The sequence below is a fragment of the Electrophorus electricus genome, chromosome 14 (genome assembly GCF_041902795.1).
Source record: "Electrophorus electricus isolate QZ-2024a chromosome 14, ASM4190279v1, whole genome shotgun sequence".
Taxonomy (NCBI): Eukaryota; Metazoa; Chordata; class Actinopteri; order Gymnotiformes; family Gymnotidae; genus Electrophorus; species Electrophorus electricus.
In genome coordinates, this window is record NC_137510.1 from 14,050,335 (window position 1) to 14,120,024 (window position 69,690).

General features: G+C 38.7%; 6 protein-coding genes across 20 annotated transcripts in view; 4 read left to right on the forward strand and 2 right to left on the reverse strand.

The window, feature by feature from the left end:
* The first annotated feature begins 13,318 nt into the window (after window positions 1-13,318).
* gbp (glycogen synthase kinase binding protein) lies at window positions 13,319-14,867 on the forward strand. Its single transcript, XM_027001592.3, has one exon. The coding sequence runs from the start codon at window positions 13,430-13,432 to the stop codon at window positions 13,895-13,897; it is 468 nt and encodes a 155-aa protein (XP_026857393.2). The 5' UTR covers window positions 13,319-13,429; the 3' UTR covers window positions 13,898-14,867.
* A 10,665-nt stretch (window positions 14,868-25,532) lies between these two features.
* On the reverse strand, window positions 25,533-31,731 carry kcnv1 (potassium voltage-gated channel modifier subfamily V member 1). 3 transcript variants are annotated; one of them, XM_081697049.1, is made up of 3 exons: window positions 31,489-31,731; window positions 29,229-30,187; window positions 25,533-26,302 (listed from the first exon to the last, which is right to left on the reverse strand). In XM_081697049.1, exons 1-3 carry the CDS (start codon window positions 31,491-31,493, stop codon window positions 25,788-25,790), a joined length of 1,479 nt encoding a protein of 492 aa, XP_081553175.1. In that variant the 5' UTR covers window positions 31,494-31,731; the 3' UTR covers window positions 25,533-25,787. The 3 variants fall into 3 exon arrangements, with proteins under 3 accessions (XP_081553175.1, XP_026858841.2, XP_081553176.1); XM_027003040.3 differs by having other exon boundaries at window positions 29,229-30,190; XM_081697050.1 differs by having other exon boundaries at window positions 29,229-30,190; window positions 31,420-31,731.
* A 1,241-nt stretch (window positions 31,732-32,972) lies between these two features.
* dek (DEK proto-oncogene) lies at window positions 32,973-40,180 on the forward strand. Of its 2 annotated transcripts, none has more exons than XM_027003054.3 (11): window positions 32,973-33,057; window positions 34,040-34,184; window positions 34,307-34,518; window positions 34,654-34,748; window positions 34,933-35,053; window positions 35,148-35,429; window positions 37,802-37,930; window positions 38,216-38,327; window positions 38,435-38,595; window positions 38,677-38,745; window positions 39,277-40,180. In XM_027003054.3, exons 2-11 carry the CDS (start codon window positions 34,079-34,081, stop codon window positions 39,286-39,288), a joined length of 1,299 nt encoding a protein of 432 aa, XP_026858855.3. In that variant the 5' UTR covers window positions 32,973-33,057; window positions 34,040-34,078; the 3' UTR covers window positions 39,289-40,180. The 2 variants fall into 2 exon arrangements, with proteins under 2 accessions (XP_026858855.3, XP_026858865.3); XM_027003064.3 differs by having other exon boundaries at window positions 32,988-33,057; window positions 34,045-34,184.
* A 2,849-nt stretch (window positions 40,181-43,029) lies between these two features.
* On the forward strand, window positions 43,030-50,345 carry aldh5a1 (aldehyde dehydrogenase 5 family, member A1 (succinate-semialdehyde dehydrogenase)). 4 transcript variants are annotated; one of them, XM_081696400.1, is made up of 12 exons: window positions 43,030-43,183; window positions 43,394-43,509; window positions 44,199-44,282; window positions 44,592-44,784; window positions 44,880-44,996; window positions 45,150-45,293; window positions 45,672-45,815; window positions 45,922-46,080; window positions 46,387-46,476; window positions 46,570-46,733; window positions 48,109-48,167; window positions 48,313-50,345. In XM_081696400.1, exons 4-12 carry the CDS (start codon window positions 44,623-44,625, stop codon window positions 48,522-48,524), a joined length of 1,251 nt encoding a protein of 416 aa, XP_081552526.1. In that variant the 5' UTR covers window positions 43,030-43,183; window positions 43,394-43,509; window positions 44,199-44,282; window positions 44,592-44,622; the 3' UTR covers window positions 48,525-50,345. The 4 variants fall into 4 exon arrangements, with proteins under 4 accessions (XP_081552526.1, XP_081552525.1, XP_081552524.1 ...); XM_081696399.1 differs by having other exon boundaries at window positions 44,614-44,784; XM_081696398.1 differs by having other exon boundaries at window positions 43,030-43,509; window positions 44,614-44,784.
* kiaa0319 (KIAA0319 ortholog) lies at window positions 50,094-58,865 on the reverse strand. Of its 3 annotated transcripts, XM_027002152.3 has the most exons (21): window positions 58,674-58,864; window positions 57,624-57,741; window positions 56,320-57,044; window positions 55,742-55,901; window positions 55,279-55,377; window positions 55,077-55,174; window positions 54,880-54,967; window positions 54,670-54,765; window positions 54,365-54,497; window positions 53,810-54,038; window positions 53,542-53,665; window positions 53,217-53,346; window positions 52,763-52,911; window positions 52,450-52,601; window positions 52,211-52,349; window positions 51,766-51,925; window positions 51,274-51,410; window positions 50,878-51,000; window positions 50,608-50,689; window positions 50,344-50,435; window positions 50,094-50,266 (listed from the first exon to the last, which is right to left on the reverse strand). In XM_027002152.3, exons 2-21 carry the CDS (start codon window positions 57,673-57,675, stop codon window positions 50,094-50,096), a joined length of 3,141 nt encoding a protein of 1,046 aa, XP_026857953.2. In that variant the 5' UTR covers window positions 57,676-57,741; window positions 58,674-58,864. The 3 variants fall into 3 exon arrangements, with proteins under 3 accessions (XP_026857953.2, XP_081552522.1, XP_081552523.1); XM_081696396.1 differs by having other exon boundaries at window positions 54,670-54,967; window positions 58,674-58,865; XM_081696397.1 differs by lacking the exons at window positions 51,274-51,410; window positions 51,766-51,925 and having other exon boundaries at window positions 54,670-54,967; window positions 58,674-58,865.
* A 6,760-nt stretch (window positions 58,866-65,625) lies between these two features.
* tdp2a (tyrosyl-DNA phosphodiesterase 2a) overlaps window positions 65,626-69,690 on the forward strand; it is a 5,051-nt gene continuing 986 nt past the window's right edge. Inside the window, exons 1-8 of one of the 7 annotated variants that reach the window (XM_027001661.2) lie at window positions 65,626-65,700; window positions 65,816-65,885; window positions 65,971-66,000; window positions 67,846-68,346; window positions 68,494-68,585; window positions 68,659-68,777; window positions 69,217-69,387; window positions 69,559-69,690. The exon at window positions 69,559-69,690 is cut by the window's right edge and continues 986 nt beyond it. In XM_027001661.2, coding sequence (XP_026857462.1) covers window positions 65,860-65,885; window positions 65,971-66,000; window positions 67,846-68,346; window positions 68,494-68,585; window positions 68,659-68,777; window positions 69,217-69,387; window positions 69,559-69,690 — 1,071 coding nt within the window. In that variant the 5' untranslated portion in view covers window positions 65,626-65,700; window positions 65,816-65,859. Of the gene's footprint in view, window positions 65,886-65,970; window positions 66,082-67,845; window positions 68,347-68,493; window positions 68,586-68,658; window positions 68,778-69,216; window positions 69,388-69,558 lie in introns of all 7 variants that reach the window. The other 6 variants (XM_081696878.1, XM_027001669.2, XM_081696880.1 and 3 more) reach the window with 6 other exon arrangements.

Sequence of the window (69,690 nt, forward strand, 5' to 3'; positions counted from 1 at the left end):
TAGGTGACATAATGATATAAAGAGAGTGCATCACTCTCTCTTCTTCTCATTCTTCACAAAGACACTTACATTCTTATTGGACTGATAAGCAAAGCTTTTACATGGTGCCCTCATTGGGAGGATATTAAATATGTATGTGTTATTGTTCATATTTGTGGTATAATAATAAACCACCTACTTATATTGTTGCTAGTCAGTCCTTCAGTATCAAGCTTGTTAGAAATAGTGCTAGAATAATTTCCCAAAAGGCAACAGTCCCCTTTGTTTATGGAAGGTATCTCCAGAACAAGAAAAAAGAATAAGTACTACCTTTTGACTTTAATAGGAGAAAAGATGCATATGCACAGAAATTTGCTAACAAAAGGCAGGTTTTAATTGGAAGATTTACATACAGGTTTACAAAAGAAATATGGTATGTGCTCAATCAAATTTGTATTGATTTAAAATTTAATAAATTTAGTAACATTTGTAAAATGTTGTAAACAAAAAAAAAGAGAGAAAGAAAGATCTTAATAGCATTTTAAATTGCTTTCATTAAAGAATAACATAACATAACATAACATAAAATACTCAGACATTTGTAGAATGAAATGAACACATCAGGTTTATGAAGATGTGGACAATCAAAAACTGTAGTTGTGTGCCAGGCAGAGGTCAACAGCCAGAGGGACAGTAATCATAACATAAGGGAAGAGCGAAGAGGAAACCAAGCAAATAGTCCAATGGTCAAAGCCAGCATAGACTATCCAATAGAACAACCAAAACCAGAAGGACAAAAGTAAGAGCAAAAACCAGAAAACAAAACAGGTCCATACGCAGAGACGGCAGCAAACAGAGATATGCCTGGTACATACACAGTACTTGCAATACTTCACAATGAGAAGGTGAAACAGAACTGGGATAATGATGAACAGGTGACAGATATTCAGGAGGCTGAACAGAGTAAGGAGCTGTGACATGAATCTAGTGGGAGTGACAGGTAAATTCCAGACAGATGGATGATGGGGAATACAATATGATGGCATATGACCCATAGCATCGTACCTAACCTCCCCCTCCCACTCCACTCCCACCCCCACCGAGTTCAGTCCAGCCAAGGTATGACAATAGAACTGGTGGAAATCAGCCACCAAACCTGGATCCAGGACACCCCAAGCTGGCATGCAGAACCTTTCCTCAGGGCCGGAGCCCTCCACCTTGTTACAAACAGCCTGGAAACCAACCCTTTGGTAGAAAAACTCACATTAGTGAATAGAGTATACGCCACGCATTGGCATATTCTCAACCAGGTGGACTAGATCAGCCCTTCCATATCAGATGACTGCATAATCCTTCATGTAGCTTGTGGAATCTTTCCTCCTTGGACAAATGTGAAGAGTCATGTTGCATCACCTCTGCCTGGAGATCAAATCAAGATGAGTCACAGATAGAGAGATTACAAACATATTTTCATTATGTGTATATTCATTTTGTGCTCGGTTACAAATCAGATATTCTGCAACTGTAATTTTGTATTATAATTTGAAATCTAAGGGCCAGGACAACCATCTACAGCAGGAAGACAGGAAGACAACAGGAAAGAGGCACCGACCTTTATTGTGAAATTATGAAAGAACTGTCTACTGAGGGTGTGTACAGGGTTGTAAAGACAACTAATTCAAAGCATAGCATAGACCTTTACAAACACTGAAAATGTGAGATGTTATAAGGGCTGTGCTGTAAAGATCAACTTTTTTAGGAAGTCGGATCATTGGTGTTCTTCTTTACATTCAAGATCTGCAACCTGCTGGGAATCACTGCAGCTCTCTAAGATTTTGAGAAGAAGGTGGAAGGTGAAAGGGCCTGGAGAGGAGGCTGGAGAGGCACACAGACACACACACATGCAACACACTGCTTACTCCACTTTGAGCTTCTTGCTGTCTAATACTTAAAGATACTTAAAATTTTGCTCATTTATGTTCCAGGTTAAGTGAATTTGCTGTGTCTATTCTTTAGGATTGTGAATTACTGGTGTAGGATTACTCATGATACCAGTGGTAGTGCAGCTGAGGTTTTTCATAGTTATGTGAGGCAGCTCTCAAGCAGGGATACCATCATAAACACCATCTGATACAAGTCCCAGTGGAGACACACTCAAAAGCTCCAACTCTTCATACATCACTACACACCTTCTTTAACTGCAGACAAAGAACATGGATGTTTCTTCTGGAAAAATTGACTGGCTGAGAAGATATGAAGGTAAAAATGCCATAATAAATCACAGATAGCCCTGAAGTGGTGAGTACTCAGCTGCTGCATGTGCATTAATTCTTTTACAGGAGAAAGCAAGCAGTGTACCTAACTGCCCTGCATTGTGAAACGAACCATGTCTTACATCCCAACATGCAACAGCATGTCAAATTTCTCAGTGGGGAACAGCAATCAAAAGCTTCCAGCGACAAGCTCTAATGTGTCCTTTGCTTAAACATATCCAGTGGATCAACAGAAGACAATCCACAGTAAGAAAAAGCCCTACGTAAAAATGCACATTATATTGCATGGCCCTCAGGACAGTGAAGGAACTATGTAGCTACACTGTTATATTATACTTCCAAGGCAAGTTCATCCACTTCAACAATGTTGTGTAATGTAGATTACAACAGTACACCCAGAAATACACAAATAACTATAGCAATGGTAAGGTAATAGTAATAGTCTGTTGCTCAAAGATTGACTTTTGATGGCTCAGGAGATGTAAAGGTGTATCTTACTTAGGTATCAATATCATTTAAGTATCAACTTACAAACATCAAATATGTTTCTCATAAAATTCCACTGGAAAAAACATGATTGAGATAAAGGGAGTCAAAACTGAAGAAACAATAAACCATGGATTTCCTTATCTTGCTTTAATCTCTTCCATGAATAATTTTCTGTAAATGGGGGACCAGCAGTCTAAAGTAGCATTTTCAGACACACTTATAGAAACAGTAAAATTAGTATAGAAATATACAGGACACAGTATGCGCTCTCTGTGTGTGTGTGTGTGTGTGTGTGTGTGTGTGTGTGTGTGTGTGTGTGTGTGTGTGTGTGTGTGCGTGTACATGAACGCAACAACACCGGAACAACTGAATTTATTATTTTTATTTATTCATTCATTTATTCATTTATCCATCGGCCCCGCCTTTATCCAATGGCGTTTTGTAGAATTACCATTCATGTATTCCCTTTCGATGAGGGAGGCTGTTTGTTAATAAACATGTTATTAGTTATTTGACAGGTTGAGAGCACAAGGAAAGTGTACGTTGGGTTTAATAGCCATTTTGGAGGTATTCTGTGGTCAAGGCTCTCTGATGTTTAGTCAAATGAGCATTTTCTTTGCGATCGCTTGCGTTTATTGGTGAAATGGTACGCTCCTGTTGTGTGAAAGTTGCAATAATAAGTCCCACGCCAGAAAACGCAAAAATATCACTTTCGTTCATATATATTTTTTTCTCTGGAGTTTCATAAAGACTGTTGTTTTTCTTCGTTGTTTTATTTGTACAGTAAACAAAGACACGATGGGAGGGCTGCAGGGATTCGTTACTCTTGTCTTGTTAAGACGTTAAAAAGACGTTAAGACGTTACATTGTGTGCTTTATCCTGCTTGCCAATTCTCCTTATGTTAAAAAAAAGGCATGTTCGGTATAATAGCATTTTCAGAAATGTTATTCTCGACTGTTTCCTTGTCATCATAAGCCAAACTAAATTAAGTTATCTAACGCTAGGTTAGCTATCTTATAGAAACCAAATGTCATGCCCAAAAGGTAAGGTTTAATGGTAGTGATTTTTTTTTTTTTACAATGTTGACAACTACGTCCAAATTCGTCTTGGTGTAGTATTCTCTGTTTGCTTCAGCTTCTCCGAGGTGATGATTTAATGAGTTACTTGAAAACCAATGTTTAAACTCATGTTTACCGTACCACACACTGTAGGTTCACATCCACAATGACGAATCAGTGACGTCACATTTGTCTCACCCACGTGGCTGGCAGACCGATGGCGTCAGGTTGGCCATGCTTGTATGCATAATCCCAGATAAATACCCAATATCCGGAGAGCGCTACAACGCTGTTCCAGCTGTCAAAGAACTGATCCTTCCTTGGCGAATTATGATGACATATGATTACATTTCAAAACAAAACGTCGTTTTCCAATTTACCCGTGATAGCGTGAACTAGGCTTTGGTCAAACACTTTCTTATTAGTTAGCTATCTAGTCAGAAAATACAGGTCTAGGTTTCATTTTAAGAACAAGGCTAGATTTTTCTGAAAGTAACAATAAGGTTAAAGCATTCAGTTTATAGGCAACACCTTACGTTGATATCAGCAGGATGTCAGTATCCATTTTATTTGTTTGCCAGTTCAGTCTTCCAAATTGTTAGCTAGCCAGTTAGGATAACCTACCTAGCTAGCTTTATCAGAATTATGTAATGTAAGATAGATGGCTAGTTAACTCCAATGGGGTAACGCCATACGTTCTATATAGTCAAAAAAGAACATTAAGTAAAGCACCGTTTGGTTTGGGTTTTATTTTAACGCGCCAGTGTTGCGGCAAATCTGAGTAGTATGTCCGTGGGATCTTATCTGGAACGAGTATTTTTGCTGAGGGAAAAAAAGAAAAAAAAAGAAACACGGGAGACTATAATTAAACCTCACATTTCTTTCCATCATCTAATTTCTGTGTAGAAGAAACCCTGGAGATACTAAGGAAGTCTCTTTTCTTATTGTGGTTAATGTAACCTACTCGACTTATAATTGGCAGTTTGGCAGTTCAAACCCCACCGAAAAGTTGCCACTGTTGGGTCCCTGAGCAAACCCCTTTACCCAGTTGCTCAAGTTGTATTCAGTCTTAATTTTAAGTCGATTTGGATAAAAGCGTCAGGTAAATGTCGCGAATGTATGTGCCCTTTGATCTTTGGAGGAAGGGCGTTCAGGTCATAAAACAAGGTCTTCCGCTTTGCATACTTGCAAGTGGAAGACAAACGTGCTATATCAGCTACCAGTGGTAATGCAACCGAATAGTCTGAGATTGAGGAAGATTCAAACAGCCATACTGACGAGAAAGCCAGAAAGGGAATGTGAATATTTGGTTAAAATCCTTCTGTCATGAGAATGGACAATAAAAACACCTGACTCTATCCTGATCATTTTCTTGTAAAATTCTTAACATTTTATCAAACATAAAATTCTTTTTCATTGAAAGAAATGTGCACATTCCAAACTTGTCATAAACTGGTCAGCTTGTTCAGTATTACCACTGTGGCCCTAACGTTTCGACTCTTATATGGCCCGATTATAAGAAGTATAATGCATACCCATTGTTTATCTGTTGTAATTAGCTAGCTATAGTCTCCCATCTGTTGGTTAGAGGAATCGTAAAGCGGAATAGACGTTTGAAAAGATGTGAATGTATTCTGCGTGAGCGTTGCCCTCTAGTGGGCTTTTGTTGCCATTTTTGAAAATGACCCAGAGACCAAGAGCTCATTCCTCTCTTTATCAAACACCTTATTAATGTGAAAAGGGAAAACTGGATTCTGTGAGGTGTGAGAACCACCTTATAGAGTTTGTCTTAAAAATACACAACAGGTTTCAATATAAAATGGTGTATTTTATGCTTACATCAGGTCCTTTATTATAGAAGTAAGTGAATGTTATTCTACACCTGATTTTAAAGTATGATCCAACATGTAAATGAAAAAAATTAAAATGTACAAGTCTTAATTACAAGTCTGCAGCCATGTGTGAATGACACAACCAAAGACTATGCAATCTCTGCTTGAGGATATCCCAATGTCAAAGGGTGGAGCTAAAGGGAGTGCATACAGGTGCAACGCATGTGGTTGAAAGAAACCCAAAACAAGTTCAGGTGTGTGTGTATTTCCTCACCTAGCCACAAGTGTCATGTGTATAGCACCACATAATCTCAGGTGTTCTCTTACATGCAGATGGCACAGGCCTACAATGACCTACAATGTTCTGTGAATGAATGAGGCCTTGTATGGACCCAGGGAGAGTAACAGAGTGTTTGGAAATGCCTTAAGGGAAGTACATGTGCATACCTTGAATTTGAACAAAGAACAAAGTTTAACTAAATGCAGGGAGAGTGAGATTTACTAATGAATAGGTCTCACACAGAAAGCATGCATACACATAATACATATTACTATATTCATGGTATTTTCCACTGAACTGTTACCTCTGTCTAAAACTAGGCCTATTTATTTTGGCACTTTTAGCCTTTTAGAAACTCAAAAGAATGCACTAACACATGTATCATTGGAAGAAAAGCTGCATGCTGTGCATATGAGTGTATGTGTGTCTTATCATAGAATATTATATTATAGAAACTTATAATAATCTTCATGACTGTTCTATTTTTATTCAAATAGTCAAAATGAATGACTATTCATGTTTCTGTTTTTCTTAATAATTCCATAATATTGTTATCTAGTTAATTCATAGCTTGTAATATTTATGCAAGTACAACCCATGGCTCTAGGCATAAATGCATTTTAAAAATGATCAGCTAGAGCTGAATGATGAAATCACACCTGAAGTCAGAGGTGTGATTCTATGCTGAATCTCTTTTGCTAAAAGCATAAGATTTATAAGACCAATGTCACTATTTCAAGTAATATCAAACCATGTGAGCCTTTTCAAATTAAATTGTCACTGAAGAAAAATGCAACACTTTAAGAGGTAAAAGGGTTGCCAAAATGTATTATAAGGTTTCCTTTTAAAGGTGCAATCAGCAATCACTACTTGACTATTACAACAACTGATACTTTCACAAAACACCACCTCACAAAAATGTACAATATTTAGTTAGTCCATTTTGGTCAGTAAACTCTGAACTGCAAACAGATAGATTCAAAGATTCAAATTCATCAGGTAGAAATTGGTCAAATAAATTAGTAAGAACAATTGTCGCTCATTAGAGAATCTAGAACATTTCCCTTTGCATCCTGAGTCCATATATGGCAATATCCTTTTTAGGCTGTTTTTTTTTTTTTTTTTGATGATTATTAAAAGTGGTAAAGTGAAACAATTTATATTCAGTACTAAACACATTATCCACATATTGCACAAGAGAACATGTAAACAAAATGGTTCTAAACTTCATTACTTGATTGTTGTAATCACTGTGCCAGTTCACCTCCCTCTTGCCGTATATGGTGTCCCACCCACTAAGCTGCCAGCTGTAAGCATGGCCTAGTCCTTGAACGCAAGTGTTTCTAAAACTGGCCAGTATTCTCATATTTCAACATTGACTATGCTCACACTTCATAGTCCAGTGTTAATTGGAGCCCTCCTTGTATAGTGTGTTTTGTGTTGGATTGGGGCCAGTTATTTGCAAAGAGAGTAAGGGGAATGAGAGATGTGGAGCTCATGGTAAAAGGAGGGTAGGCTGGGCCTGCTAACTGCAGCATTTCCTAAAGCAGCTGTGCTTTCGCCAGCCAGGGTTTGGACTGAAGCAGCACTAGTGGGTGGGGGGGAGGGGTCCTTGATGGTAAACAGAGCTGCTAGACGCATGTGCTGGCTGAGGGCAATCGGTGCACTGCCGAACACGTGCTCCTGCTGCTCACAACACAAACAGAAAATGGAGAGGGAGTTACCCTGTTTCAAAGAAGTCATACACTGACTGGAGTAAATGTCATCTTGACCTCATACTCTCAGTTGTTTTTTCTCCTTCTTTCTCTGTGAATGATCTTGTGTGTTTTGGCTCACTACACTATCTGGTAAAAGTTTGTTTGTTTCAAGCACAGGCTCAGAGCAACAAGTGAGATTACATTTCACATATACCCCAGCTAAATATATCTATACTTCATACCATCATATCCATTTTAGAAAATGATTGCATCAATAGACAAATATTAACCAAAAGGAAAATATATATGAAGTATATATACATATACAATAAACGTATTGTTTATTGCACTTAAACAATGATAAGATAGACCGTATGTATTTTGTACCTATAGGTATCAGCAGTGATCCCTGTATTCTACAGTATTCTAGTTCATTGGTATCTTGGACTCTAACCTACTGTATTGTACTAGGATATATTCTATGAGTAAATGACAAAGCACTTTTGTAAGTTGCTCTGGATAAGAGCGTCTGCTAAATGCCATATATGTAAATGTAAAATATACACAGAATACAAAACCTGGAAAATATATCTTAATTTAAAAATACATATAATTGTCATTTCACATTCATCACATGGAAAACAGAAAGGACAGCACTAACATAACACAGTTTAGTTCCTCCTGTATAATCTCACTGGTAAGGAATTAGCTTTCTAAAGTCCACCTAAGTCATATTTAAAATGAGAAGGAAAGGTTTCCATGAGGACAGACCACTCCTAGTTCAGCCCACTATTTGCCCAGTCCCATAGAGCAAAGCAATGTAGAGACTCTGTTGTGAATGACGAGGGTGTCTGAGCACATGTCTGAGAGAGATGACACCATGCGGTTAGAGTAGCACTCTGCTGTTAGGGGAGGGAGTGGCTGAGCAGACTCTCTGCTTCTTTTGAAGTGTGTGTCAGTGTGAATGTGGTAACACACAAACACACACACTGCTCTGCCCCCTGCCCACACAAAACATTTACAGGCAAAGCACTCAAACAATAATGGTCTCCAGAAGGGTAAGGATCAGTACTATTGTTGAGTAAACATACTTTATATTTCAGTGGTCTTATGAACAAGAATATATGCTAAACTTCGACTTATTACAGTTCTTGCCTTCTTGATTCAGCAGTGCTCTTGGATCCTCTCAAACCACAGAGGCAAAGTTGGATGGCCCCTCTTGGCCCGTGTCCCATAGAATGTGCATAAAGAAGGCCTCAAATTTCATCTAGCAATCTGTTAAACTATCATTTTTGTAAATCTCAAAAGGTTAATAATTAAGCAGCAAAGTTCAATAAAAGTTATGTCCATAGTAAAAGCAGTGGTGCATGTGTTTCATCAATTACTTGTGCATTTTAAAAACTTTATTATGTGTGTTTTTTTTAATTATTTAAAAAAAAGAATGCCTACTTAAACTATTACTTCAGTATATTTGAATATCTTGCTTTATATCTTTATTTTGCACTGCTAATCCCAGATTAATCACTGTTAAGCAAAATTACTTTTAGCAATAGCCAAGCAGTGTAAAATTAAGTATTTAATTATTTTTACTGGAGTTCCATGAAGGAGTACTTAGTTTTATTGAAGTACATTCTTTTTGCAGTAGCCTACAAAGACTTCTGCCCAAGACCAATTTCTCAGAATTACAGAATTACACTGTTGCCTGGCCAGACATGTGCAGTAATTTATACAATACTTTTTATGTTCTGAAATATTTTTCAATTAGCACTGTGATAGCAAATTGTAAAATGAAGTTTATTCCTTTCTTACAGATAGGTACATTTTAGGGATGTGATAACAAATTAGCATTCAGGAAGTGGCATGCACAACACTGTTTACATGGTTCACTTGCTTGTGCATTATTTCCCCGGTTACTTGGAATAGATTTGGTTTGTGCTTCTTTTAAACCAGAGAGAGACCTGGCAAAAGATATTGCCCTCTAGGGTCTCTAGGGTAAGAGCATCAGAGTATCCATATGAAAGTAGAGCTCTAGTCTTAAATGAGACAGTAAATGTTTTCCTTTTTTATGAGTTCCTTTTTTATCTACACATCTGCCACACCTTGTAACAAGACACATGGATGGCTTACAAGTCAGTTACACACAGCACTTCCCAAATAATAATGCAAATATAATACCGTCCATTTCCACATTCCCTCAAAAAAGTAGCTAATTTAAGTGTTGGTCATAATATAACCACACCCTAGAACAGAAATTGAAACAGAGCATGTGTTAAGATTACTTGAATAGAACATGCAGTTCCACAGCAGGTCTGCTTTATGGTAGCATTACATAATGTACAAAAGATTAGACAAGCCTGTGCAAATAACACCAGAGTGGTGTGTTGGAGTATCTCAGCCGGATACATAAATTTCACTCATTTACATAATTCAGGGCAAGACATTCTGGATGAATCAAGAAATTCTGTAGGTTTATACTATCCAAACTGTCCCAGAGAAAACATCATACTGAATGGAAGTATAACTTTTTAATAGAACATTGACTAAAGCATTGGATCCATCTAAAATGTTTTATACTAGACATAATGGCAGATTTGCAGTATTGATCACAGGCAGCTGGAGGCTATTGTTAATGTAACTTATTTGAGATCTAAAACTTCATGAAATCACTCAGACATATCTAGCGGGTTTTTACATCCACTGTTAGTGAACAGGGCTAGATGTGAGAATGACCTCAACTAGAAACCAGTACAGGGTGTAGTTGTTTTTCAGGAAGGATAGTAGTGTGAAGCACCACCCCCACAGTCATGCTGATTACTATGACATGGGGCGACAGCACACCAAAGTTGTCTGCCTATGCCTTGTAAACTGAGCTCTTCACAGCTTTCCCTACAGGTACCTCTATCTGATTCTTGTTATAAACATACAAATCATTTTACCCATTACACTATTAACAGTATACTACTTCAAACATGGCAGGGACTGAAATACGTTAAATACTCTGATTTTCATAATTATTTATAATACAACTAAACTGCTCAAAAAAGGGGAACACTTAGTCATCACAGTGTAACACCAATTCAGTTAGACCTAAGGCACATAGGAAGGCACATACATACATGCTGTCACAAGAAGGTTTGCTGTGTCTCCCAGCACAGTGTCAAGAGAATGGAGGAGATACCAGGACACAAACCATTACACAAGGATTGCTGGGCAGGGCCATAGAAGGACATAAACCCAGCTGCAGGACCATTATTGCTCCTTAATGCAAGGAGAAACAGGAGGAACATTGTAAGAGCCCTACACAATGACTTCCAGCAGGCTACTGGTGTGTTTGTTTCTGACCAAACTGTCAGAAACAGACTCCATGAGGGTGGCATGAGGGTCTAACGTCCTCTACTGGGATCTATGCTCACAGCCCAGCACTGTACAGCTTGATTGCCATTTACCAGAGAACACCGCAAATGGCAGGTCTGCAACTTGTGCCCCATTCTCTTCACTGATGAAAGCAGGTTCACCCTGAGACAGAAATTAAAGAGCATGGAAATGCTGTGGTGAACGTTATACTGCCTGCAGTATCATCCAGCTTGACTAGTTTGGTGGTGGGCCAGTGATGGTCTGGGGAGGCATATTCTTGGAGGGTCACACAAACCGCCACATGATAGCCAATGGTACCCTGAATGCTATTAGATACTGGGATGAAATCCTCAGAGCCTTTGTTAATCCTTACATTTGTGCAGTGAGCCCTGGGTTATGCCTAGTGCAGGACAGTGCCCAGCCTCAGGTGGTTGGAGTGTGTAGGCAGGTCCTGGATAACAAAAGTATTGATGCCATTGACTGGTTCTCATGTTCCCCAGACCAGAATGCAATCTCTAGGATGTTATGTATCAGTCCATCCGATGTCACCAATAGCACCACAGACTGTGCAAGAGTTTACCGATGCCCTGATCCAAGACTTAGAGGAGATCCCCTAAGATATCACTCAATCATCAGGAGAATGCCCAGAGTGCATACAAGCACGTTGGAGCCATACACACTACTGAATCACATTATGAGTTGCTGTTATGAATTTCATGAAAATTGGATCAGCCTGTGATTTCAGTTTTTTACTTTTATTTTTGTGTGATTTTGAATTCAGCCCTCAGTGGGTTGATGATTCTGATTTTCATTAACCACTGTTATGTTCTCAACAAAGTACATAATTTTAAGTAACAATTTTCAAATTGAACCTTTCGTTCCTCGAGAGCCATTATGTGAGTTAAGTCTTGTGATTTAAGTCTTGTGATTTAAGCCTTAATCTCTTAACAGTGTACATTGCTTACAAAAATGCCTTGTGTATGGCAGCCAGTAATCTTCACTTCTTCTACCACCTACCGTCTTAAACTCATTGACTGAATGTTAAATAACCTAACTCTAAGATAATCATTAAGATAAGTAAATGATACATGGGTATGTTATTTTACTGATTTTTTACTGTCAGTATGCTTGATCATATTATTCAACAGAAATATGATAGAAATCTTAGCTAATCTTTTGATGGGCTATATCATACGTGAGCCTGTCTTTGTTGATAATATGAAATAAGCCTGTAGTCTGCATTGTAATTTGGAATGCAAGGTCAAGTAACAGTTCTCAGAATTAGATAGCAATAAATGTGTTACAAACATAGCAAATAATAGTCAGAAAGTATTAAATAGCTTGATGATAAGTCATACGTTAATATAAATAATTCAGCAATTCAGTTGTCATCAGCCTTTAAAAATACAATATGCTAAGAGTACTACAAATAAATGAATCTAATACAGCTGAAGCTTATTACAGAAGTGAAAAAGAAGTAGAGTTTGACTCAGGAGAACAGAGGTTGTGATAGTGGTAGTGTCCTATTTCTGATATGGAGAACCATGCCTGGTTCCTCTAACCAGTAGGTAGAGTGTTGAAAGCAGCAAGTTTAGCAATGAGAACAGTAAACAACTAACACGATTTTATAAGCCAAACATTCATCAAACTAAGTGCTTATTGCAAACCAGAGTCGAACATATCTTAAAACTGGATATAAAAGCTTTCTAGCTTTAAGAAGTCTTTTTGTACTCTGTACCTGTACTCTAGAGACAGATAGGTATGTAAGGTTTTTGCAAGAAACATGACTGAACTGTAATGAGGGTCTAAAATTCTAGTTAAGTTAAAATAATATCTCTCTTGCATGTTTCAGATTATAGGATATGGAAAATGTATTCATGCTTTGTACTTCATGAATTAAAATGAGCTATTGTGCACCTCTGTCTATGGTAACGCTGTTTATGTAGGCTTAATAAGTTTCTTAAATGTATTGTGTATGTTCTGATTTTTGGTACGTGTCTCTATGATACACGTAATAATTTAAGACGTTTATCTAACCCATATTGTCATACAGACTACGCCAAACCTAAAGTAAGCTTGTGTACAGTTACTCTTATGTAACGCTGTTTGGTTTGAAGACGTGGGGATCTGTCATCGAGGCAAACAGGGGGTTCTAAAATATTAATAACTGCCAGTTATGTACTAAAAAACACTGTGTGCCTAGCTTAGTTTGTATATATGAATAGAAATATAGGATACTACAGAATATTATATTATAATTATTGCGTTATTTATCTAAATGAAGACATAAAATGTGCTCTTGTCTCCTAGACAATTGGTACATTCCTACTTTTGGCGTCATCCATTGTTTACAAACCAAGCACAGGGACTGTTTTCTGTCGGGCAGCGTGGCGAACGTGGACGCCGGTAAAGCACTCTCATTCATCTTCGAAAAATAGTGGCCAAACGTGTACAAAACACACCAAAATGCCGTGTCGAAAAGAGAACTACATATTTTTGGAGCAGTCTGTCACTGTTGATTCAAAGGAAGTGGACGCTCTTGTGACAAAGATCGGCGAGGCTTTGCAGCTTCACAACAATAGCGCTAACCAGACGATGTCATGTCTTCACAACCTTACCAACAACGGCGCCCACAACGCCAAACAGAGCAACAACAGTGCAGGAGCTCAAAGGCGTAATGGTTGCTGTATTCGTCTCCGAAGCCGAAATTTACGTAGCCGAGCAAGTCCGTACAATATACCTGGATCCAGTGATCAGGAATGGGACCATTTTAAAACGTGCAACCGAAAAGGAATTGATATTACAGGTAACGAAGATGATCCCCATCAGCTCCTTCAGGAATTGATATTATCTGGAAATCTAATCAAGGAAGCCGTCAGACGACTTCAGTTTTCATCGGAGACGGAACACGACCTTTCCAAACAAATTGACTGAAATTGTTAGCTATCAAAGGCCAGCCACCAGCAAACTACCGGATGAACTAATGTGTTGGAATGAGCTAGGTTAGCTAATTGATTAGCTACATTGTTAACCTAGCTAGCTGGCTAACAAGTTAATCAGCTAGGTTAACGCGATAATAGTCACAAGTTGGAAGTTTGTAAAACGAACTTTATTAAATCCAAATGTTTTGTATGATGGATAAAAACGACATTGTATTTTGACTGTTAGCTAACTAGCGGTGTTTTTGTTTGATACGTGACTGAAAATTCTAGGTTACTACAAACACTCACTAGCTAATGAATTATTGGTAGGTTATATATGCTTTCTGAATGAAATGTGAGCTGCAGGCTGGTTGTTACTCACTTCATACATCCTCTGATGTCTATCTGTATTTTTGCAATACTGCTGTTTGCAAACTATTACAACAAACGGATGGTGAACCATGTTTGGGTGGCAAGCTAACAGCATTGTGCCCTCGTCAAATAACAAGCTTTGTGAGCCTTCACGATGGCTCGCCAGCTTTGTTTACAGTTTTGCTAGCAAATTATGGGTATGTCCCTCACGGATACTCGCCGACATGAGCCAGGCCACATCTGTTTATACTTAGTCGGAACAGTAAAATACTGTATTTTGTAGGTAGTCTTAATTTGGATTTATGCCCTCATTTACACCCACGTGGACTTTTCCGTCAAGTTTTCTTCGAAGTACATGGACTGCTTGGATATTTTCAGCGGAGCCCTAACAAATCTTTCCAACAAGTCTGCAGTTATTAATAAGGGGAGAACAGTCTGAGACGTGACGACTATCACTACAGACACTTTGGTGCTTTTCGGATTCCCGTATGGAGTTCGTAGGCTATGTTTCTCTTCTTTAGATCTGTATTGTTTGTATGCTTCGTAACGAAGTATTTTTAACAGTCCTGATTTTCAGGCCGTTTGGTGTCTGTAATAAACGTTTTTTTGCATTTGGTTTCCACCTATATTACATCTGTATCCATTGATCTATATACAGTTGTTCTTCACAATTATGCTACCACCATTAGGACACCTAGATGACCACATAAATGTGTTTGAGAATCAGCTAAGTGTTTACATATAGTTTTATATAGCTTGAGTCTGCGTTATATTTTCATATGTATTTCCGGTAAGTGTTACGTGTACGCCTGTTTGTGTATATTTTTTGTTCTTGCGCTTGCGCTGTACAGATTATGCGATTTACAAAGCGTTTTGCCTGAGAATTTTTTTTTTTGAAGATAAAATAATCTTCATAGTTGTTTTACGTTCACAGGTTTAATGGCCAAGGATTTTCCTTGGTTATACATCTTGAAAAACACAGCAGTGTTTGTAATTTGTAATCATTTATTCCTTAATTTCCATGTAAACACAATCACACTGAAACACAGACATCACTTTTCAGACTTTTACACATACAAATACATTAAAAATAAAACTAATATAGAGTATAAATATAGAAAGTATGAGTATTCAAATAATATTACATAGCACACGGAATACAACATTCAGATAAATATATGATAACGAATTGAAACAATGGGAGAGTAACAGTATGGAACAAAGAGTTTTCTGTAGTCTGGTAGTTTTGACCCTCGTAGGACTGACGCGCCCCCCCGAGGCGAGAAGTTGGAATATCTGGGGTGGGGGGTGGGGGGGGTCACATCGATTTTTCTGTAGACTTCCTAAATCTGCTAAATAACTGACACTAATTTCATCTGTGAAACTCAGATAATAATCTAGGTGGTTGGAACCCTGAAGAGGAATTTACCTAGATTGGTAGTTCGCTTGGTTCAACTGCTAAAGTTTATAGTCTATTTAGTGTATTTTGCCCACAAACGTCAAGTTTAAAAACTGCTAAGTGCTATGAAATTATGCAAAGTGACCAGTCTAAATGCTGCACACATCTAGAACCAGTTACCCAATTTACCTAAACCTTAAATTTTAACATTTAAATGTAATGATAATTGTAGATTACATTTTAATTACATGTTTTTTCTCAAACATGAAATTGGTATTTTATATACAGAGATTTATTCCCCTGCAATTGTATGAATATTTACTTATATACAGCTAGTGTAACATAATTTTCATAAGACTTTAATTAATAGCATACACTGTGTACTTAAAGGTTCAATCCAAGCAGGCCTAATCTTACACATTAGGTCTGGACAACTGATGACAATCATACTGGAATATTCAGTTTCAATGGTTATTAATTTTGTAATCTTACTGCCAAGTTACTATATAATTAGTCCAAGATTATATAGTGTCTAATAAAATCACTCTATGTGTTCTAAACTTAGAAAAGCAAAGGTCTCTTGTATGGTATTTCAGTGTGAGTGTTTCTTGTCTAGACTGATTCCCCACCATTCCTAATGGTAGACAGGGAAGGGTTTTAAACAAAGAATTAGGTGCTTACAATGTAGTTCATAACCAGGGGGCTCAAATGGTATATATGCACAAAAATGGACATGAAATGTATGCAACCTCCCTGGTATTTGTAAAGATATACTTGGAAATTGGGAATATATTTACATAAGATTTGACCTATGTGTAGAGCCATACACAACATTTAAAGATAGCAGCAACTGACAACACACTGGGGTAAATTAGGGAATTACAGTTAAATCACAGTTCTCACATGTAACAGTGCATATTAAATTATTCAGCTATATAATCATTGCATATAGACTACTTATTAATAAAAATAATTTCATCCTAAACAATGTTTTGTATGTTGGGTTTATTGATATATTTGTGGGGACCAGTTAATTACCCTGTGTATTCATATTTATTGCTTATTTTCAGCATTCAATTACTTAATCCCCTCTTTGAAAATGTAATTGTAACATAAGAGTTTACAATAGTTGTAGATAATTACAGGCTGCAAACAGCTATAAAACAATTGCATGAATTCATGTTTTTATGTGTTTTTACTATATATTGTCCAATTTAGATTTCCAGTAGCCATAGAACTATGTACTGAGTTGCACCCAGTTTTATAGAGACCAACCTTGCAAAACTGTGCAATACCTATCCATTTACAGTTCTTAATAACCCTCAGACTCATGGCAACCAGTTCCTTCCAGAGGAAATTAGCTGATAGGATGTGGTTATCCCAGCCACCCTAGTGTGCCATCACACCAGCTGTATTGGTTGGTTCTCTTATAAAGTAGGTGAACAAGCCAATATCAAAGTGAAATTTACAGTTTTCTAAATGTAATCACAGCAATTGACTGCACTCATATTGCTACCCCTTTAAGAGCTTGCTCCTTACCCCATTTCGTAGCCCACATAATCCAAAGGAGAGATGCTACAGTGATGCAAACGATCTAGCACTTTCCATTGTGGAGTACATCATTAGGCTAAAAGGCTGATGGTGTTTTCTGGATGCATTTAGTGGGAGACTGCTATACCAGCCAGAAAAAGTCTGATGAAGTGTACTTGCACTCTGTCTTTGCAAAGCAAATAACTTATTTGCATCACCTTTTAAATCTGTGTACTTGTGAAACCTGCATTATTAACTGGTGCAGCTACATGCTGCCACTCAAACTTACATTAATTGGTGATTCATCTGCTGAGGCTACCAAACAACAGGTTTTTCTTTGCCTCACTACAAGAATGTCCACTTCACATTATGCAAAATTCTTATTTTTTGTCTTTGGCTCCCCCATTGTTTCCATTATCTCAGATAATAATGACTATGACACCCCATATTTAAGGATTCATGAGGTAAAATGGACTGACCATTTATCATTATTTGCCAGCAGTAACAGGGTGGGATATGAGGCTCATTCACCTGCATACATTTTCAAGAAGATTGAGATTTATAAAGAGGAAACGGCATGCAGATGTGCGTACTCAGTTTTATAAATGAATTTTTGTGTGTGTGCGTGTGTGTGTGTGTGTACACTATTTTGTTATTTGCATGCATGCAAACATTCACTCTGGAATCTATGCACAGTTGTATAAAATTACATTATATAAATGTCCCACCTTTGTTCTGAAATCAGAGACCTACCGTCACAGAGAGTTGGTTCAGTACACAGCTGTAATATTCTGTTGCTATCAAAGGCCTTGATTAACTGTATCACGTGTGTTAGATTAGGGTTGGAACTAAATTATGCAAGGTGGTAGATCTCCAGGACTGGAGTTGCACATCCCTCTCAGTGATTTTAACTTAGTAATTATGACAGGAATTTTTGCCATCCAGAAGAGGGCAGTGTAACATACTGAGAATATACTGCTGAATGGTGGTACATATTGTACCACTGAATGGATATAAAATTGGTTGTTGGCCAAAAACATAATGTACTCAGTACACAGAACACAGAAGACAGAACACTTTGAACATTTTGAGCACTCTGTGTGTCGTACATGGAGGGAAATATTCAGTTCTAGGGAAAACCATGTATAATCCATTTTGTTATAGTCCATTAACAAGATAGCTTATACTTAGGAACATATACCATGCACAATCTCCACACTTTTTTATGGTGGTGATGACTGAGTGCAACTTGACACTTTTACAACTACACAATGGTCACACGGAGACCAGAATATTGCAGTAAAGTGTGGGCATTCTGAGTAATGTGGTAGAATCACATATCTAGTCTAAAAATTGAGAATAAGAATGCTAAGTTTGTTTCTTTTGGGAAAAGGTTAATCATTATTTGTTAATTTTTATAGGGATAGCTATTCTAAAAATTACATCAGTTAATATAGTAGCATGTCTTAAATCTTGTGGCATGCTTTATTCTAGCAGCCCTGTGCTCCCACATGCCAATTTAATGACACATTCAGGAAATATATTTTAAAAGTATTTTAAACTGCAGTTAGTGATTAGCTATCATTTTATGGAATTAGTCAATTTGCAACCTAGTTCATGTTAATTATTAAATTCATTAAGTCTCATTTAGTCTACACAAGACTGTTAGCTAATTTAGTGCTTATATGAAATGGAATGGAATATTTACACCACACTGCTTTTCTGCTGCTCTGCAAACCAACAATATACTGTATGTTTAAATGTAGCAGTAAGTGTCCTGAATCAGTAAAAGATCAAGCATTTGTAACCTGGAACTCAAGAAGGAATAAGAGTAGTAAAGACACCATTCAGATTTCCAGATGCCGAAGATTGTTGCTTTAAATGTCGCAAACAAGTAAATCGCAATAGTTTTGTACATCAGCCTTATGTAAGGGTATTTTTTTTTAAACCTGTCCTACATTCTGACCTAAATTACAAATAATGATGATAAAAATAGGGGATTGGAATGCAGGCTGAAGGACTGTAACAGATGGTCCTGTATAACATTTACTTTTTGTCTGATACTTCATCCTCACAAGAGATTTCTGGTCATAAAGTAAAACATCTTGACACTTATAGAACTGACATGTATACAGATGTGTAATTGGTTGCATGATGCTCTGTTGTGGCTTGTGCACAAAGCAGGAAGGCTCCAATAACATAGTGAAAAGACAACCTCCACGTAGTGCAGGTGGATGGTGAAATGTACTACTAATTGTGGTGGAAACAACTACAAACTAACAGATCATTTCAGTGTTGGCTTTAACCCTCTCACATCCCATTCATTCATCAAAGACATTTTTGATGTATCTGAAAGATTTATGCATAGCATTTAGTTGCATAAGCACTAGACTCTCTCAGACCATACAGTGTCTAATTAGTGCCCATTGTGTGATGTCTGTTGCCCTGATCAGACAGCTGATCTAGAAGCCCACTCAGTGGCACACCTGTGAGCACCAGGGACATACATGCACAATCCAGTGTGCTAATGTGGTGCTACAAGACAAGCTAATTCGCCCCATCATCAGACAGCCTATAAACAAAACATCTCCACGTGTGGACAACAGAACTGTCCCCAGAAGTGATTGTGATGAAAGATCCCTCAGAGTACTGCACTGTCTTAGACATGTCCAGCTGCAAACAAAGAAAAAGCTCTACACAACACATTACAGACTTAATTAATCATCCTTCTCAGCATCCGTGTTGCATTACAGGGAGCTGTATCTGAATAATCAAGCATCATCTCAAAGTTTTTCAGTGCAGATTGGGAAGACGCTGCTAGAACAATTATTCATATGAGGGGAAAATACACGGCAGCTTTGACTTCCACAGATATCGTTGTAATATTTTTACTATTCATCCTTGCATTTTATGTTTCCAGTGCAGAGATTTGTTGCAATTCAGTTTAGAAATACATCAATTGAAAGACTGCAGCAGTTTTTAATATTTTATATTAACCAATATAAAATTATCAATCATTGACATTTGTGGTTGGGGAGGTGTATCTACCTAAATATCAGAGTAGACATTGAACTTTAGAGACAAGAGAAACTCTAGTCCCCTTTCCCCATTTGACCTGGTAGAGGTCTAGGGAAGTATTAAGGATAGTAGGAAATGATAATAGCCTAGGAATGAAAATGGACAGATACCTAAACAGTGAAAACCAGACAGGAGTCTGAGTTGTAACAGATGTTGTATATAGCAGTTGGTATAGTGTGGTTGATATAGTGTAGAAGGTAACAATACTGTGGGGGACTGGGGTTCCGTTCCTCTCTGGGTGCATGCTTTATGCTATACCAAGAAGAGTTTTTGGCAAGATTCCTAATACTTCTCTCACCTACCTTTATAACACGATTGAAATTTGTAAGTCATTCTGAATAGGAGCATCTGCCAAATGTAAGAATATGATTATAATTTAACCTGGTACTACCCAATCCAAAACCTAATTGACCTTTTCCAACATCACAGTTCAAGAGCTACTAGTTAGCACACCAGAAATAGTCAAGATATCTATCCAATATTAGACTCTGTATTAGACTAGCATGTAGAAATGTGTGAAATGTAGCGGATGTGACATAGATCATTTAAACTGTCTCTGAAAATGTGTGCCACCGAATCCCCAAAAAGGACATAAACTAACTGTAGTCAAAAAGGGAAACTCTCCTTCAGGATAGCTGTTCTTAAACCCTGATGTTTGAAGTTTAGGATGAAAGACTCTTGCCCAGGCTATATTGGAAAGCCACTAATCATTTAAACATTAAATCAGGCTACAAAAAAGTAGCTGAATTCCATTATAGTTATTTTACAAATAATGGGCAGTAATTAGTAGTATTACTGGTACTGGTATGATAAGGTACAAATATAATAGTCATTTGGATTAGGTTACAGATAACCTGTTTATTAATAATAAGTCACATAATGCATTTTAAAGTAACACTCCCAACCCTGAAAACAAGCAATATGTGTCTAGAATGTTTCTGTTTCTTATTTATTTTAAACAATAATTTTTGTGAATTTAAACTGACAAAAAAAATTTAAGATTTTTTCATGTCATATACTTTTTAGACTATTTTCTTAAGTACATGAGCAAAATGTGTTGGCCAAGTTCCAAAGTTGGTGCCCACATTCTTCATTGACTGTGCAAAGATAAAAGGTTTATGTGATGCTTGAGGCTAAATATTTACCATAATTTCTCATGTTAACATTGCTCTATAAGTTTAGACAGCTACCATACTGGTAAAGTTTTTTTATTTTCAAAATAGGAAACATTTCATCCGTAATATTTCTATTTATTTTAAAGGAACTTCTACAAACATGCATTTGCTCTACTTCTTTCATTTTAGCAAAGTGACACTATAACAAAAAAGACCTTTAATAACGTTGTCTTCAGTCACTATAATTTATATCAGTATAACTTACATTTATCTCCACCTTTCTCTCTAGTGATAGCTTGCATCATTAAGGCCTATATATTGATACAGGTTTCATAGTACTGTGTTACTGTTATTTCTGACAAGCAGGTAACTAAGTGTTACCTTCTACTGACAAATATTCTAATACACCTTTGCTAATTTGCACTTGGGTTTTTTGCCCTCTGTAGTTATGTAAAACAACTGTTAAACTGCAGGAGTGAAAATGTCTTCTAGTTGCTTCTCCCCACAGGATTTTCATCTTGCCTCTCTTTTTTCAGGCCTTTTTCACCTGGCCTCCATTTTGACTTTGCTGCTATCCTGTAGCCCTTCTTACACTGGAATAAAGAAAGCTGGAGTTGTTTCCATGCACATACGTTTCAAAAGGTTTTGTAGGACACTGAGAACAATGAGGTGCTGTTCCTTTTCACAAGTTATATTGTTTTATATTGTTTTTGAGCATAGATTAATTAATCTGACACTACATATTGAAGTACGTCCAGCTGAGTGTGTTGTGGTGTTTGTGTGTTTCATCTGTCTGTTCTTTTTTCAATTTCTGTAGGTTTTGCAGCCAGCCATCCTGCATTTGTTCCTATCCCTGTTTTGGCTGCTCCTCCCTGAGTCTGATCCGTGGGCCAGTGCAGGTGTGCCACCATGTGATTGTGTCATCCTCCTGAGACAATAAACGGATCTACAGATGTGCAGTTCTAGAGCGCGTCTACATTTTGATTCTTCTTTGCTGTTCATTGTTTATTCTGATTCTGTGATACTGACTTTTGCTTGTAGTTTAGACTCTGAATTTGCCTTTTGTACTGCTGCTGGCTATTTTCATGTATATAACCTTGTATATATATCACCTTGTTTATACTTCACCATTGTATACTGTAATCACAACAGATGTAGGGTGGGTCACTCTTTGTTTAGGGACTGGTTTTTGTGTAGGTTTTGTGACATCAGACTGATGTTTATTTGTCCATCAGTCTTACAATATACCTTTCCCATGTCTCTGTTCATTTCTCCTGGTCCCCCCCTGTCATCCATACCATTAAGTCAGCTTTTTTCAAACATACCCATCCACCACTACCTCTTTCTGCTGTGGCTCAACTTAGACTGGGCTGTAACACCAAAGTATATATAAATGCACAATGAGAATTTTATGCCAAAACTGCTGGCTACAGTTGAATGCAACAAAGGTTTTCATACATGTAAGGCTATTCATTTTGTTAAAATATTGTACAGTCTTTGTCCTATGAAAAACCGCTTTAATAGTGAGTAAATGTACAAATATTTACAGAATGACTGATGAACACAGCCCTGTGTAAAGCCCTATGTGGGCTTTAGGGGCTGCAGCTCAGGGCCCGACTGCCAGAGATGCCCAGCGGGCAAGATTGAAAGTCGTAGTGGTAGAAAAAAAGTAAATGTAGCCAAACTATAACATATACACATGTATGGGCTATAACTAACTTGCCCTGTATATAGCCTTTCCATGGCAACCAATTTGATGGTGGTGCTGGAGGAATATTTAAGCAGAGTCAGCAGAGCTTTGGGTGGAACAAGAAAGACTTGATACAGCAAGATGTAAGCACTCAAGGAAATGCCCCTCAGAAGAAATGTTCAAAAGGTGACAGGGAAATCAGATTTACTAATTGCATGAATTTCAGTATGTAGAAGCTTAAGCAATTTTAAAATCAGTTTTTAATCTACTTGAAGGTCATTACACCTAATAGACCAAATCTGACATGGGAGTTCTTGTTTAATACATACCTATTTATAGATGAACAATGAAAATGTAAACATAAATGAACATGTATACATTTAATTGACTCAAGGTCTGATGATTATGTTAGGTGAATTAAATAGTGATCTGATTCAGATTCAGATGTATTTAGCATTCTGTTAATGCAAAGTAATGCTCTTATGCTATTTAATGTAGACTTGAACAGTAAGGGACATTGCAGCTCAGTGGTTGGAGCTAAGTTGGAGACTTACTGTTATTCCAAAGTATATGCAATTCTGAGTCAAAAATTCATATTCAAATTTCTTTACTCTGGAATAGATTAGGTTCAAGAACATTATCTGTTTTCTCACATTCAAAGCCTTCCTAAAATGATTTAAAACACTTTTGATTCACACACTCTCAGTCAGATTTAGATCATCCTCTCCCTGTCTCTAAGGTACTCACTGTTGCCTGCTCCCTGCTGCCCTGACCTATTTGTGAGATACTATAGAGCTTCATGGGTCATTTGAACACTCATTTTTCACATTCACCCATACCCTGTCCCTGGAGAATGGAGAACAGCTTGAGCAAAGTCCTTCACTTTCCAGAAGAGGCATATTCTTCCATAAACTTTAAAATAGGCTTTAGATATAGAACTATATTTGGTAAACTAATATATATTGTAGGAAAAATGGATGGAAATCCAGAATTAGTATTCATTGTTCCATCTAGTCACTATCACAATACACTAAGTCCTTTAAATATAATGTGTGTAATATATTGTTAGTTTGTTTCTGTGACAGTGTTTTGTTTAGGATAAGGTAGACTGCACTGCCTGATTTCCCTTCCTACATTACTCACCATACAGTCAACACAGCTGCTAGCCTCAGGATGTGTCTCAGTGATTTAAAAGTGTGTGTTGAAGAGCTTGACATTGGGAGCAAAACTGTAGCTAAGTAATCCAGGTTCTGTAACCATTCAAGTGTTCATCTGTCTGGCATACTGCCTCAGATCCAGAAGAACAATGTTTGCATTAAGATGTTTACATTTCTTTTGCTCATCACAACACTGAAAAAATGAAATGGTGGTTCTCATTTTGGACCACAGTGTCAAAATGTTTTACTTTGAAGAGATACAATGCACTAGTCTGTTGTATTTCTAATGGAAAAAAAAAAACAGAATAGAACAGCCTGACAGGTCAGTTTAGTTCTTTTCCTAAAGCAGGAACTGGGAGATACTGACATGGCGACAAGGAGAAAATACATTGTTTCAAGACATGCAAGACCTAATTCTCTTATATGTATCTGCACACACATATAAAAATGACATATAATTATATAGGGGACATTATCTTTTTTTTTGTTTCTGGTGCTGGAATGAGAAGTTAGGGGAGACACTGGTCACCTGGAGAATAGATAAGGTGCCCACCCCTGTACATAAAACATTCAAATCCATCTATTTATAGCTCAACCAGGGCATGCAGCCTGTTAGTTGAGCCTGACTGGGTCTCAAATGAATGATCTGAATTTGTTTTTTTATGAAATGAAAAGAGGAAAGCAAAAAACAAAAAAAGAATGTTAGGAGAAATTAAACACAAAAAAAATGGGTGTACTTAACTATAGGTATATTGCTGGCATTTAATTATGCACAGTATGTCTTAACATACTAGGGTACTAAAAATCTAGAGCATCCTTGAAAATATAACCAGGGTGCATTCAGTGTAGTATGGGTACATTTATATTTTTGGTCTGAAAACCTGCGGAATCTGACCATGACAGCCTTGTTATTACACTGAAATGTGACATTTTTGCTCAAGCATTTAGCAGCTTTATTTCTTGGAGCTCTTTCAGAGAGTCATAGTCCTTTAAATGTCCAGGAAATAAGTCCAACAATATGCCAAACCACTATTTAAGCATATCTCATTCACATTATGATTTGAAATGAAGAATTGTATTTAGTCAATTTAGAAAGGCTAAAATGGGTAAATGTCAGCACTGTTGAACTCTACAGCAGTCAGCTTTTGGAAAGGTAATTTTTGCTTGGGTGTTGGGCATTTGTGATGCTGACATGCCCAAACCTTGCAGCTCTCTTCAGGTCCACATGACTAATTATCTTGCAAGGTCACTATGACTTCTGAGGCATTGTTTTTTGAAAAGAAAATCCATAAAACAAGGGTAAGGGACAAACATCTGCTTTATTTGGAAACTGTTTCTCAATCAACTATTTTAATAGATATAAAAACCTGAAAAACATTACTACACAAACACTACTGACACCGGATGCTCACTGAAGACAGCAAATCTATGCCACACACAAAAAAAGACCTGTATACAGAGTAGGTGCTCACACTGAAATACATATATGTATAATTTACTGTATGTATCAGATTTTTGCTGATCACCCAACTGCACTCTACTGCTTTTTCCAGCATGTCCCACTACCACCAGATTTCGTCGGCAGCGCTGCTGCGTGTGCTAGCCCTCTCCCGGCCCTGCAGACGCAACATCTCCAGCACGCTCCTGGCATAGGCGTCACGCAGGTTCAGCCCCGCAGCCGTCACGTCGGAGGCGGAGCTTCGCGTCAGGCGCCTCAGCGCCTCGCCGTGCCGCAACGCAGCCTCCTTCATCTTCAGCGTGAAGTAGCAGGCAGAGAAGCGGTCGTTGATGATGGCAATGGGCAGGGCGAGGATGAGGATGCCTGAGAGGATACAGATGAAGGCCATGACCTTGCCCATGGCTGTGTCAGGCCTGATGTCACCATAGCCCACGGTGGTCATGGAGGTGGTGGCCCACCACCATGCACAGGGCACGTCTGTGAAGGTAGTTTCAGGCATGTCATGCTCGATGGCGTACTCCAGCGTGGCAAAGATGGAGATGCCCACGGAGAGGAAGAGCATCAGCAGACCCACCTCCTCATAGCACTGGGCAATCGTCATGCCCAAAGACTTCAGACCTGACGAGCAACACATGCTGGGATTTAAGCACAGGTAATATGAACCACTTCACAAAAAGCCATTAAAGCTATACAACCCTGTATGTCCAGCATAAAAGGCATCACTCAAGATGAACAACTTCTCCCTAAAATCATGAGAGGAAGAGGGAGTAAAATATCAAATACTGAATAATGTATGACAAGATGCACTGTACACACCCAAAATATAACACAAAGTAAAAAAACACAAAGAGTAAAAAAATCTAATATAAATTAAACAAATATTTGCAACCTGATGGAAGTACAAGTGCTAACTGTGATTTTAAGCACTGAAAGTCTTACTGTTGTAGGAGTGCTTAACCAGAGAGCCACTTAAATGCTTATGTTTAAATCCCTCAGTGGAGGACATTTATAAAAGCTTTTTTTTAGTGTTTAAAGGTTTCAGCCTTCACAAATAGCAATGTTGATGTGTGAAGTTTAGGGTGAAGGTTTATGAAAAAAAGATTTAACACCATCCAAGAGATGTCAGTCTCTAAATATAGGCTGCACCGAACAGCTGTTATCATTTCACACTCTAAAATTGCACAACACTGCATTTCTTTATTTATCTCTGTCAACCACACTGAATGCATTTACAATGTGTAGGGCATTTCGAAATTGAAACTTGCCTATTTAGGCTTGTATTCATAAAACTTTATATGCCTTACATATATGTATATATGTATAAATGTTATATAACAGTTTATGTCTCCTATATATATGAAATGATCAAATGAAGGAGTTGTGCATACAAAACATGCTTTCTCAAATTTAGCTTTCCTGAGTTCAACAAAGACATTTAGATCCTTTGTACTTTTACTATAAAGGTTTAGGAACTCAGGGATATATTTGTCCCCTTGTTATTCCCCTGTATTAGATATTTCATTTGCATAAAATATTTGTTATGAAAGTACCTGAACTTAAAATAAATACTCCTAAAGGGAAAACCAATTACACAATTGATTTAGAGGGGTGTCACGCAACTGCCCCTAGTCCATGACTACAACACCCATCTTCCCCAGCACAACCTCATCAGATCCTTATCACCAGTTTACTAGTGTCACCTATATTGCATCTTTGCTACACTATTTAGTCTCTCTTGTTCTGTTTATTCATTGCTAAGTATTATCGCCTTTCTGTCACGAGTACTGAGCATGTCCCCTGATATAACTCTGGTTATTACTCTCGCCTGTTTCAGTTTACGATTGTTGCTTGTTTTGCTATAAAATAAACCCCGTTATCCGCAAGAATCTGGCCTGGTCTCAGATGTCACGAGGGGCAGGTATTGTGTATGTGTTGGCTGTAAATAGAGTCCATCACTTTGTTTTATGACTTTTATATGGATTTATTTCTCTTTAACTTTCCCATGCTTGTTAGATGTTAGCTTCAGAGTGCTTGCATTGGTCACATCTTGTCATGGAGAAGGTGCTCTGTGGTAATAGCAACTTTCAGATGCATGCGAAGATGGAAAATGTACTAGGAGCTATCAAATATCCATTATTTTTCATTCCCTCACTCAAATCATTGTATCTGACAGAGGCATCACAGCTGTGTTTGAATAAAGCTCATTCAGAGTTTTGTTCAAAGATATTGCCACACAGGCTGACACATCCGAGATAACCTGCCTCTATTCATTTTCATGTGCTTTGTGTTTCCCAGATCAGATTAGCCACTGCCAAGGACAAATACTTTCAGTGTGAGGCAGAGTGCAGTTGTGAGAGACACATTATTAAAATGGAAAAAACAGTAGGTTGGCTGCAGGCTGCTGCAGGTCCCTCTGTGGATTATTAGACTATCCTCACTCAGTAATAAAGTCACACAATCTAATATTCATTCAGAAAACAAATCTTACAATGTCTCCTGATAAATGTTTCATGTGAGAATGGGTAATGCTAGGACCTGTGCGATTGTGTTATTGTTTCAAGGCATCAAAACAGTGTGGGTTGAAAGATATGGGATTCAACTTGCTTTGGAAAATCTTGAACAAATAACTGAATGACTAAATTAATTTCTGGATTTGTCATGGAAGCAAAAAGTCTTACAAGCCCCCCCTTTTCTTCCTCTTTTTCTTCTAGTATTTAGTTTGCATTATGTGTTAGCCCTCCTCACATAACCTCTTCTGTTCACTCTGACATATCTGACATAAAATCGTTATTTACGATTTTTGGTATATCTGAAGATGAGGAATGTTGCTGTCCACAATTTACTAGATCAAAGCTAGTCATAGCCATATTTCCATCTATAGGTCTCCTTGTCCTACACTGATTCAATGTCAAAATATGAATAGATGACTACATTTTTGTGTGTTCTCTCTCTCTCTCTCTCTCTCTCTCTCTCCCCCCCCCAAATATAGCCCCACAGTTAAAGGTAATGAATTATGACATCTTTGTGTGGAGGGAAATAAGGGTCTATTCTTCTCTCAAACTAGGTGTCAGTTGTATCATTCCTAGTAAATAACATTTTTGATACTTTCCTTTATTTAAATATATAAAATGAAGATTCATGGATTCAATGCTGCATGACTGTTGGCAATGTAACAAAAATTTACAAAGAACTACTAGAATTCAATTAATCAGAGTTTCACCAAAAACATAAAAAGAAGACATAAAAGATCTTATTTAGAATATTTTTTTATCACTAACATATATGTCAGAAATACATCTTATCACAAATACATTTGCATCTGAAGATATCTTTCAAAGGTTTATTCTGTCTATGATTTTATCATTTTGACCTTTTTAGAAGGTATTTTCCTGTGATATTTATGACAGACATGTAAACATACAGATGTAGGTGAATTTGTGATAAGAAAGAGTCATCTAAAGTATATATTCAATGTCTTCTATTTTGATGTAATTTGACCTTCCCGTAATTCGTCCCTATAAATTATCTTCAACAGTTGTATTACCTGTTGAATGGCGTCCAAGTTTCAGCATCCTGAGAGATCTCATCAGCCGCAGAACCTGCACCACCCGTCCCACGTTCTCCAGCTCAGTGGATCCGCCATGCAGATTCTCCACTGCAAGGGTGACATAAAAGGGCAGGATGGCCAACAGGTCGATGATGTTCACCACACTCCGACTGAACTTGCATTTATCCTTCACACACATGAACCTGAGCACCAGCTCCCCTGTGAACCACACAATGCAAATGTATTCAAGGATATCCAAGATGGGGGCACCAAGGACAGTGAAGTCCAGAGAGATAAGGGCCATGTTCACAATGGACACCACCACAAAGAACACAGACAATGTTCCAAATGTCTTTGCTGCCTTTGAGGAGTCTGGCTTCTCCATGAGATCCCAAAGACGCTGCCGGAAGTCTTGACACAGCACACCATCAAAGTCCTCCTCTTTACTTTCCATTGTCTCAGCATCCCCACAGATATCCAGAGATTCCTTCATCTCTTTCCTACGGTAATATTTTTCCCTGCAACAGTGGTCTATGCGGAGCTCGTCAATGCCCCAGTATTCAATTTCTTGCAGGAAGGAGACCACACATACCTCCTCGCTAACATGCAGATGACCTGTTTTGTAGAAGTTTATTATGTACTGAAAGGTCTGGGAGCTGCGGTCAAAGAAGAACTCATTTTCCAGAAAGTCTGCATCATCACACAAGTCTAAGGCTGAGTCTCGGGTGGAGAGAGCCAGCTTGCCCAGTCGAGTCTCTGGGTGAGAGGCCAACAGCTCCTGGGACAAAATGTACCGGCTCCCTCCAACATTGATGATGAAGAAGTCCAATGAATTTTCTATTGGTGCAGGAGGTTCACTGAAGAATACACTAGAATCCAGAGACAACACTGAGTCACTGTCCTTATAGAACTCCACTGCACCTGAGGCATCAGGGATCATAGTGCTCTGTGTACTGCTGCTACACAAAGAAAAAAACAAATGAAATGAACATGTTAAATAAATGAGTTTTCATATTCATATGAGTATACATGTTTATAGAAGAAGAGTAATCATAGAGTAGAACTATCCTGATTTGTGTTACGATATATTTAAGCAGGCTTACTGATGCTTGTATCCAATTCTCTGATGAACTTTTATATCCTTTCATGTAGACATTGTAGAAATGTCACCAGGAAATTGGAAGCTTGCATTACTACTACATATGTCCTTTTTGAAGTTCTCATCAGTAGATGAGCAAATTCCTTTAATGCTCCTTCCTCTAGCACTGATTGATCACACACCAAATACGGCAACAAGAAGAAGCCTTTGGCAGTGTTCTACTTCTTTATAGCTGCTCATTGAGATTTAAATATTTTAGCTGGTCAGGCTAATTAATTGGTCCAATGTTTCTATTCTGGTAATCATTAATTCTCTTTGGTACGTTCTTCTCTATAATATTGTCATGGTGGCAATTTTTAGCTTTGAATTTTTAATCAATTTAATCTCATGAACTAGCAGTGCAGATATCCCAGTGCAAATCCCACACACTCCAAAAGTCACATGAACATGCTGAAAGCTTTTGCAATATTTGGAGAAAATGTACATCCTTTCAAATGTTTTTATTCACCATTTGCACTCAAAACCTTGAGTGAGTAATTTCATTTCCCCTCTTTGTTAAATTTTATTTTAGGAGCACAATGTCATATTCACAGTTTCTAGGAAATAATTGCAATGAGCATATTGACATGTTCAGAGGCGTATGGTAATTGGTTCTCTAAATAAACAGTACATGTAACTGAAACGTTTCATAACTGGAATAAGAAAATCAGCACAATGATTTTAATTCACTAAGAGATAATTTATCATGAGCTTGATTAACACAGGATGAGTCAGTCTGGTAAAACATTTTGTGAAGATTTATTTTTAAAATAATTAATGTTCACAAAATTAATAAATTAAAGAATACACTGAGAACTAGAAGAGTAATCGTCCAGTGATCAGGGGCTATTAAAGTCGGGTACCCTAAAAAACATTTTCTTTTTATGAAGTTAATCGTTACTGGGCAGCCTACGCATACGACTCTTCATTAAGTAGCCGAGCTGTGTACTGCAGAGCGATTTGAAAAGGATTCTCTAGTATTGCACAGGATATTTGACTTTTCTAGTAATAAACGTAAACTTATATGGTATATGCAAATAAAACACTTACATTAGGACAATATCATTAAACACAAAACCAAAGTAGCATTATAATATGATAACTTAATGTCCAGCCTACTTCATGAGAAGTCGGTAGTCAGATGAAAGGTGTTAAGATCAGAGTTCATTCTCCTCTTTGCAATTCCTCTTTTTTGCCAGTTGATAAGATATTTTGTTTTGCTTGTTCAGCAATGTGTAGTTCATAATCCAGTGCATGATCGGATCCCAGATCTGTTAAAAAAAAAAAAGAGGTGCTCGAGCAGCCTGTAAATTTGAGTTGATTCGGAAGAGTTCAGAACAGTTCTGCAGAACACCGCGCTCTGGCACTTCACACGCATTTTAGAGCGAGGTCAATCCACGAGCCAATCAGAGGACTTCCATGCTGCTACGCAACAAACTCCCAGACACACAATGCATCTGAATCAAATTAAATGAGATCTAGTTCACAAAGTCTTCACTTACAGAATAAACGTTTTTTGATTATATGATTATTATGCAAATACTAACAAGAACATGATATCAAGGACACCTGAAAGGATATATAGATATGCACAAAGTCATATTCACAAAGTGTTCACTTTCAGAATAAAGGTTTTTTGATTATATGATTATTATGCAAATAGTAACAAGAGCATATCAAGGACACCTGAAAGAATATATAGACTGTTAAATAAGCCATGCGTTCTTGTTGGAAGCCAGTCTTTGTCTTCTGCATCTCAAGCAGGCAGGGGTAACAAATATTGCTATTTAATTTATGTAAAAGATAGGAAGATACTTATCTGAAAGTTGCTTATGAAGCTATTGTGACCATAAAATATCTGAAAAATAAATCTTCACATCTTTAAGATTGGGTAAGATCTAAATATTAATGCATTGGGCATTGGAATATTTAATATGTTGCATTGAATTTCCAAGCGTTGTAGATTGAATTTTCACACTACACTTGTTGCGCCAAAAACTGTATTACTGAGGTTTGATATTATTCGTTTAATAAAATGACATTGAACGGTATAATGGCTTTTATTAAAAAGATGACCTAGAATAAAAGTAGGGAAAAGCAGGCCAGGTGCGGATCATGACAACATACGAAGCGACCGTTTCTACAGTGGCCTCTGCTGTTGATGAAAAGTATCACTTCTGATACCGCAAACAGAGGAGGAATTTCAGATCATTTATGCATTTGTTATGTTTGTTTTTATATTTTGCATTTTAATGTTCATAAAATAGAGTATCTTCTGTCATAGAGACATAGAGTTCTTCTGATGACTTAAATGTAAAATTTAATCTGTATGTGTTTTTGCATTTCGGTACACGTAGGTTAAAACTTAAAAGTGTGTTCTATAAACCTTTCACATTATTTTGATTAATGTTTTATACTATATTTTATTGAATTAGTTAATTTTTACCAAAAAAAATGAAGAAAGAATTCCTCCCGTCTCTTTTTAAGGAGAGCCGATGAAGCTAAAATATGAAGGCTACAGGACAATTAATATTTTTAATCAACACTGTTAGTTTGACACATTGTTTGTACAGGAGAGGTTGACCAGGTCACGTGTCCACACGCCCACACTTTTCAAACGCCATGTTGCTGATTCTTCTCAGTTGAGTTTTTCTTGATTATCACCCATCGACTGGATAGTTGTATGTTGTAAGTGCATTTTTTAATTCACGCAATATATTTATAAATATAAAGAGTTTAAACATTATATCTCCTATACTTTGTTTTTGTAGTCTTTTATGTAGACTGCAATTTAAAAAAACATGTTTGTTTTGGTTATATTTGTGGGCGGGACAGTTCATTATCTAGCTACCTAGCTGGCTAGTTAGCTAGCTATGCTAGCTGTTTGTGCTTACCACTTAAGCCTCGAATTAAAGCCAAGATTGTATTATTGTGGTAAATATTTAAAAGCGACTTAAATTGTCTCTAAAACATGTACCATTAGCTAATGTTAGACCTTATTAACCACTGTCCATATTAAACTGCGTATTAGTTACCCAGGACAGAATGGAACCGACCAGCAAGCTTGTCTATCTTCATTTTGGCTTAAGTTACTCGCGCCAAATTTGTTTGAACCCCAAGCAGACGTCCATCTAGCCAGCTAGTATGTTCGCAGACAACTAGTTCGCTAGTTAGCTACATGTATAATGTTACACAGCAAGGTTATAAGGCAAGCTGAAGCTTACTGGCTATGGATCATGACCATTGCGCACACTGATCGCACACTTGTTGAAATTTGAGTCGTGTAAATGTAAACGTTAATGTTTGCCATGCCTGTAATAAACTTAGCTAGCATAAATTAGCTAGCTAGATGGAGCTCAATTAACTTGCTAGCTATATAGCTAGGTAAGTATATTTACCATTTGAACAGTGAACTGCTTTCCAATTGTTGGGAATCCCGAAAAGGTTTCGTGTAACTTGACATTGTTCATGAGTAGAACCGGGCATAATTGTGATCCAGCAGGGCTGTGTCCGAATACTCAAGGTTAGTTTAGCCTTGTCAAATCGTAGTGCGTTAGCTAGCTAGATAGCAGTAGGAATGAAAGTGAGAAACGTTTGCAAAATGTACTAAAACGAAATAGCTCGCTAGATAATAAAGCCCGCTTAAAGCTCATTATATGCTTTATGACAGTGCAGGAAAAGCTAAGGTGTCTGGTCCAAGACAGACAGAATGGAATCAGCTGGTATGCAAGAGGACCATCCTAAAGAGGTCAATGATGCGTCAAACAAAGGGGAGCAAGATGAATCATGGACACACAAACCCAAGAGCAGAATACGTATGTTCCAACATTTGTACATTAATAGTCTTAAATCATTTCAAATAGAACTAAGGGGGGGCAAAAGTTTATTCATAGAAAGCTTCTCAATTTTTGCCTTGCACTTTATTTCCTACTTGCAGACCAAGGGGAAATCATTGAAGGAAAACGAGAAAAGAAAACAGTCCAAAGACTTGACTTGCAGATGGGTAAACCAAAAGAAAAGCTGAAGTTTGAGAGTATAGGAAAGGGGGACAAACTAGGAGACATCGCTCGGGTTAATCACGCTATCGGAAAGCTCAAAGCCCCACAGTTGAAACCTCTTCATAAGATTCTGTATGATCGTCCAGGAGCTGTAAGCATGTTTAAGTTACATATATACATATGTATACATATGTACCGACAGCGATGCCTACATGTAACACAATAACATGCCAGCCATTTTATTCCTTTAAAAATTGTACAAGTTGATGTTTCAATGTTTTAATAGGTATCATCACTGAGGAAACACATTCGATTATTTAATGGCTTCCCATTTGACATTGACAGCGACCCTTACAACAAAAAGAGGGAAAAAATGACAAGGTAGTCTAATCTTTAGTGCTGTGCTAAATGTATGGATAAAATGTATGCATATATTAAACAGTGAAAATTAATGGTAGTAGGGAATGTGAAGCCTGCTGTTTTATTTACTGACGGTATTTAGGAATTGTCAAGAAATTGTGACGAATAAACCAAACTTGAAACTTGAATTCTGTCTGTGTTTCAGGCTCCCAAAAGTACAACTCAAGACCATTTGTCAAATTCTTGATCTTGAAAGAAGTGGAAATCAGGGTATTCTGGTTGATAGGATCATACAGTTTCTCATAAACCCGACAAACTCAGGGAAGGTGAGACATATTTATTTAAATTGAACAAACATACTTTTAATTGCAAGATTCATTATTTTGTTGCTTTTTTATTTATTTATTTATTTGTACACAGCCAGTAATCCTGAAAAAGAAAAAAAAGAAAAAAACTACAAAGGATGCCAAGCGAGAGAAGAACACGACATCTAAGAACAAGAAAGAACAATTAGAAAGTGGAAAGTCTAAAGCAATTGTTACTGACTCTAGTAGTGATGAGGATGAGGATGAAGATGAAGGGGAAACTAAAAATGAAGGCACTGAGAAATCATCCCTATCAGACATTCAAAAAAAAGGCGATGATGACAGTAACTCAGAAGAAGAGGAGAAAAAAAACATGTATCCTGACGATGAGGAAGAGGTAAGTGAAAATAAAGCGATTAGATTACAGGTGAATTACTGAGTTGAAATTAATGGAGACCTTGCAACAACAAAAAAAAAGCCATCAGCCATCACCCCCCCCCCCTTTTTTTTTATCAGTTATTTTAGTTTTTGATTTTGTACAGCTTGTACATTAAAATGCTAAATATTATTAGTTTAGCATTTATGTGAGCATTTAAAAATAAAACTTGCAATATTGCTTTATATTTCTATTTTGTAGAATGTGGAAAAACAGTAAATGAACATGTGTTTTTTTGCAACGGCTCAATTATTCTTAACTTTGCAGCTCATACAATGAGAAATTTAATTTACATTGAGAATTTCAAAACGGTAATTGGTCAGAAAAAGAAACGCACTACTTAACTGCTGTGAAAGAATCCATTCTACTTCTTTATGCAAATTAACAGAAGTGGCGCAAATTCTTATTTACATTTTTATTTGTGACACACATCAAGAAGAGTAAAGAGGACTATAGTAATGTAGACCTACATTGTTTTATCAGATACAACATTACAACGTGGTTATTGGTTTGGTAATTGTTAGCTTTCCTTTGTCATATTTACTACTAAGTACTTAACAGCTGTAGTACATGGCACAAGTGTCTCAAAGGGGATTTTACCCCTTTTACACAAGTTAACACAGTTTGCTGGGGTCTTGTGAAATGAAATGTCTGACATGCTTTGCTCAAAATACCACAAGGATTAAGAAACACAACTCCCTTCTCACCCTGTCAAAACAGCCCTGCTAAGAACGGCTGGTGTGAGTGCCTGTTCCTTTAAATCAAAATGGGCCACTGTTCATCCCGCCTGCTTCTTGCTTTGGGTGTGCATACTGAGTCTGGCTTTGTGCTACCATTACAGCTGTCGAGTATGAACCCTGTGAGAAACATGGCTGCCAGAGAGAACATAGTGGCGCAACCATGAGTATCTAATTCTGATAACTCTCATCATCAAATCTAAATGACTTGTTTTAATCCTTGTTCTAAACTTAGTTGTCTCATTTCACAATTTGTGGGTTGGTGGGCACTCCAGATACCCAAATTTGCACAAGCACTGAAAAGTGCATTTTTCCTATTCACTTTAAGCTGTCACTTGGCTCACTAGAAACTTAGCTCAATTTATTTATTCTGATTGTTAATTATGGTGTAGGCAGATATCCTTGTCTGCCTTGCTCCTAAATCAGAGGTATTAAAATCACAGGCCTCTGGGCCCGGGAGCTAGTCTCTGTCTAGTAGCCACTGTGATAACCTGATTGTGATCAGCCAGCAATGTTAACTGTTCTGTACAGTATTAATGTTAGAATAGACATTATAAAGAAGGTTTATTAAATAGGTGATATGTTTTGAACAGAAAATCAAGTGCTTTTGGTGTATGGTTTGAAATCTGGGTGTCATCCTAGATTTGACTCTTATTCAGTGCCCAAATCAACTGGTTAAAACATCTTTTCCATCTGCACAACATTGCCAAAATTAGGTCATCCCTCTCTCAGTATTCTGTCAAAATTCTCATTCATGTCATCTTTAGCTGTTTGGACTATTGCAACTCTCTTCTATTCAGCATTAGCTCTTCTGTTCACAGAATTCAGATTGTTCAGAACTCTGTTGCCCGCCTTCTCACCCATCATCACTCTCACCATCACATTACCCCTGTTGTCCAGCATTCACAGGCTTGCTATAAAATACTGTATTCAATTCAAAATACTCCTACTCACCTACAAAGTTCTAAATGACTTCTCTCTTTCATATCAGTATGATCCTCTCCTTCCATACAAACCTACTTGCACTCTCCATACTTCCTCAGCTGGACTGCTTACTGTTCCTTCCTCCAGCCTGCCCAGCTATGGTGATTTGTGCTTTTTCTAGATATGCTCCTCAACTCTGGAACTCTCCCCTCTGGTCCAATAGTTTGAAACTCTTTATTCAGATCTAACCTTTTTTTTATAAAAAAAAAAAGTTTTTTCTTATGTACTGACTATTATATGCGTGTTTGGGTCCTTAAAAAGTGCTATATAAATATGAAGAAATATAAAGCGTTATTATTTTGTTACAAAATAATAGAGGCATGTGATGTTTTTGTTTTTTTTCAAGTAGGTTTTATTTAGCTAGCAGTTTACAGCACTGCCTCATGAACACTTGCTATGGGAGAATGAACTGCTTTTGACATTGATTGCATCAACAGTCCAATTAATACCAACTACATAAAAAGCCATTCTTGCTACATGGATTGTCTTGTGCATGCTCAGAATCCATGTAAAGGTGACATGGAAATTAAACTTGTGTATGTATTCTTGAATTTCATCTGTCCTGAGTACTGAGTATAATGTCTTGTTTTATGTTTGTACACACTTGAGCAGAGTTCAAAGTCAAAAAAGCAAAGCAGTAAAAAGAAACCCACCCCAAAGAAGGCAGTGAAGAAAGCTGAGGACACTTTTGACCAGTCCCTGTCAGATGGTGACTCAGATGAAGACACAAATTTTAAAAAGGTTTGATAAACATTTCTAATATCAACGAGTGTGTGTGTGTGTGTGTGTGTGTGTGTGTGTGTGTGTGTGTGTGTGTGTGTGTGTGTGTGTGTGTGTGTGTGTGTGTATTTGTGTGTGAGTTTGATACAACAGACCATGTGGATCCAACTTTGATCAAAATTTGACAGACATGAAAGCTAAAGAGGCAGAAAAAAAAGGGGAAAAAAATTATTGTTTTGTGTTCACAAACCAAAAATGTTTCTGGTAAGCCCATATATTCTCTGACTATTTTATTCTTATGACAAGACTAAGAATAAACCAGTTGCCCTGAAGAAAGTGCTGGCAAAGCCTGTTCCTAAAACCAAGAAAGCAGACAGTAGTAGCAACAGAAAAAAAAATACTGTCCGCAAGAGCCAAGGTAAGTAGCACGTGCTATACATGGGGTTCTTTTTAATTTTATATATAGATATCTTTTGTTTTTCCTAGTAGATTTAAGATTATTAATTTGAAATCTCCTTATTTCAGTAAAAAGTGAAAGCTCAGATGATGATGATGATGATGATGATGAGCCCCTAATTAAAATGATTAAAAAGCCACCAACAAACGAACAGTTGAAAGGAGCTGTCGGGGACCTCCTGAAAGATGCAAACTTGGGAGAAGTGACAATGAAGCAGATTTGCCAACAAGTATGTACTTAATACATTTTGAGCTCGTTGGAAAAGTGCTGTTAGCAAACTTTAAATTTGGTATTTTATTCTTCCTTTTAGGTTTATGACCTGTATCCTGAATTTGATCTGACAGACAGAAAAGACTTTATCAAGCAGACTGTGAAGAGTGTAAGTATTTTATGGACTTGCATGTTGGACCAAAGCAGATTTTGCACTGCTGTTAAAATATATTGGGCCATTTCTTTTCTTTTTTATTAAACCCAGTCACCTAATAATGAGTCGTCATAAGTTGTTGTTGTTTTGTTTTGTTTTTTTCTCAGAATTGATTACAGATGAAAGAATAAATATTTTAAGTGTATAATGGGGTTCTTATATTTTCAGAATCCCTCACAAGGAAAGCCACTGTGTATATAATGTATAAGAACTGTACCCAGTGTTCTTTAAACTATGAAACGAGAATCACTAAAAAAAAGCTTTATATGCTGCGCAGATGCATATTTTAAGTTTAAGTGACTCTGAGCAGAAAAAATATCATAAGCCATTTACTTAGCTAGGAATCTAAATTACAAAATGCAGAACAGTTTAGCCAGTTAACTAAGGCTTAACTAATTTGTATCAGGTAAGGGATCCTCTAATTTTTCTGATTTAAATCATGTTATTTTCATGTCTTTCACAAGGTTTACTCGTCTCTTTTTACAGTTAATATCCTAAACTAAAAGGAGGGAGAGACCAGTGTAGAAACGCCGGGGAGTGCATAAGTGTGTATAATTCCCATTTTTCAGGAAAGCACTGGTCACTGCTTATATTATCTTTATTTTGATACAGAATTCTTGAATAGCTTTGCATCCATTTTTGTATAGTTTTACATTTGGAAATACATGTATAGTTTTGTATAGTACATGTCAAATATATGTATGTTTATACATGCATATAGTTTTACATGTACTCTCCCAAAGAAATTAGATTTTGTCCTAAATTTTGATTCAAAAGTAATTTGTTGTGATGGCAAAACATCTGACTTGATTCACTGTCATAAGTAACATAAGTGTCATTTTACTATTTGTTATTTATTGGTTTGAGGTGTGTGTGTGTGTGTGTGTGTGTGTGTGTGTGTGTGTGTGCGCGCGCTTGTCTGTACGTGTGTGTGTGTGTGTGTGTGTGTGTGTGTGTGTGCGCTTGTCTGTACATGTGTGCATGTTTCCGAGAACACATACATATGTTTTTTTGGTTTTTCTTTTTTTATTTTTCTTTTTTTTTTGTTATTTTTCATAGTATGTTTTGAGTCTCTTGGTCTGTAGATTGCTTTTATAATTGATAGTCTAAGTTCTTGTTATATGCGAGTGACTGACCTGCATAATATGATGTCATAGATTATATACTGCCATGTAAATATTGTTTTGGGGGTTTGTTTGTTTTTTCTTTTAATTCTTTAATAGTTATTTTATCATCAGCATGCAAGTTAGTGACCTGTTGCCTGCTCATTGGTTTTTTGTTTTTGTTTTTGTTTTTTTTAAGTTCTGAGTGTCCATGTAGGATTTTCCTGTAAAGGACCCTCACATAACTGAATCTGTCCAAATAAAACATTTTTATTGCTTTGAAATAATGAACTTCCTTCTCACATATACATATATTAGTAAATAATACAGCAAGGCAAAGCAAACAGGGGAAGTTGGGTGTAGTTGTTTACAGATGTGGTTGATTTAAAGTACAGTGTTGTAACAGCTGATTTCACATCAAATATGAATTTATAAATTTGAATATGAATGTTTTAATTATCAAATCCTGTACATTTTTCTATATATCTGTAGTTACATTATAAACTATTTATTTTCTCTCCATCATAGTATCCAGAAAGCAAAATCTAAATGAGGCATTAACTGACAATTAATGATGTGCAACCATTTTCTTTTGTAGATGTATGTTCAGTTTTAAAAGTTAAGTCAGAAAAGTTACTGGATTCTACCTGTGCTACCCCTGGGGGAAAAAAGTATAAAAATCTATGATGGAGGTTGGCTTCCTGTGCACAAACAGCCATAGAAACAGTCACAAGTTTGATTAAAAGTGAGGCATGTTCAAAACCAAGACCTTCAGCTCAGAAACATGCACTGCCTGGCCCAAAAAAGGTCACCACCTGGATTTAACTAAGCAAATAGGTAAGGACCTCCCATTGAATTATTATTGCATGGGTGATTGTTTCAGCTGGCAACAAGTTATTTAACCCTAACCGATGCAGTGAGCAGCTTTTCATTTGTTAAACAACCATGTTGAAAGATGTCCTGTATTTGTGGAAAAGATGTTAACCTGTTTCAGAAGGGTCAAATTATTGGCATGCATCAAGCAGAGAAAACATCTAAGGAGATTGCTGAAACTACTAAAATCATGTTAAGAACTGTTCAACACATGATTAAAAAGTGGAAGGACCATGGGGAAACATCCTCGAGGAAGGAATGTGGTGGGGAAAAAATCTTGAATGATCGTCATTGACGAACTTGGCAAACAGTAGAACTCGGATATGTTTAATAGTGAAAGTAAGCATTTACACATGCACAATGCGAAGGGAACTCAAGGGATTGGGACTAAACAACTGTGTAGCCTTAAGGAAACCACTTGTCAGTGAGGCTAACCAGCATAAATGGCTTCAATTTGCTAGGGAGCATAAAGATTGGACTCTGGAGCAATGGAAGAAGGTCATGTGGTCTGATGAGTCCAGATTTACCCTGTTCCAGAGTGATGGGCACATCAGGGTAAGGGAGGCGGCTGAAGTGATGCACCCATCGTGCCTAGTGCCTACCGTACAAGCCTGTGGGGGCAGTGCTATGGTCTGGGGTTGCTGCAGTTGGTGAGGTCTAGGTTCAGTAACATTATGTGCCCAAAGAATGAGGTCAGCCAACTACCTGAATATACTGAATGACCAGGTTATTCCAGCAATGGATTTTTTCTTCCCTGATGGCACGGGCATATTCCAAGATGACAATGCCAGGATTCATCGGACTCAAATTGTGAAAGAGTGGTTCAGGTAGCATAAGACATCATTTTCAAACATGGATTAGCTACCATAGAGCCCAGACCTGAAACCCATTGAGAATCTTTGGAATGTGCTGGAGAAGACTTTGCACAGTGGTCCAAATCTCCCATCATTACACGATTTTGAGGGGGGGATGAATGCAACTCTGGACAGAAATAAATGTTGTGACATTGCAGAAGCTTGTGGAAACGATGCCACAGCGAATGCATTCCATAATCTAAGCTAAAGGTGGTCCAACAAAATATTAGAGTGTGTGACCTTTTTTGGGGGGGGCCAGGCAATGTGTGTGTGTGTGTGTGTGTGTGTGTGTGTGTGTGTGTGTGTATATATAATATCTCTGGACTAGTGGACATCCATGTGCAATCACAGCAGCAGATGGCCAATAATTAAAATTATTGTTGATTTGGATTATTTGTATTTCCCTTTGGTATTTACAAGAACCTCACCTAGTCTGGATAGGGGATCCCCATTGGAATACTGGCCAGTACTTCGCCTGGAAGGTGCTCCACCCACACCTGTTTAACCTGACCACCACCAATATCTCTGCACACCAGCTTCTGCGTCATCACTCAATTTCACTTTGAGTACTCAATGTTTTAAAGGAACAATAAGTCACTTTTATGAAAGGTTTTAGGACAAAATGAATGTCTGCCATTATAGGTTTTCATGAGTGATTTTGCTTGTCTTGGGGATCAGTGTGCTATTCCCCTACACTGAAGCTACAAAAGGTGGGTCATTCCTACTACTCAATCACCAAGCTCTCTGTATTTTGAACAGTGAAAGTTTTAATTTCAAGGCTTATTTCATTTAGTTGGTAGAGTCACTGAAATAAATAATTAAATAAATACACAAATACATAAAAATCACACTATAGATTTATATCGTATTCAATTATTTATAATCACTTATTTTTATTATTATTTATTGTCACATGATGCCATTGATTGCATGAATGAATGAATGAATGAATTCATCTTGGCCCAAAAGACCCTCCATACATTTTTTACCACCAAAAGGTAGTAAACAATTTGATGTGATTATGTTTCATTTTTTTATAAAGTGCACAAGACCTAATAAAATGTCTTTGTAGTACTCAAATTAACCAGTTTATGTTCCATAGAGTGGGTCCCCACATGGCGGCGTCCATGTTTAAAACAAATTTAGTACAAAATCTCTGAAACATCCAGACCACTAGGTGTCAGTATAATGATTGCTTCATAATGTGAAGAATCATTGGAAAAATTGGACTTTGGATTTATTTCTCCTATAAAGCTTCAAATTTATTCGTACATTACTACTGTCTCGAAACAAAATATTTTCGAAGGTGTCCACAGACACTGAGCACCACGCATCGCTGGGAGTAAACTGCTGTTGGACCATTCGCTTGGAATTGCGATCGAACCTGTAAGGAATTAGGGACGTCAAGTCTGTAAGATAGTGGCGTGCGTCCTCTAGTGTCGTCATCACGGTAAACAGTGGCAGCGTCTTTGTGAACTGGAGCCAGCCAGCCAGCCATCCAGCAATAGCTGGCCTTGCACAGTGTGGCTTTATTGCCTCATGTGAATTGTCCCTCCGTGGCGTGTACGTTTTGAATTTTACAATTTCGGAGTAGCCTTGTAATGGGTAGTTTTGGTCTTGCAAGTAGTAAATGTTTTCTTCGCCGAATCCTTCCGGGCCTACCTAACATGTTTTGCCGTGAGTACAGCCTCGATGTATCTGCTGAACTGCTCCGAACACAGGGCTTCGTTAATGGTCGATGGGTATCTGCTGCTTCGACTTTTCCGGTGTTAGATCCAGCGACAGGCAAAGAACTGGTTAAAGTCTCTGACTTTGGTCCTCGGGAAGCCAGGGACGCGGTCATTGCTGCTCACAAAGCCTTTGACTCGTGGAAGTGTCAAACTGCAAAGGTAGGTTAACTGAATCGCAGCATTTTTGTTTGACCGCTCGCCTCGTTAAAACTATAGCTAGCGAATGAAATCCCATTATCCACGACATTTAGCTAACGCTTTTATCCAAAGCAACATAGTTATTGCTAAATGTAGCTTGAGCAATTGAGGGTTAAAGTCTTGCTCAGGGGCCCAAGAGTGGCACCTTGGTGGTGGGGGGACCCAACGATTACTATGCGAGCCACTGACCTGCCACTGCCCATACAGTGGCCACGTTTGTTCCTGAATCCCAGGACGTTTTCTGTTTATAAGTATTTTCTATGTACCTAATTTAAAATTAGTGATGTTTGTATTCATATCTGATGTTCCTTTGTATTTGTTTTTTTTTTCTTTCTCTTACATACTTAATTATAAATAGGTACTTAACAGATGAGATGAATTAGGGTGTAACGCAGAATGTAAATAAGCTGTGTAGTGCACAAGTCTGTTGTATTAAATAAGATTAACTGTAGATATTACAGGTACCAAATTCGGTATTATTTGTATTGTGTTGACACTGATTTAACCTGTTCTGATTTTTATTAAACTGCAGTTCCCTTTACCTAGATATAAATAAAGTCAACTTTCATTCGTATTTTGTTTCTGTTTTTGTACTGTGTATGTAAATGGTGTGTGTGTGTGTCTGATATCTGCTTTCACACACTGTTTAGGAAAGGAGCATTCTACTCCGGAAATGGTTTGACTTGGTCACTCAGCACAAAGAGGATCTAGCAAAGCTCATTACAGCAGAATGTGTGAGTGGTTTGAATAATTATGGAGTACACAGTAATTTGCCTTCTGTAATTAGACATCTGTGCCACTAAAGTGTATACCCTCTTTTAGTGTCAGTTATTCAGTATGCAAGCCCAGTGGAGGTGGATACACCACAGAGATTCTAGTATATAAGACCAGCTGTGTTTGTGGTTGGAAGAATGCATAAACACTGATAAATATGCCTGTACATAGATGTTCATATTCAATGGATTATGCCTGTCCATGAATGCACATTAGGAATCTTGCAAAACAGGAGTCAGAAATGATGATAGACTTTTTTTGTCAAACAGCATTGCATTTATGCAATTGTAGGGGAAGCCCATGAGAGAGTCCCTAGGTGAAATTGCATACTCTGCATCCTTTCTGGAGTGGTTCTCGGAGGAAGCTCGTCGTGTCTATGGGGATATTGTTGCTCCCACCGCTAAGGATCGCAAGATACTACTGCTCAAACAGCCAGTGGGTGTGGCCTCCATCATCACCCCAGTGAGTAGCTTCTCCTATGACCTGAATATTTTCAGATCAGTCTGTTTGCTGTTCCTATGATCTGACAGTCTCATAGGTCTTTTCTCCACTCACAGTGGAACTTTCCCAGCGCCATGATAACCAGGAAAGTGGGAGCAGCTCTGGCTGTAGGCTGCACTGTGGTGGTGAAACCTGCTGAGGACACGCCCCTCTCAGCCCTTGCCCTTGCTGAGGTTGGTTCCAGCAGATTTTTTTCCCCCTCACTTTCTATTTTGTCAGTTGTTTGTGCTGTCCTAAGAATGGGATCAATACTAGACCAAGTCTAAGGAGGAAACTTGATGGAGGATGCACTGAAAAGCTAAATGACAAAGACTATACATCAACAGCTGGCAACCCAGGCTGGGATCCCTGCTGGAGTGTTCAACGTGGTGCCCTGTTCCAGGGAGAAGGCCAGTGCTGTGGGTGAAGTCCTCTGTACAGACCCTCTGGTGGCCAAAATCTCATTCACTGGATCGACTGCCACTGGCAAGGTATTCACACTCCTCTGAATGGCTTAAGGTGTTGCATTTAAAGGTAATCCATATTTATATGAGGAATGGCTTATAATGTGATTTTTAACTTTTTTTTTTTTTTTTTTGGCAAAACCTACTTCTTTGGGTAATGTTATGTCATCTTCCCACAATTTTTTAAATAAACTGATGTCTGTTTGTGGCTAACTATATTGTAACTAATTTACAATAATTTAGCATGATTATTTTTGCAATAAGAATCTACACCGATATTTACACCTAATTGTATTTGATTTTTAAATTTCTTTGCGGTCTGTGGCTTAAAGTTGTTAACATAATATTAAATGTATAGAAATGCAACATATCCTTTACATTAAGCATATTTAACATTCAATTCAGATTCTGCTGAAACATGCAGCAGAAACGGTGAAGAGAGTGTCAATGGAGCTGGGGGGACATGCACCCTTCATCATCTTCGACAGCGCGGATGTGGACAAGGCTGTAGCTGGAGTGATGGCCTCCAAATTTAGAAACTCAGGCCAAGTATGACACCAATTAAAAAATCAGGAATGAGATGCTGCATTTATGATGTCCTTGGTTTTTTACAGTTTATTTGAGGCTCCTGTCATGTCTTTGTCATGTGCTGTAGACCTGCGTATGCTCCAACCGATTCCTGGTGCAGCAAGGGATCCATGATCTGTTTCTGGAGAAGCTGGGCAGGGCCATGGACACAGAGCTGCGCCTGGGCCACGGATCAGACCCCACAACCACCCAGGGGCCCCTCATCAACACACGAGCCGCAGAGAAGGTACCATGCTCATGAGCGGTATCCCATGCCATAATCTTTCCCTCCTAGGATGTGATGCTGTTTTTGGGAAGGCAGATTGTCCCTATTCCCTTTGCATGTGTGGGGAAACATCCAAGAGTCCTTTCGGAGATCACAAATCTAGTGTTCTCTTTTAATGCAGCATGACCAGGTGAATGACTTCATGGAAGTGTGTCCTAACTGAGTGAACACAACGTGCATGTCACACTGCCAGCAGTCTGCCCCGTAGAAGTTTGTATTTGATCTGAACATGTTGGCATTAATGTGTGCAGTTCTGTATTTTTATAGTCAGCTGTTGATGACAGTAAGGCAGAAAGTCTGACTGACAACACACCAGCACCACAGCAGAGATCTAGTAAAGAGAGAACATTTAAACATGTATGCTTCTGCTGCATTACATATTCATCACCTTGGTGGCTAAAAGAGTAGAAAGGTTGGGACAGGATGCTTAGAGTGCACACTGTCTTTTAGGTGGAGCACCAGATAGCCGATGCTGTGGCTCAGGGAGCTGTGGTGCTGAAGGGTGGAAAGAGACTGGAAGGCTCTTTCATGCAGCCCACACTCCTCTCCAATGTCACAACTGACATGCTCTGTATGCACGAGGAGACTTTTGGACCCCTGGTACCAGTTATCAAGTGAGTTAACATCACAAAATCATTCATTCATATAGTAGATAAACCAAATGAATAATATATGATTCATAATGGGGGCGGTGTTGGCTTGGTGACTTGTGGTGCTTGACTTGTGTTCGGGAGGTTGCTGGTTCGAGCCCCACCTCGGCTGGGTTGCCACTGTTGGGCCCCTGAGCAAGGCCCTTTACCCTCGGTTCCTCCTGTCTAGGTTTGGGCAGCCTAGCCCACACCCGTCGCTGACACTGATGGCGTGGCAGTCTGCAGTGGTATTCTGTACCTCTGTTCTACTGTGTTGGTTGTTTGGGGTCTGTGATTCATGTGTTTATTACATCATACAGCAAGGTCCTGATTGAAGTCACAGATTTTGGCCTTGGCAAATGACATTTTTTGCTAGGCTGCTTGTTTTTCTTAGGAATACATTTACATTTACAGCATTTAGCAGACGCTCTTATCCAGAGCAAGGTCTATCTTAAACAATGATAAGTGCTATAAACAATAAGTCTTAGTTTGTTAAACATAAACATAAACAATAACCTAAAATAAGTACTAATTTAGTCAGCCAATATGGGAGCAGTGTCAGTTGTCCTTTTAAATATTCTGCAAATAGATGGTTCTTCAGTCTGCGTTTGAAGACTGCAAGGGACTCTGCTGTCCGGACAGCAAGTAGGAGTTCATTCCACCATCTTGGAGCCAGGACAGAAAATAGTCTCGATGCTTGTCTTCCATGAGGCCTGAAGCACAATATTTCAAGCCGAGCCATACTTGAGCTTCGAAGTACTTGCGGTACGGATCGGGTTTTGACCATTGACCATTCATGTATGAAAGGTCTGGTCCATTTTTGGCTTTATAGGCAAGCATCAAGGCTTTAAATCTGATGCATGCAGCTAGCAGCTATAGGGAGCCAATGAAGGGAGTGCAGCAGTGGAGTAACGTGTGAACCTCGGAAGATTGAAGACCAGTCGTGCTACTGCATTCTGGACAAGTTGTAGTGGTTTGATGGCTCTTGGGAGGAAGACCAGCAAGTAGCGATTTGCAGTAGTCTAGTTTTAAGATCACAAGACTGCACAAGCACCTGGGTAGCTTCCTGCGAGAGAAAGGGTCGAATCCTTCGTGTTACAAAGGAGGAATCTGCAAGACTGGGTTAGATTAGAAACATGAGTTGAGAACGACAACTGGTTGTCCAAAGTTACGCCCTTACGGCGGCTTCCGATGGTGTTGCCAGGGAGTTCTCAAAGGAAACAGTGAGGTCATGGTAAGGGTTGGGAGTACCTGGGATGAACCGAAGCTTGGTTTTACTGGGGTTGAGCAAGGAATAATTTAAGATGTGGTTGAGCTGCTCTCTTCTATGCTGTTGCTGAACTGTATTCTCCACATTCAGGTTCAACAAAGAAGAGGAGGCTCTCGCCATTGCTAATGCATCTGCAGTTGGACTAGCAGGTTTGTGCATCAGCATGTGCATAAACAACCTTACCTGTTACTTGAAATATAAGCATTCACATTTTAATCAGCAGTTCCTTTCAGCATTTTTTGCTTAAATATCTAACGGTCTTAACAGACCACCCAATGGTTTATCTTTCAACAGGATATGTCTACACTCAGGATATAAGTCAGATATGGCGAGTGGCTGAGCAGTTGGAGGTAGGGATGGTGGGAGTAAACGAAGCTCTGCTCTCCACACCAGAGGCTTCATTTGGTGGAGTCAAGCAATCAGGACTGGGCAGGGAAGGGTCCAAGTATGGTGTGGATGAGTATCTGGAAGTGAAGTATATGTGTTTTGGTGGCCTTGCACTCTAAGACATAGATTCCTAATCCAGTCATTGGAGCTCTCCAACCAGACTAGGTTTTGTTTTTTTTGTTTTTTTAAACTGTGTTAAAGCTCTCAACACACCTTAGCCAGGCAATTAAGGACTGTATCTAAATCCACATACTACCATCCTAAGTACTATGTGAAAATAGTACACCATTCAGATTTTCTACCGGCTTATCTATATATCTCCAGCTAATTTATACCTCGTGTGACATTGATTCCCAAAATATGCCCAGGCTGTTAATTACAAACTGATAAAACTGATAAAATGTCAATAGTAATTTTTAGGATGTAGTGTGTGGTTTTGGATGAGGCCCAGTGTTCTCTAGGCCTGGTTTAACCTGGGTCAGGTCTACCAGGAGAGAACAAAAGCTGATGTCGCTACTGGTGGATTGCATGGCTCCATGGGCAAGAACAGGAGAAACATGGGGACTGTTCTTCCCACATGGTCTTTTGTTACTCATATTGTCTAACCACATAAAGCCAATCGTAAAAGGACTGTGATTTCACAGAGCCAGTTAGAATCGGATTACAGAATACTAATTTTTAACTTGTATCATTTAAAAATTTAAGACTACATATTAATAAGGACATTCCTTTATCTGCTGTAGTGGTGTGCCACAAAATGCACAATTTAAAAAATTAGAGGCACTTTTTTAAAACCACTATACAACACTGTTGTGTGAGTAAATATAATTGTTGTGCGTGTTGTATGACCAATGTGTTTTAATTATATTCAGTTCTCCAGGTAATTTTCTCTCTTTTTTTAGTAATAATGTCTACTAATAAAAAAATAAACCTGTACCCACCAAAGATGTGGATCCAGTATTCTTAACCAGATAATATGATGCCGTAGGTTTGGCAGTTGAAGTGTATGGAAACCTCTGCTTGCTAGAATGTTGTCTTGGCATTGGTCTGTTTAGAAAGTGCAATTCACAAACCATGCCCAAAAATCAGTTTTTATGCTTTCTGCAGAAGCTTCTCAAATGTTGGGGCTCATGGATTAAGTCTCGTTGTAAGCATAATGTCAGCCTTTTATTATTTATTTATTTTTGTTAATATATTTCACAATGGTGATTGTCATTGCTTCTCCATTTAGATGTAGCATCACATTACATTTGCACTGAAATCAAGTAGATTTTTTTCTTGCCTTTTATATCATGAGAAATTAAGCTTTTGGACAAAAACAAAAAAATAGTTCACCCAATAGCCAATAGTGTATTTTCATATTTTTTAGACCAAGGTCAACTGGTGTCAAAGTAGGTCTTCATCAGCAGTGGAATGTTTTCGAATGCCAAAACACTCAAAAAAAAAAGCTCATAATGTGTTGGGTGTTTTTCCCACTAGCTATTCAGGACTATTGAAGGACAAGGACAATAAAGAGAAAAGGAGCAGCCAGCAAACAGTAGGAAGTGCCTAATAAATAAAATGATTTACATTCAAAAGTCTGTAATCTTTAGAAACCTCAGATCAGTCGATGCATTTAGCTAGTCTCTATATGTTCTGATGCTAAAGCCTGCCATACACTAGGCAAACGTCATCTAAGCAGAGGTGTATTAGCCTTCCACAGGGTGCAGGCTGTAAGCGTCTCTATTTGTCATGGTGCCATTAGCTCGGTTCCTGGTCCTGTCCATCTTCTGGGAACTGAAGATGGTGTCCTGATCACTGTCCAACTCTGACTCTGACATCATCAGGCTAGAGTTGTGCTCTGTACTCCTGTGTTTGATGTCTACAAGAGACATGAAAACAAATTAGAACTGTTTTGGCATGTTTCTTAAATAAACAGCTCCAAACTTATTGACTCACTATATTTTGGCTGCAGTTCCATTCTCTCATGTTCATCCACATTGTCAAGTATTGTGTACTTGGTTTTCTTCCTTACTTTTGTACGTCTCCCTCTGAGTATGCCAGGACACCACCACGTCATACCAAAAACACAAAAACAGTTTACCCCACAGTCAGTTTAAATTCTCTAGGCAACTAGTGGGTCAGAGGTTAAATCATTCATATTGCAGCACAGCAGTGTTCTGCCATGTCTGTAAATGAGGTCAGGGATGAGGTGATTAGTACCTTTTACACCATGCCCAGCTCATAGACACAAGAAACACGAACACAGCTACGCAGCAGATTGTGACATACAGTACACTCCAGTCTGTAAGAGAGGGAGGCCAAGAATATCCAGAATGTATTTATTCAGCCAAATAATTTGCTTTACTGTATGGAAGTCTTATTTAATTACAAAAAGCTCTTAATTCCTCTGTTAAGACAGGTTCTCTGTTGTCATGGAAGCATCTTTGAGGTGTACCTGACAGCACTGTGATTCCTAGAAGAGCCACTCACCACAGTTGCTCTCATTGTCATCAAGGAAGTGTTGAAAGGGGTTCTCCATCCACAGATGATCACAGGCACATCTTTTAGTGATAGGGTCACAATGGCCATGGGCAGAACAGCTCAGCAAACACACTAGACATGGCCAGATTTGCCAAAAGCATCATAACATGAACATCATCATTAAATGGTAATGTAAGTATCAACACCGAATGCTCTCTCTTTTAAGATTATCTTAACACTGATGACTTTGAGAAACGGGACCCAGATTGCCACCACAGCAGATGGACAAAGGGGGAAATGTGCATCTGTGAGCTTGTGGCTAGACTAGAGTGAGAAAGAAGTGGTTTTCAAAAGGCATGTTTTCAAATGAAAAGTGGTAAAATACTGTCACTTTATGCCACTCACTGACTGTGTTCACTCTGAGAACCTTGAAGAGCAGGAAATCGTTTTTTTCCTTCAGTAGCTGATGTCTCAAGAGACGGGCTAGTTTTGGGCCAGGGACTGTTCCATCAGGACCCTGTACTGAGAACCTGAACACTGTGCTGTTCAAACAAATACACACATGTGCAAAAACAGATTCAGGTTCTTGGAAAACTGTAGTTCCATAGCACAACAGTGGAAAATCAAAGATGCTAATTTTTGTCAGTGTGTATACTGCACAACATGGAGTATTAAGAACTGTGACTTCAAGCTACAGTTGCAGTCCTGAGGATCTATTGATCTATTGCGCAGTTTGGTTCTAATCTTTTATTAACCTGATCAGGAGTGTCAGATTAGACAAGGAACTAAGCCCTACATGACAGACACTTTAAGATTGTCTGTACATATAAGGTGGGTGACAGAGAATAATAAGATGTCAGAGGTCAAGCTTTGTAGGCCAAGCTTTGCCCACACTACCTGATATCAGACTGCCCGTGCAGACCCTTCAGAGCGATGTCTGCATCAAGCACATGCAGCAGCGCTGCCAGCTGCCTCAGGACGGTGTCTTTCTGTTGCTGACTGACCTGAGCTACAGCCACCTGCAGCTCCAACTCTACCTGCTCCCGCTGACCAACATCTGAAAACACACACTGAGTTTCACATTTATCTACATTTCCTCAGCAAATGAACCTGTTTTGCTGTGCATACTGCAAAAGTGCAAATGCTCATTGTGATGAAACCTGTAACCACTCCGGATGAATTTACTGAATAAACAGTTCAAATATGAACATTAATGATTAAAGTTCATTTTAAGGAAAAGGTTTAAAGGTAAAACAATGCTAACAAAATACTTTCCAACATGTGTGACCAATGTATTTTAACACAATGGTTTCTTTTGGAACATGCAGAGGAAAGACCCTACCAGGACGCACTTCCACAGTGGCTGTTGCAGTGCTGGAGTGGCCCTGGGTGTCAGTGGCCCGTAGGTGGAACAGGTATGTGCCCTCTACCAAGTTGGCCAGGTAGAGGGAGGCCTGATGGTCTGAATCATACAAAACATCCTGCTTGCAGAGAGAGAAAAAGAGATGACCACATACACAGAGAATGAGAGAATTAGCTCTTGGAATAATGAGTACTAAAAAAGGCAACAAGTCTACTGACCCCTGCAGCAGGGCTCTGCTCATCTCTGAGCCACAGGAAAGACACGTTGCCAGAGACAATGTTGGACACGGAGCCCTTCAGAACCAGAGAGTTGCTGGGTAAGGTGAGCGTGTGACTACCACTGGCATGAGCTACCAGAGGCAGGCTTTTGGCTATGGGGAAAACAAACACTATATGATGTATGGACAGAATGAACAAGTTAAATACAAATTAATTATTCATTTATTAAACATTTACATGACTCAGAATTTACCATTACAATAGACAACTGCTACTGTGTATGAATTCTGCACAGCTGTATGAGTGCCCTCACCCTCTTTAACTGTGACTGTGAGCACTGCGCTGTCTGCTGCCCCCTGCTGGTCTTGCACAGTCAGCTGAAATTTGTGACTCCCAGCTCTTAGGCCTGTTACCAGGGCAACTGCTTTGTTTGCGTCCTTAATCTTTGAGCCAGGAGGGCCACTTCATAAATCAGACATGAGAACACAAATCAATTCTTCCAAATTCTCAAGAATAAACCTATTGAACAAGCACATGCATCAGCTGTTTTAAAACCCAAGTAAGAAATCAATGCCTTTTGATGCAGTTTTGTACTGCAACAACACAGATTTCCACACAAGGTTGCCACACAACCTCAAAAAAAGTATGTACAACTAACAATCCTGGGGCATCTGTTATGTAGTTGAAAACACCTAATGAACTAGTCTGTGCTGGGGGGTGGGGAGGGGCTGAGTGTGTGTGCTCATGTATTCCTGAGTTGCTGGTACCTGAGGATCTCCCACTGGTAGCTGGTGATAGCACAGTCATCAGTGCTGTCACTGCCATTCAACATGACACTGCTGGCTGGGAGAAACAGCTGCTGATCTGGTCCTGTTACTGCCACAGGAGCTCTGTTCTCTGTGAAATCATAGACCTTTGACTGTGTGCCATTCTCAAGTTTGCAACATAAGTTCAGTTGCATTGCTTTATATCTATCTGCCTCAACCTTTAACCACCTATGCCATTAAAATTCAGTTTTAATAAATATTTGTGATAGGTTATTAGTGAAACTCAAAATCTGCAGAGGTGTGGAAAATGTCTGTGTATATTTACCAGGGAGCACATTGAGTGAGACAGTGTCTGAGTTCTGCTGGCCACTCGAGTCAGTGACAGTGAGCTGGATTGAGTAGTGACCCTCCTGGAGATCAGAGAGCTGTAAAGCTGGAGATCTCACCCCCTGAGACAAACACAGCCAGGAGAGCATATGGACACATTTTCAAACACAACCTGCACATGGAATGAGGTCACTACACTTCAAAAAGTGTTAGAGTGCTATGACCTGTGTTCTTGCTCTGCACATTTTAAATATGTATTTTGTTACCTGCATTGTTGCTGCTATGGCTGAGGTGCTGGGATGAAGGCTCCATAGATAGCTGGTAATAGCATGGTCATCTGTGCTCTGGTTGCCCCACAGAGTGAGGTGGTTGAGGGGCAGGCTGATGACCTGGTCAGTTCCTGCCCTGGCCACTGGGGGATCATCCTTTGGTCTGATGACTCGCACTGTGGCAGTTGTGAAGTCAGTTAGTCCTTCAGAATCAGTCACGGTGAGCCTGAACCAAGACAGCATAAATCAGGACAGAACACTTGAGGACCTGTGAGCTAATCAGGACAGGCCAAATTAAAACCAGCCTCAAAGGGAGAGTGATTTAGCAGGGAGTAAGTCACAGTTGAAATGTCTCTGTGACAGCTGAGTTTGCACAAGGGATGAAAACATAACAGTAAACCACAAACTGGCCTGATTATATGCTGAGAAGATCGATCACCCCCTGCTTGTGCTTAAACACATTTGTAACTTCCTGGAGCACCAGAGTACACACTGCCCATTCCATGTCTTATATGTCTTATATGTTGATGAGAGCAGGAGCTTTGTTCATACTTGAACGTATACTCTCCAGGAGTGAGGTTCTGCAGTCTGAGTACAGGCATGTCCATAGGGGCCTCGTTTTCCAACAGCGGTCCACTGACCTGCTCCCACAGGTAACTGACTACTCCTGTATCATCTGAACTCTCTGGCAGGGAAAGAACAATTATAAAGGGCCAGATATTAAAAAATCCCAACAACAATGATTTGTTTTCATGTTCACATTCTTTATTTTGTCTAATGAGATCATTTAAACTTCTGTAACTGAAAACCTTTGTTTCTTTACTCTTTCGGTGAAGAAGTAAGAGTGAAGAACATACGGCTGCCGTTAATAATGACAACAGAGGCAGCAGAGAGCGGCACGTCCTGGTGTGGTGGTAGGATAACTGATCTGGGGGACATATTCAGGTCCATCTCTGTAGAATGAGATAAGTTAAGCTGCCTGGAATGAAAACTGACATGGCCTAAATGGCATACAACTAATACTGCTAAATAAGTACCAATTACTACCCAGAAATAGGAAAGTTTACCAGGCTCCACTGTGAAGTTAGTAACACTCTCCCCAGAGGCCTGCCTTCCTGTCACACTTACTTTGACAACATACACACCTGCAGACAGCTAACAAAGTCACACAAGAAACAAGATATTGTTTTAAATGCATAGGTGCAAGCATACTTATTAGATATTACTGAAATTCTACAACCAGAAATCTGCTGAGAGCACCTACCTTCGAGATATTGACAGTCTTGCTATGTTTTCCCTCCATCACCCCCTCGTGTTCATTTGGTGAGCTCACCAAACTCCATTCGTATGTGTAAGGGATCTCTGAGAGTAAACATGAGAACATGATCTGCACTTGCAAAAAACACAAACACAACAGGTATCAAACACAGCAGATTCACTATTCACGAGGTAAGAAAATAGCGTACCCATCTCAGTCTCTGAATTGACTGAGGCAGTTAGTTCTACTGCTTTTTCAGGTAGTGTTATTTCACCAATGCTTCCAATAGACACAACAAGGGTATGTGCTAAAAGATACAAAGATAGTATTAATCATTCATTATATGCATGAAAAGGTAACTGTGCACACTTGTAAAGTACAGAAATCAATTATTATTAGAGGAAAGCACTAACTGCCTATATCAGCAAGCACTAGCACACAGATGTCCACAATTGGCTATTGTTGGATTGATTGACAGAGGACAGGGAAATGCAATCCCTCAAATCCAAGGAGCAACACCAATTTTACTCCCTGGGACTCTCAGCCATGGAGGGCTGTGGCATTATCGGGACATGAACAAATCAACCTATGATGTTAAGGCAACCGAGTTTCTGTCTCACCACTCAGGAGCCAGTAAGCAATTATTTGATATTTTCTTTGCAGTAGGCTACCTGGCTGTGAGGAACTGGTCTGGGATGTGGTTTCCATATCAGGCTGAGTGGGGAGTGAGGTGGTAAAAAGGCTTGAGCTGGATGGATCTGCACTGATCACCTGCAGCATGGCCGTTGGCTCCACGCTTGTGATAGAGATGTTAAACTGGTCTTCCTCATCCTAAAAGAGAAGTACATTGTTTCTCTTTGTGTGCAGACTACAGACGTTATGTTTCAGCCTCACAAAGCCACATGACTTCCTGCAAGTAAATGTAAATGTTGCAGAGTAATCACTATAGCAGCATGGCTCAGAGACCCTAGGATCAGCATCGGCCATTTCTTTTTTCGACTAAGATCGTAAAGGACAAGGACAATGGCAGAGTGGCTGAGCCAGCACATTAGCTGAGAGCAGAGATTCATACACAGCGCAGAAACCTGTTTTCTTGAAGAATTTATCTTTCCATGGAATTTAAGTTCAAATTTAACACAGCTAACCATGTCTATCAACAAATCAGAAGAAGAATTTAATTTGTTAATGTAAACTTACATTTAGATCATGGCTTTGAAACCTCTGCTTTAAATTCATTTGTAAAACGTACCTCCATGGTGGGTGAAGTAGATGCTGAAGGCCCCCATGAAGGCCTGGCTTGACTGGGAGATGTTGTGTGTCCATCTGTCACTGCTGGAGCGGAGCTTAGAGCCATCGGACTGGCTTTCATGGCATCCATCAGAGAGAGCTTTCCTTTACCTCCCTCCACCTCTGATAGGTTAAATCCATCTCGTTCTTGAAGAGCAGACCAATCAGTAAGTCCTGGTCTTTCTTCCTGTTCTACAATTGATCTGGATCTGTCTTCACTGATGAATTTATCTCTTCCCCTGTCCTCCACAGTCCTGTAGTTCTTTGTATACTCCACGGCTGACTTATCCAAATCCTGAATGCCCTCCAACAAAGCCAGATCCTCCAGTGGAATTTCTGAGCCTCTGTGTCTGGATAGCGGACGCCAGTGGCTGGGATAAGGCTCACCCCTTACCAACGACTGGAGCACCATTGTCTGTGGGGGGCTACGCTGTAGAAATGCAAGCAGCGAGTCCGTGCCAGGCCTCTTTTTTGGTTGACAGTTCTCTTTGTGCTGGCAACTGAGAACATAGCAGCGTCTCTCAAAGAACCAGGCCAGGTCACAGCCTAAAAGGTCACAGCAGGCCCTAGCACACTGGGCCAGAGACACCACTTCCGGAACCCGCAGGATGCTGCTGCTTCTCAGCTCAGGAGACACGACAGTCTCAGAATATGTCGCCCCCTGCCAGCATTGCCCTGCTACTACAGCTACAGAAATGGGTAATTACTGTTTACATTTCAGTGCTAGACTAAGGACTACTGGAGTTTTTAGTAAACAGTAATACATAAATCCTGTAAACTAAATCCTGTTGTATTTCATAAATAAATAGTAAGCATCCTGAACAGTATTAAATAAATAAAAATAGAGGAATTACAGAAAAATTAAGTAAAGAACACTAGAGGAAAAAACATCTTTCCCAGGGACCTATAAATGTAAAGGCAGCTCTAACTGATGCGAACAGACAGTGACATAATGACTATAAAAAAAATAATTTACCAGATGGCTGCATCCATTTAACAAACAAAACAGCCATGGACTATTGAAAGCAAATTAAACTATGCATGTTTCTACAAAAGACTTGCTAAAAACTTCACCATATCATATAATGTGCTAAAAGTAGATTATGTGGAGTGAACCACCAAAGGAACAATGAGATAAAAGAAGCCTGCTAGAGACACAAGCATTGAAGCTGCACAGTGCAGCTTGTAACTCTACAATATCACAGCTATCCTGGTATGTCTTTCTGTCCTTTGCTGCAGTGTAAATGTGGACTACAATATTCTTACCTCTTACATTGTGCAATAGCAGGGAGAGCAAAAAGAATGGCACAAAGTTCATGATGCCACTGTAGCTTCAGAATAGAGTCTGTTCTTGTTGATCATCAGCTTTTCAATGTGCCACTTTCTAAAAAAAAATAAATGAATGAATAAAACAAACAAATAATCAATCAATCAATCAATCACTAAAAACACTAAAAAAACACTACACTGATTCAGCTCAACAATGAATGAGTTCAAAGAGGGCTCAGACCTACTAGGCAAGGCAAGGCAAGTTTATTCATATAGCACCTTTCATACACTGCAATCAGTCAAAGTGCTTTACAAATAGGAAAATCCAAAGAAACAGGTATAGGACTGTAAGAGGCTGTTCAGACCTCTGAGTGCGAGAGGCTGCTTTCACCATAGCACACAGTAAACTACTGTAAAGAGCAGATCTGTGTTTAGTAGCTTCAAGTTCTAATGAATTTTCCTCATTTTAACCAAATGGGTTATGACCTAATTAATAGCCCTCTTAGCAAATGCATGTTTACTATCTTTCTATGTCCCTGACAGCTGAGCTGAGTAGAAAGGACAGGAGTCTGGTCGACTGAATCATGAAGTCTGCCTGTGAAAGGTACTATAAGTCATACAAACATTTTAAGAAAAAAAAATTTTTTAGAATTATAGGAGGAATCATTCACTTAAAAAACCACAGAGTTATCTTTTTGTTTCACTATAGACATTTAATCCAGCTAAAGGATTAGTTTTTGATGAAAGATTAAGTAAATTGGCTTTTGCCTTAAGTAACCAGGATTGACCAATCGTACAGACACCATTTTAATAAGAATAAGTAAACACGATACCAATTTAATTATCCTTGCTGACGCGAGCGTTTTATAACAAACAACCATCTGTTCTGTTATCTTCTGTTCCTGTTGTATAGCCGCATTATAATTGATCTTAAACCCAATTAACAGCTTTAACTACCCAATGGCAACAAATAATATTAGGTAATAAATGATATATAAACAGACGACTGACAAAAGGCTATCCTCTGATGTACCAAAAAGATCCTACCGCAAGTGATACGACAGCATCATTTCCCAGCATCCTTCCGTAGCTAATCAGACAATAGACTATATGATTGCTAACTCTAAAATAGCATGACCGCGGTTCTGCCAAGATAAACGTAGATGTTTCGAGAGATGTTCAGCTAAACACTGTGATGAGGTATAGACGTACTCTATGAGGGACGAGGGAGTGTCGTTGAACGAACCAGGGAGGGCGGAGGAAAACATGTCAAGCGTGTGCAGGATGATGCAGTTCGTGTTCTCTTACGCGGTTTCTTCAGTTGAAAAATACGTAGATCTACTTCCATGGTTATTATTGTGAAGCAACAGCAACAATAGAGATGAATTACTAACGCTATTAATACTTATACTAACAACTATTGTTGTATGTTTTTTGTAACTCTATTGTTATATGTTTAACATAAAATACCATATTATTATATATTCATATATTGTACATTACATAGTCTAAATAATATATTGTTTTTGGATATTATAATAATTTTTTGCTGTTGTGTTTTGGGGTGTCTTCAGAATATGCGAACGCATACACCGTATGACTACAGACGTTGCGACAGGAAGTTTATAGAGCTACTTATGCATATAAGGTAGCTCTCGCTCCGGAGGCCCAGAGAGTGAAATCACCACAGTATTTACAAAGCAAACAAAGGTCGAGAAAACAATTTCATTTCATCTGGCGCGAACTTCAGCTGTTAGCGACCTCAAATGCTGCATTTAAAAAAAGTTTTTCATTGTAATTAATGCTGGTGTTTTAAGGATTGCTAATGTGATGTCATCTAATGTTTTCAAAGCTGTACATGTGCACCTCTCTGCGGATTTTATTTAATTTCAGTCCACCTCTGTGCGGACTATATTTTGTTTTATTTAGTGTCAATATTTTTAGTAGTTGATTTGTGTGAGTGTGCGTTTAGTTACTCTAGTCGTGTCTTTTTGTTTTTATTTAGATTGGTGTATTAGAAGAACTGAGTGGTGCATCAAAGAGCTCAAAGACAGATGGTGAATAAAAGAATAAAAATGCAAGAGGTTGTCCAGCATTGCAATTGGACAGGGCAGTCTTTGCAACACAGCTATGCATAGTGTTATAAGGGAAAGGAGTGCTAGTGGACCTGCCCCTGAACAGCACAATGACTTAATGGCATTGACAGCAGCCCTTCAGTCACTTTATCAGGGAGTGTTAACAGTCAGGTGGTTGTATCCAGAGGGATGGAGGCTGAGAGGAGAGCAGATAAGTATGCTGGCAGAGGAAATAAGCGCCATAGTTTGCCCAAGCCTACATGGTGTTTGGAAAAGCTGCACAGGACAACCTATCTCTGAAGCACGTCTTGAATGTTCTGCTGGTGGAGGAGCTAAGGTATAATGTACAACTCACCCCACCAGCCAAAATTCATGCAGTCCCTGCTGAGGCAGAGAGGGGGCAAGGGGGACTCATTCTCAGCTCTTGAATGCTATGGCAAACAATACATTGCTACACAGCATAAGAGCTCTATGATGAAACAACGTGCCAAGTTTCCTCTAGGGAAGCAGTTAACAAACAGCCTAGTGTTTATTGCTGTAGAAAAGGAGGACACCATGCAAGTCGGTGTCATTAGCCTGAGACATGGAGAACAAGACTCAGCATCTGTGCCACAGGTAGGAGGGATGGCTGCCACTTTGGCCTCTGGATTATGTGCAAAGGCTCCCTCACACCAAGACAGCATAACTGACAGCTGGTAAGTGACAACTGTCCAGCTCAAGTCCATTACTAATATCTGAGTGGACATGAGAGGGAGACAGTAATTTCTGGTCATGGTGGAGAGGCTAAGCAGGAGGCACAAGTTGTGGGTTACACCTATGTGGTGCAAATGTATACTCACATGTAAAGTCAAATTTGAACTCATAATCTCTGGGTCAGAGAGTTAGCACATTACCAGCAGATCTGAAGGGAAACTGAGTAATAGAAGGGAGCTGGACTTGAAAGGTGTTAGACCTGAAACTTGCCTTATGGAAAACTAAATCCAAAAAAAAAACTGAGAGGAGCTTGAAAAACAAGTATATACTGAAAACAAAGGAGTAAAACTTTAGAAGACAGTTTATATTAATAATAAACTTAGGACTGTCAGAGGTAAAGCACTGACGTCTCACAGTGAAGATCTCACCAGAAACAAAAACCTTTCTTTTTACTTTATTTCTCTTTTTCAGAAATGGAAGTCACACCTCAAGGACAGAGTGAAGCAAGAGAGAGAAAAGAAGCCCAAGAGATTTGTGCAGGTCTGTAGAGATGACCAAAAGGATTGCCACTACTACTGTTTGTCATGATCAGTCCCTCCCAGTTTCTGTGTTCCATGTTTTCCCTGTCTTGCTTTTATTTCCGTTCCATAGTTTCGTTTTCTCCACCCCTTGTTTGATTTTCAACACCTGTCCCTCATTTAGTTGATTGTACTTAAACCTATCCCTTAGTTTTTGCTGTTCATTGTGCATGTTTCTTGACTCTGTGCGTACATATAATTTTGAATAATTGTGTTTGTTAAGTTTGTACTCCGTGCCTTTGTGTTTCTTAGCCCAGAGTTTTCCTAGCATCTTGTTATTGTCTGATACTCCTGTTTGCCTTCATTTATCCTAGCCCTTGTTTTGTTATCATGTATCCCCATACTCTCCGTGTTAATATGACCCTGGACCGTTATACTGAGTCTGATTTTGGATTTGCCCATAATAAATCTTGCTCTTCTCCACACATGCGTCCACCTCCTTACCGCTCAACATTACACTGTTACTGCCCCCAGCAACGCTAGAGCCACAGCAAAAATATAAATGAGTTTCAAGAAGGGATTAAACCCAGCAGCAGAGATTTGACTTTTTTTTGCTGTCTCCAATCAAACAAAGAATAAGTCTTGGCTTGTAAAATTACATATCAAAGAGGACCAAGTATAATTTAAAGTAGACACTGCAGTACATTCTAACAATCCCTAAAAGACAAGGCAAGAAAACTAAAGAAAACAATATTTTCATACCAACTCTTTCAAAATGCCCTTATCAGGGTGTGGCAGTAACAGGATACCATTGAAAGGAAAATGTGAACTACCATATACTCTAAAAGGATGGACCTTATTCTGTAACTTGTTGATGGTGAACTGAGAAAATGCTAAGTGCATAGTAGGGTTTAAGGACTGTGTATGAATAAATTTATTGAAACTCATAAGGAGTGTGAATACACCAAACAGCAGCTCTGCAATAATTGAGGAATACAAAGATGTGTTTAAAGGGCTGGGGTGTCTTTAAGAGCCAAACCACATATAATTCAAACCAGATGTTACTCCTGTTGCATATGCCCCACAGACAGATCTATTCATGCTTATGGACAGGCTAAAAAATAAACTACAAAGAATGAAAAACTGGATGTATTTTCTGCAAAGGTGGACAAACCCACAGAGTGGGTTCACTAAATGACAATGGTGGAAAAGCCCAATGGCAAACTATGAAATTGCATAGACCCAAAAGACATGCATAATGTTTTTAATAGGAAACACGTCCAAATACCACAGATGGAGAGGATTATGAATAGGCTGGCTGGTGCTACGTACTTCAGCACACTGGAGGCAAGCTGTGGATATTGGCAGTTACCACTCACTGAGAAATCATATCTTACCATTTTCAAAACACCATTTGAAAAAAAAACTGTGTCTTCCTTTTGGAATTAACAGTCCTCAAGAGGTGTTCCACGAAAGGGTGTCACCGCTCTTTGAGGGTGAGCAATGAGCGTGGTCTCGTATATAGATGACCTGTTAATCCATGCTAATGACAGACAGAAACACATCAGATGAAATGTTTAACAAAGAGAAAAGCAGAACTGGCCCACAATAGGTTAAACAGTTAGGTCACATTCTGAGGGGATATTGGGATTTGTACCCAGAAAGGTACAAGCCACTCTGGAAATGGAAACCCCAAAAAATTACTGAGATTTGAGAGATTTCTTGGCATGGTGATCTCTCCAAATTCATGGCACTCCTATCAATTATCACCACATCGCTGATGAAATTGCTACAAAAGTACATGGTACGGTACTGGAATAAACACATAATGAAGCAATGACCAAAGTCAAACAGACTCTAGTGGAGACCTTGCTCAGATATTATGATATCAATGTTGGATGCCTCCAAATCAGGCTTCAGAGCAATCCTGATGCAGAAAGGCGTGGCGGTTGCATATGCACTGAAAGCAAGGCACAAATCGACTATGCGCAAATGGAAAAAAGCTTGCCATTGTATTTGGATGCTAAAGGTTCCATCAGTTTTGTCAGTGGATATAATTCTTATATGGGGACAACTCTGAACGAGAGTGTCTGCTAAATGCTGCAAATGTAATGGTAATTCATATATGACAAACAGATTGATGTTGAAACATTACAAACCACTGGTGTCTATCTTTAAAAAGTCCACTGGAAATGCTCTACATAAGATACAGGCTTTTACTGAAACTTTGCCTCTCAGTGCTGGGGTCTCTGGTTCAAGTCTCTACTCTGGGTGGAGTTTCCATGTTCTCCCTGTGTTTGCATGGTGTCTCCAGGGTGTCTGGATTCTTCCCATTTACATTACATTTATGGCATTTACCTGACACTTTTATCCAAAGCAACTTATAATTATGACTGAGTACAGCTTGAGGGTTAATTGCCTTGCTCAGGGGTAGAACAGTGAGCCCACTGAGCTACCACTGCCCATCTGCCCATTCCCCTAGTCCAAGACCTAGAGGTTAGGTCAACTGGCTCTCCATCGTGTGTGTGTGTGAATGATTGTGTGTCTGCATGCCTAGTGATGGATGGTGCTCTATCCTCTCTCCCCCAGAGGGCTGAAGTTTCTGACTGAGAGCATGCTGTGTGTAGTTTGCTGCTTCTCAGCAGCATGCAACTGAATATAAAAGCTGTGTTACTTGTAAAGTGACCTTGGGTTCTGTGAAAGGCACTATATAAATATAACTTCATTAATTCCCTCACTAGTGAGACAGTACTGGAACTACAGATAAAATATAAGTGAAATAAATGAGCTTACATTTATATAATCTCTGATACTCCTTTGGCCACTCGTGGCGAAATCATAATGAAAAGCAGCAAAACAATAGTGTTATAATCTATAAGGAAAGAAATGCTTAAGGTTATACATGCAGAACTCCTGTTCTGGCCTAGGATGTCAAGGGACATAGAAGCAGTGGTGTCAATGTGCAACATAAGTCAAACATTCAGAAACACAGTAAAAAGAAACACCCATCTCATATCAGAGACCATGCCAGGTAGTATGAAGGGATTTGTTCATACAGAAAGGGGACGTTCTGATAATGAATGATTATTACTCATAATACTGGGAGGTGGCAAAGCTCAGAGATACTGAGGCAATAATTGCGATTCACTTCACAAAGTCTATACTAGACATGACATTCCCAATGAGATCAGTAAAAACAGGGACTTCAACTGCACAGTTGTCTCTCCAAGACACAGTCAAATGGACTCGTTGAAAAGAGTTTACAAATTGCCAAATGAATTATTGATAAAACAAAATTCATTCAAATGGCTCTGATCAATGTATTGGGTTTTTGTAATATTACAATACTCCCATGGGTCAGAGCGTTTACCAACACAATTCCTTGTGGGCAGGTGTCTGAAGACATTGAGTGGATTTACATGCACTTAATAATCCAATAACTGCAGAAAATCGGATTTTGTCAGTAATCAGCACATATATATGCACTTGGGAATTCAGATAATGGGAAACTCCAGGTTTACATGAGTCAGGCAATATTCAGATTTCTACTTTGCAAGAATGATACCAATAATGATGTGATGTAAACATCACCCCTATTCTATATCAGTTACACTGGCTCCCCATCCCTGAACACATTCAGTATAAAATCCTCCTCCTTACATTCAGTGTTCTGCATGGTCTTGCACCTCCCTACCTACATTCATACTGCCCCACCAGTACACTTTGGTCCCCTGATGCAGGTCTCCTTTCCACCCCTAAATTTACATTGGTCTCAGTAGGAGGCAGATCCTTTAGTATCATGGCCTCAAAATCATGGAAAACACTACCCCAATCTCTCTGTCTCTGCTATTCACTTTCCTCTTTCAAATCACAACTTAAAACATACCTCTTTTTTCAACATTTCTCATAACATCTCTTACTATTCATAGTTGTTAATTAATGTGTTGAATGTGTAAATTAATGGTTTTTGTTTGTTTGTTTGTTCTCTCTCCTTCTTTATTGTTATTGTAAAGTGACGTTGAGTCTGTGAAAGGTGCTATATAAATTAAACTTAGATTTTTTTTATGGCTACTAATAATGCGCAGTTGAAATTCTTCCTTTCTTTGTGCATATACTGTGAGTAGGTTATTTTTGAACATAGCATCTCTCAAAGGCTTGTAAACATGTAAAGTTCCCACCACTATGCTGAATAGGCTAACACTTTTAGCAACTTAACTATCAGAGCAATAACGAGTTTCTATTTATATCATTTCTGATACTTCTATGGCTACAAGTGGCGAAATTAGCTAGGCTCATTGTATTTTGCAATAACAAGTACAGAGCAAATCTCAGCAGGAGTTTTGTTCTTGCGAGATCATACATGGTAAGAACGTGCTTCTCGAGAATACAGTTATGTTCCTTGTGTTATTGCTATTGAGAAACACCTACTGAAACCTTTTAAGTAATTGTACTGGAAATTGTTTAAGTTTGGAAACAATGCGACAGTCATCTCCATGTTTTTTTTAGTATTTTATTTAGTACGTAACATTTTAAAATTAATTACGAATCGTAATGGGTTACAAAATCTTAATGTTATTGACACTAACTGCAACACAAATGCAATATTGCTGGTTACAAGTACACTGTAAATACAAATAAATAGATTTTGACACGTATCTGATACAACGTGGTACACTGCGAACTAAGGTAACGACAACTCTGACGTCACAGCTGTTGGGTACGTTTTCGGGAAATCGAAAGTAATTTGTAAATTAGTTCGAAATTTTGTTTTCGATTGTGGGAGATCGGGTAAGGCAAATTCAACACTCGTTTGTATTGTCAATAGCTGCTCAAAAACAGGAAACAAACTAATGAGTAGTAGCAGTACAGACAGCTTTTAACTCGGTGCTGTGGATTTGCCCAGGGTGTAGGGGGGCTTTTCCTGCATATACAGACCTACCTCTAGGAATGGAGAACAAGCAAGTCTGTGAACGGTAAGGACTCAGCGAAAGCTATCTTTCATAGCCTAAAATACATAAATTAAACAAAATTGCATTCATCTAATGAAATTGCTTTCAGTTTCACAGACACAAAGGGCAGTTTACATAGGTAAGAGCCTCCTATTGGATAATTACTGCATGGGTGATTATGTTTCAGCTGGCAACAAGTTATTTAACCCTAACCGATGCAGTGAGTAGCTTCTCATTTGTTAAACAACCATTTCGAAAGTCACATCCTGTGGTCGTGGAAATGATGTTAATCAGTTTCAGAAGGGTCCAATTATTGGCATGCATCAAGCAGAGAAAACATCTAAGGAGATTGCGGAAACTACTAAAATCGGGTTAAGAACTGTCCAACGCATTATTAAAAAGTGGAAGGACAGTGGGGAAACATCATCTTCGAGGAAGGAATGTGGTCAGAAAAAATCTTGAATGATCAAACAACAGTAGAACTCAGGGATATGTTTAATAGTGAAAATAATAGCATTTCCACACGCACAATGCAAAGGGAACTCAAGGGATTGGGACTAAACAGCTGTGAAGCCTTAAGAAAACCACTTGTCAGTGAGGCTAACTGGCAAAAATGGCTTTAGTTTGCTAGGGAGCATAAAGATTGGACTCTGGAGCAATGGAAGAAGGTCATGTGGTCTGATGAGTCCAGATTTACCCTGTTCCAGAGTGATGGGCACATCAGGGTAAGAAGAGAGGCAGCTGAAGTGATTCACCCATCATGCCTAGTGCCTACCGTACAAGCCTGTGGGGGCAGTGCTATGATCTGGGGTTGCTGCAGTTGGTCAGGTCTAGGTTCAGCAATGTTATGTGCCCAAAGAATGAGAATATTCTCATATTCTAACGAGAATATTCTAAAGAAATATTAGAGTGTGTGACCTTTTTTTTTGGCCAGGCAGTGTATATATATATACACACACAAACACACACACACACACACACACACACACACACACACACACACACACACACACACACACACACACACACACACACAGTGCAGGCAGAATTGAATTAGTATTTAATTATTTTGTGTTGATCTGGGAGGAGTGATGCGGCCATTTTTTGTTTTCATTCTGGCCTCTACACTCCCAAGCATCACTTTGGGCCCGCAAAGACAAAAGAATAGAGTACACGCCAATGTTTATTCATAGCATTTGTTATATTGGTCTTTCTCCTTTTTACATGCAAGTGTACACAGGTGTGGGCCCACAATCCTTAGACATATATGATTTGAATTTTTTGAGTTTATTTAATTTCAGGATATACACACTGTGAGTGTGTGCTTAGGTTTTGTTTTGTTTTTTTGTCGATGAAGGACTAATGCCAGCAATGCCTAACTGAAGAGAGTTGTTTGATTTTTATGAGTAGAGAGGAATGCATTTACACTAAAACAATACTTTTATTTTCATCAGTAAATAATTTCATTTGGAAAAAAAAATACTCCCTATTCCTTTTGATTTCGTTGTGTGAGTTTTGTTGGATATCTGTTTAATGTTTTCAGGGAAATGTTTTACTAAGGACTGGAGTGTGACATAAGGTAGATAGATAGTGGTAGGCCAAATTACTACAGGGCTCTAGGAGAACCACAGTTTCCCCTGAGTAGACTGGAGAGCATAAACCTCCTAATCATCATAAATAGTTTGGGTATCTGAAAATGAACTCACCTTACCTACAAGGAAATAGTTAAGAGGTAGGGGGGTTCTGTCCTAGATGTTTTACTTCTTAAAAGAAAAAAATACACTGGCATCATGTAATCTGCTCTTTGAAGTTATGTAGGTTTACATAACTGTTACATGTACTGTAAAATGAACTATAGGTTTATATACCATGGATTTAACAAAGCAAAGCACTATTATAAGTTAGTCTTGGCAAGAGTGTCTGATAAATGCTGTAAATGTAAATATAAAACTTTCAGGTAACTAACTTAATAATCCTTATATAGTTTTACCTACCCAGCCCTTCCAGCAGAGGATGACAGAGACAGCAGTAAAAGTACAGAATGTGCACATGCTCAGGTAAAACCTGGCAAGAAGAAAAAACAAAAGAAAAAGAGGCAAAACACAGAGAAAATGTTTCCTGAAAAGATACTGACAGAACAGCCAACATCTCAGTCCTCTGGCAATCCAAAACAGGACACATACATACAGACAACCTGCGACCAGTCAACTCAGACAGATGTCCTGCAGAATAAGTCCACCCAGACAATGGCTACTCAGACCTTTCAGCTACAGTGCATTCACACTCAGTCTATGGATTCAAAATCAACCCAGACTCATCGAACCAGGCCCACTTTAAGGGAGGTTTATGAAGGACAGGGGTCTGCAGATCACTCATCTGAAGGCAAAGAACCTAATCAGCTTACTCTGCTCACCTGGAACATAGATGGACTAGATGTTGAAGACCTAAAGGAACGAATCCCAAGCTTACTGTCATATTTAGGAACGTGAGTGTTTTCCCCCCAGGAAATTAATTTCTTAATTGTTTTTTAAACAAATAGTTGGCATATAGTGTAATATGAACATATGAATTCAGATAAATCCACTTAGGTAAGTGCTGAACTTTAGAGAACAAACTTTCCCCTGTTTTTTAGGCATCGTGCAGATGTGGTACTGTTGCAAGAGCTTGTGCCACCCTACCTGAAGATTTTGCAGGAAATTATGACAGATTATGAGTTTCTGCAAGGTGGGATAGTCTAGAATTGTTAAAAATACATTATCTATGCTAAGTGATCTTGATTTTAAATATTTCTTTCTAGGTGATGACAGTGGCTATTTTACAGCAATACTACTTAGAAAATCCAGAGTAGAATTTCTTCAGAGCAACATTGTGAAATTTCCCACAACAGAAATGGGGAGAAATCTACTAATGGCCAATGTGAGCTCACTTATTTAAAGTCCTTTAATTTGCATATTGTCTTACTTTGTCTTTGTAAAATTGTCGTTTATTCCTGTACATTATTTCTTGTCACATTATTTTGACATATTTATTGAAATTGTGCTGCCCTCATAAAAGGCTTTGAATGCTGGTTTTGCACACCTGGTGGTCAATAAATCTATTTGAACAGCTCTTCCATATCATGTACTTTAGGACACCCTTTTAACAAAATCCTCTTGGAAAATATTATATATTATTAGTACACTATCTCTTACATTCCAAATAAGTCAACATGTTTTAACTCATTTACATCTAATTCTTACAGAGTTCACAATAATGAATGTATCAAAATTTGCTCATAAAACCTGCTGTTCTGACCCTTGTACTCAGTGTCAGATTTAAGTGCCTGTTCACTGCTATTGTGTGTGCATTCCCCTAGGTATGCTTCTCAGGCCAGCAGCTCTGCTTCATGACCTCTCACTTGGAGAGCTTAAAGACAAGCTCACAGGAGCGCATGAACCAGCTGCGAAGAGTGTGGAAGTGGATGAGGGAAGCCCCAGACAGCCACACCGTCATATTCGGAGGTGACACAAACCTTCGAGATTGGGAGGTGTGTGTGAGAGACACTGTGTCTGACTGGCTGCTTTTCACATCAGACTACATTATTTTCTTGAGAATAACAGCATGCTGTATAACCTTTGTCATTTATAACTTTCATCTCTCTCTGTTTGTGTTTGTGTGTGTGTGTGTGTGTGTATTGTGTCTTTATTGTGTCTGTTAGGTAAAGAAGTTGGGAGGTCTTCCAGACTGTATTATGGATGTGTGGGAGATGCTTGGACAGCCCGAGGACTGCATGTACACCTGGGACACAACCACTAACAACAACAAAGAAGTCCCTTTCCCTGTCCGGCTA

Excerpts from the sequence above, each read along its gene's own strand:
- gbp (XM_027001592.3), top strand. The coding sequence starts at position 13,430 with ATGCCGTGTCGAAAAGAGAACTACATATTTTTGGAGCAGTCTGTCACT.
- kcnv1 (XM_027003040.3), bottom strand. Across the intron at positions 26,303-29,228 it reads ACTTGGACGCCATTCAACAG|GTCTGAAGTCTTTGGGCATG; the intron begins GTAATACAACTG and ends GTTGCTCGTCAG.
- dek (XM_027003054.3), top strand. The coding sequence starts at position 34,079 with ATGGAATCAGCTGGTATGCAAGAGGACCATCCTAAAGAGGTCAATGAT. Across the intron at positions 34,185-34,306 it reads CAAACCCAAGAGCAGAATAC|ACCAAGGGGAAATCATTGAA; the intron begins GTATGTTCCAAC and ends TCCTACTTGCAG. Across the intron at positions 37,931-38,215 it reads AAGACACAAATTTTAAAAAG|ACTAAGAATAAACCAGTTGC; the intron begins GTTTGATAAACA and ends TCTTATGACAAG.
- aldh5a1 (XM_081696398.1), top strand. The coding sequence starts at position 43,222 with ATGGGTAGTTTTGGTCTTGCAAGTAGTAAATGTTTTCTTCGCCGAATC. Across the intron at positions 46,734-48,108 it reads CCCCTGGTACCAGTTATCAA|GTTCAACAAAGAAGAGGAGG; the intron begins GTGAGTTAACAT and ends CTCCACATTCAG. Across the intron at positions 48,168-48,312 it reads ATCTGCAGTTGGACTAGCAG|GATATGTCTACACTCAGGAT; the intron begins GTTTGTGCATCA and ends ATCTTTCAACAG.
- kiaa0319 (XM_081696396.1), bottom strand. The coding sequence starts at position 57,675 with ATGAACTTTGTGCCATTCTTTTTGCTCTCCCTGCTATTGCACAATGTA. Across the intron at positions 55,902-56,319 it reads CTACTTCACCCACCATGGAG|GATGAGGAAGACCAGTTTAA; the intron begins GTACGTTTTACA and ends CTTCTCTTTTAG. Across the intron at positions 52,602-52,762 it reads CACAGTCACAGTTAAAGAGG|CCAAAAGCCTGCCTCTGGTA; the intron begins GTGAGGGCACTC and ends TTTTCCCCATAG.